At 42.0% G+C, this 72,089-nt stretch overlaps 2 protein-coding genes across 2 annotated transcripts; one reads left to right on the top strand and one right to left on the bottom strand.

Annotated features, from left to right (window-relative positions):
* Positions 1 to 20,219: 20,219 nt before the first annotated feature.
* Positions 20,220 to 36,788, top strand: MRPS22 (mitochondrial ribosomal protein S22). The gene is made up of 8 exons (XM_058552017.1): positions 20,220 to 20,394; positions 26,526 to 26,689; positions 27,778 to 27,942; positions 30,163 to 30,306; positions 30,621 to 30,704; positions 32,042 to 32,187; positions 35,359 to 35,467; positions 36,553 to 36,788. The coding sequence occupies exons 1-8, from the start codon at positions 20,223 to 20,225 to the stop codon at positions 36,646 to 36,648; spliced, it is 1,080 nt and encodes a 359-aa protein (XP_058408000.1). The 5' UTR covers positions 20,220 to 20,222; the 3' UTR covers positions 36,649 to 36,788.
* Positions 36,789 to 37,362: 574 nt separating this feature from the next.
* COPB2 (COPI coat complex subunit beta 2) lies at positions 37,363 to 65,227 on the bottom strand. The gene is made up of 22 exons (XM_058552006.1): positions 65,123 to 65,227; positions 61,377 to 61,514; positions 57,549 to 57,635; positions 57,227 to 57,353; positions 56,217 to 56,365; positions 54,200 to 54,346; positions 53,256 to 53,355; positions 52,461 to 52,603; positions 52,006 to 52,205; positions 50,504 to 50,614; positions 48,449 to 48,537; positions 48,256 to 48,362; positions 47,052 to 47,195; positions 46,252 to 46,382; positions 45,790 to 45,997; positions 41,463 to 41,573; positions 40,262 to 40,476; positions 38,725 to 38,817; positions 38,453 to 38,633; positions 38,199 to 38,267; positions 37,972 to 38,043; positions 37,363 to 37,732 (listed from the first exon to the last, which is right to left on the bottom strand). The coding sequence occupies exons 1-22, from the start codon at positions 65,123 to 65,125 to the stop codon at positions 37,637 to 37,639; spliced, it is 2,721 nt and encodes a 906-aa protein (XP_058407989.1). The 5' UTR covers positions 65,126 to 65,227; the 3' UTR covers positions 37,363 to 37,636.
* Positions 65,228 to 72,089: the final 6,862 nt, after the last annotated feature.

The following is a 72,089-nucleotide window of genomic DNA, read 5'->3' as shown; positions in this document are numbered from 1 at the left end:
AAAGATACAGCCACTTTAGCAAACAGTTTGGCAGTGTCTTATAAAGTTAAAGAAACACAAAGCGATCTAGGAGGCCCCTCACAGGTATTTACCTGAGAGAAATGAAAATACACATCTCTACAAAGTCTTGTGTGCAAAAACCTAAAAACAACCCAAATGTCCATAAACGGGTGAAGGAATAACTCAATTGTGACAATTTGTACAATGGAATACTAACTCAGCAAGGAAATCAGTGAACAACTGGTATACACAGAAACACAGATGACTCAAAATCATGCAGAGGGAAAGGAATCAGACACAAAAGAGTACACACTGTATTATTCCATTTTTATGAATCTCTAGGAAAGACAAATCAAATCTATAGTGTTAGAAAGCAGAGCAGTGGTTGCTTAGAGCCAAAGGTGGAAGGGAGTATTGACTGGGAAGGGGCTCTGAGTCCTTTCGCGCGATGGGAATGTCCTGTAGGTTGATTGTGGCGATGGTTACATGGATGTATACATTTGTCAAGTCTCATCAAAATGTACACTGAACATGCATGCATTTTATTATGTGTCAATTATACCTCAATACAGTTGATTTTAAAGCTCAGACATGAAGCAGTGAGTCTTCACAAGACTGACGTATGGGGTAGCGATGCCTCACCAGAGAGAGCCCCCAAATGGAGCTTCCTTTGAATTAACCCCCCTCCCATACCCCTGTGCTGGGTATCTCTATTCACTCCCCCGTCCCCAACCTGCTCTGTGTCCAGGATGCTGAACGGACGGTGTGAATAGGCCCTTGCCCACTGTCTTCCTGTTAGAATCAGCCAGGCACCAGCAGGAGACCTAAGGGAGGGGGAGAGTGAGTAGGAGTATTCATTCCTCTAGCAGATCCTGCAGGACTGAAGGTCCCAGCCCCCTTGAGGCAGCCCTGTCTGGGCCACTCTCCCTTCCAGGTTTTGGGAACCCTCCCATCGTCCCAGCCTTTCAGGGCCTGCACCGTCCTTGAGGCAGCCCTCCACCTGCTCGCACCATTTGAATAGTCCATTAGTTAAACCCCCTTCACATTATCCTAATTCGAGTGTGCCACCTCTTGCTTGCTGGGACCCCAAGTGATAGAACACATGATCTTTTTGGTGAAATGAAACAGAGTCTCCAACCCTGGCAAGAGAATCCGGGGTACAGGTGGAGGTGGGGGAAGCAGAGCCAGGGGGCCCTGCCTTTCCCATTAGTGTGCGAGCTCTCACACCATCGCCTCTTGGCACCGGCCCCAGCGAGCACCAGGCCCTTCCAGAGCCTTGGCCCAGGTCTGGACCCGATTCCTTCTCTTGATTCCCTAAAGGGGCTAATAATTTTTTAAATTGGTCAATAGCAAGGGACATTTGCAGGGAAACAGACAGAGGACACTTAGAGTCTTGAACTCCTGCAGGCGATGCAGAGTGGGTTGGAGGCCCGTGGTGGCCACTGCATGCCATGCCACTGCACGCAGCGGTCTTCCCAAGGGCTGTGCTGCCTCTAACGATGACCACAGTCATGGCTACCACTTAGCAGCCGCTCCTGTGCCCTCGATGCTCGTCTGGCCATCTTACCTACATTGTTTTGTCTTTTCCTCGTGTCAACACTATGACGCCAACACCACTATTTCCATTTCTTACACATGATGAAGCTGAGGTTCAACAAAATTAAGTAACTTGTTCAAGGTCATACCACTTATAATTGGCAAGGCCACATTCAAACCCAGGTCTGAGTTTGAATTCCAGGACACCTTGCTGCTGCCCTTCTTTACTAATCTTGGGGTGTAAAGGCTCAGAGCTTATCTGGGTGGTGCGCCCACCTGTGGAACCTAAGGACTGAAAGTATCTATTTCCTGCACCCCCCAAAATGCCTCAATGAAGCCCTGGACTGAAGGTCCCCCTAAGTACAGACGAGGGGAGGCAGCTGGCCAGGCCATCTCTCCACCTGGCCCCCCAGGCCCCCACCACACCCCGAAGTGGAGCAGAGCCCAGAGAACTCACCTCACTAGGCAGGGCACTTGTCCTTGGCATGGGGAGCCCCTCCGTGCTCTGGTTTCTTGGGGGGGTGTTGAGGGCACGTGTTGGGCTGCCCAGGTCTCTGAAAGGCCTTCCGAAGGGTGTCCCAGCAACAACACTGGTCCCTGGGTCCCCCTGCAGCTGGAGGCCAAGGCTGGCCTCATCTCATGGGCCTCCCTGGTGAGCTCTCAAACACCTAATTGCCAGCTCTGGAATTATTTTTGGAGTATATAACACATTTATGTAGAGTTTAGAGGATATATATAAAATGACCACCCTTGTACATTGCCAGGATCTTAGAAGCCCTGTGTGAGCATCTCCCTTGTCCCCTAGACCAGGTGTCTCAAGAGCAGCACTATGACACGGGGCAGGATAATTCTTGGGGATGTGGGGGGGCTGTCTTGTGCGTTGTAGGATGCACAGTCCCCCAACCCCCATAGTCATGACGATCAAATTTAATGACAGTGTCTCCAGACGTTGTCAAATATGCCCTGGGTGGAGGAGCAAAATCACCACAGTGGAGAAGCTCTGCCACGGAGGAAACCACCATCTGACTTGGTGACAGTCACGGCCTTGATTTTTAGAGTTGTATCACCCACGTGCACATCCCTAAAGCAACCTGGTTTTGTTTTATTTGTTCTAAAACTTGGTAAAAATGGAATCACGCGTGTACTGTTTCGTGTGTGTGTCTGTGAGATCCGTCCCTGCACTGCATGTAATTCCCTCGCGTGTGTTTTCACAGCTGTGTAGCGTTCTGGCGTGTGAACATGCCATGCTTTACGCGCCTGCATTCCAGCCCGGATGGCCCTTGGGCTGTTTCAGGCCCGGGCTGCGGTGAGCAGTGCTGCTGGAGTGTTCTCGTGTGGCTCCCCTGGTGCACGTGTGCATGCGTTTCTCCAGGGCATGTACCTGGGGAGTGGAGTTCTCCCAGGGTCATAGGGAATGGGCCTCATTTTTTGAATAGCTGTACTAAGTTAGCCTCCCCCTGGCAGGGTGTGTATGTTCCTCTTGTTCCACATCTCTGCCAACACTTGAGATGGCCAACTTTTAAATTTTTGTCAGCCGATGCATGTTGCACTTGATATTATTCTTCACGCCCCATTTGTCTGCACACCTTTGGGATCCTGCCCCCCATGCTATTCCAAGGGACCCAAGTCTCCTCTGCCCTAGCTCTCCCTCCCTGCGTGTATCTGCCTCATTCTGTCCCTCTCTCTTGAGCCTGGGGGCCCCACAAAAGCAGGGATGTGTCCTTCACCTCTGTGTCCCCCAATCCCACCAGAAGAATGTGTGTTGGATGAATGAATGAATAATTCTGGGGGGTGGTCCATGTGTGTGTTAGTCTCGCCTTCTGACGAGAGGAAAACTGCAGCCCAGCGATGGGCCCAGAGCTCCGAGGGGAGACAGGCAGAGGCTCCTGACTCTCACGTCCTTCCTCAGGCTGAAAGAACCAAAACAAAGGACGCCAGAGTCCCCTCCTTCTCATTGTTCTCTATCCACCCCCTCCTCAAATATACTTTGTCCTCAAAGCCACTTGGGGTCCCAAGAAGGAGGCAGCAGAGAGCCCCTCTTCAGGCACCTGCCCTGCTTCCCTGAGGTGGCTGGGTTTCTGGAAGGTCTTGGTGGGGGAGGGAGGGAATGGGCTGGTGGTGTGACTGGTGGTGTGCACTTGCGGTGCAGGCTGAGTTGTCTGTTTCTCTGCTGCGTTTGGGGAACAATGACAGTGACCAAATTCCTGTCATAAGAGAGCATATCCAGTGAGGTTTGGGGAGGGGCAGACAGGTGGGCCCTGGAGAGGCAGAAGCTGGCTTGGCCAGTAAGCTGGAGACCTGAGAGTGTGGAAATGTAGCGGGGGAGGCAGTGTGAGAGAGAGCCTTCCCCTCAGACAGAACACATGGTGACCGCCAGCGGGCCAGCCTGGCACAGCGGAGGGCAGGTGCCCAGGTGGTGGTGGTAACTAGCAGCAGCACTGACTCAGTGCCTACTGTGTGCCTAGCACCAGAGTAGGTGCTTTCCTGGTATCATCTCATTTTCCTGTCTTAAAGACGAGACAGGGTTAGCATCATTCCCGTTGTACAGATGAGGACTCCGCAGCTCAGAGATGGGAAGCAGCTGTCCGATGTCTCTGCTTCCAGAGGAGAGCACACATGCCAGCTGGGCCTGTTGAATGGACCTGGGAGCCCCCCACTGCATCACACGCTCCTTGAAGGCCACAGCCCCGTTAACCATGGTGGGCAGGACCTCGAGCGGAGGATGACCTCAGCAGCCTCCAAGAACCCCAGCGAGCTTCTCCAGGACCTTGGGGGTGGGCGGGGACAGCGGCCGCATGAGAACCAGAGGGGAGCAGGGTCTGGAAGAGCGGGGGAGCCCTTTGGAAATGAAAAGATTCCACTGGAGTGGGGGTGGAGATGGAAGCGGGTTGGGGGCCTTAGGAGTTTCAAAATGAAAGACTATATTGGTTGCTAAAGTTACCGCCCACCGTCTTTCCAGAATACTTCCCAATCTGTACTTTCAAAGCATTTACAGTTTTGAAGCCATTTTACCCACATGACCCCTTGTAAAGTCTCCTGAGGAAGAAGGGTTCCCAGGTAAAACACAAGCCGTACAGTTAACCTTGAATTTCAGATAAACATCAAACAATGTTTCAGTATAAGTATGTCCTAAATATTGCATGGGATAGCCTTGTCCTAAAAGATTATTGGTTGATTATTTGAAATTCAGATTGATCTGGGCATCCTATATTTTCCTTTGCTAGAGTTGGCAGCCCTAAGGAGGAGGGCTGTGCTGTTATCATGCCCACTTTACCTACAAAGGAATGGAGGCCGGGTAAGTGGTATGGGGCACGGCCAGCACTGGCACCACGCACCCTGATTCCGAGCCCGGGCTCTTTCCACTCCGCACAGCTGCCACCTCTGAGAGCTAATTGCAGAACGGAGTTGCAACCTGACATCTGCGGCATGTGTCAAACCACAACAGAGCCTGTCTCCCCTTTCATCAGGCGGCCGGGGGAGCTGCCGGAGCCCTTGGAGGGAGGGAGAGCCCTCACTTCAAAGCCCTCGGCGTGGAGAGTTCCAGCCACAGCCTTCCAGGTTTGCATTTGGCTTCATTTCTCGGACTCACTTGGCTCTGGGGACTGAAGTTTTATTTGTGTGTAGTAAGAAGTGCTTCTTTTTTCCACTGGGAGGAAAATGCCACCTTCGCTAAATGGTGCCTTGCCTTTTACATCTATCCGTTGATCCTCACGGCAACCCCGTGAAACGCCTTCATGTACGGTCGTCCCATCTTGTACACAGAAGCACTGAGCACGAAGCACTTTGGGAGCTGTCCAGAGCACACAGCGGGGGGCTGGCTTCTCAGCCTCTTTTTTGGATCAAAGGTCTTGACAGGCTACCATGAGGAGGAGAAAACTATGTGACATGGGGAGTTGCTCCGGGGTCTCAGAACACAAACCTCACTAAGCCAGAACCCAACAAACCAAGTCTCCCGTTGTCCCGGATTCTGCCGCCTTCCTCTGCCTGTTCTGTGGAGGAGGCAGGCTCAAGATGCATGGAAATAAACTGCAATTCAAACTTTCCTCCCAAGAGGTCATCCCCACATGTGTCTCGAGGCCAGCCCAACCCCTCCCGATGTCTGCCCTTCTCGTCCTTGTGTGGTCTTTCTGTGGCTGGCATTCAGAGTTAACATTAAAGGACGTTTCGTCCAAAGCCACGACAAGGATGGGAACTGTGCACTGGTGTTTCAGAAGGATTATCAGCCACGGGCAGAGAAGGGAAAGTGATTTCAGGTGCCTCTACTCCCCACTGAAGAGCCCACTGCCCCAGACCTCGCGCAGCCAAGGCCACCTGGCCGACACTTCCAAGTCTCAGTGATAAGGTTGCTGTGCAGGGAGGCGCTGAGGACACAGGCCTCGCCACAACGCATGGACAGGGCCGGCCGGCCACAGCACCATCTCCTTCCGGTGGGTGGGAGGAGGTAAAGGCCGGCGCGTTGGCACACCACGTGGCCCTGTGGTTTGTGTGGTTTTCCCTCAGAGCGGAGATGGCCCTGTCCTCCGCACGTTTCATCCCCAAGTGTGTCAGTGTGTGTGTATGTGTTGGGCTGGCACTGCCATGGGTCCCCAACCAGCTTCTGTCCCTGAGACAGCTCAGACCGGTCGGGCTCCCAGCCTTGCTGGGAAGTGGGAGGGAAGCCTCGGGACACCATTGGTGGCATCGGTGCAGATGAGAACACGCGTGTGAACAGCACTGGGTCACCTGTTGGGTGCTGCCTACTGCCACCTGGCCTCCTTACTCTCCCACAGGAGAGCCCGCTGCCCCAGATCTCCGGCCAGCCAGGGCTGTCCTCCTGAGATGGAAAGGAGGCGGGAGCCTCAACTCTCAAGCCCATTTCAACTATCAGGAGAAGTCAGAGGGGGAACTGCACTTCCGAAACCACAATTAAGAACAGAGTGGATGGCACACAGATTATGGGAGCCTCCAGGCTGGCTTCCCAGCGCTCCCCTCTCACTGCTGCCAGAGGAGTCTCTCCAGGGCTGCTCATCTTGGGTGGAGGTTCCCTGATGGCTGGGTACTGGGTGCAGATTCAGTGGCCAGGCACTCAAGTCCCGGCATCTGGCTCTGTCCTCTCTTCTGGCCTGTGGACCGGGCCCCACTGACCGCACTTTCCAGTCCCATGCTCCTGGAAACCCACTCCCCCTCCACCCCTAATCCCAACGCCTGGCTCAAGGCCCGTCTCTCCCTTCCAGCCCCCCTCTGGCCTCCCTGCCCACTGCAGCCATTTTGTGTGTCCCAAGGCTGTCCCAGTCTGTTATCTTCTGGTGATAACCACATCTCACAGACGCCTAGAGCTTGCCAGTGGACAAAGCACTTCCACAAGGCACTCTCATTTATTCCTCACTGCCCCCCTACAAGCAGGAGTTGCTCTCCCCTTTGCAGATGAGCCTCAGAGAAGTCACCATACTCCTCTGGTTCTAAATCACCCTTTTGTGGAGGCCGAGCTTGCCCTCCAGGTCGGATGGTTCCTGACTCATGCTCTCTCCTCTGCCCCACATTGAAGGATCCACAGCAAAGGCCTGTGGGCACAGGTCGGGGTTCCCAAGTGCCAGGTGGGAGGGAGAGTTGGCCCTCTGGTTCTCCTAAACAGACCCTTTTAGAGAACCCAGTGTCCCCAAAGACAGGGTTGCAGAGATTTATCAGCAATCTTCCAGAATTAGAAAGAGGAGTTTTGGCTTTTAGAAGGTAGATGGGTTCTTTGCAGCAAGGTCACCTTCTCTCTCAGGACCAGTGCTCATGTCTGCTCCCCACCGCCCCCTCCATCCTGGGAGATCTGGTGCCTCTGTGGCAGAAAGGAGGGAGGGTCGAGGTTCTGTCTGTCTCTGGCGGCCGGTGGGGAAGGAATCAAAAGGCCGCATGAAAAGGGAGGATGCACTGTGTCGTTCTGAGAGATGCCAACACGGAGGGGGGCTGCCACAGCTCCACCAAGGGCGGGCGGAGAAGGGCTCCCCTGGGGCTGAGCCTCCTGGGAGGACTGAACGCCCGGGGTTTGCATCCCCACAACAGTCCCACAGCGCCACCTAGTGCCAGCCTAGTAGAACACATGACCCCTCACCACACAGAGAGGGGCGCTGGGCAGGAACCCAGAGAACCTCCTTTGGCTGGAACCTGGGCCAGGCGCTTTCACACATAAGTGGCCGAATCACTGAGTATAATCCTCCCACCAGGTCCGCCTGGCAGGAGAAAGGACTGGGCTCAGAGAGTGAGTGATCCTGGGAGGTCGGTCCCTCGCTGGGACAAGTCAGCTGCTTCCGGCAGTGGCTCCTCACGTCCACCTCCAGTGCCCTCGGCCCACACCCACCTGTGTCCCCCCGTCCCTGCTCCTCACTGGCACCCTGGATGATCTTCCGTGCCCGTCCTCTCCCACCACGTCATTTTGGGAGGCAAATGAAAAGGCTGTAATGTAGAATGGCAAAGTGCCTTGCAAAAGTAGTACCACTCCCTGAATGCCTGCTCTGTGCCCGAGGCTGCGCATCATTTATGCCTATTATCACTAAGCCTCACAGCAACACTGAAAGGCAGGGATTAGCCACCCCATTTTTCAGAAGAGAGACTGAGTCTCGGAGAGGTAGAGTCATGCGTACAAACTCACCCTGCTGGTACAGGCCAGAGCTGGGATTCACACTAACCCCAAAGCCTTTGGGTCCCTGCCCCCCGGGAGGCACTCTCGCATTGTCATCTTTGTCCTCTTAGAGCAGCCTCTGCTGTGGTGGAAGAACACAGGCCCTCCATCATACGGCCGTGGGCTCAAAGCCGACCCAGCCACTCAGCAGCTGTTTGGGTCTGGACAGCCACATCCCCGCCTCACAGCCTTCCCCTGTGCACCTCCCCAGGAGTGCCTTCCTCTCCTGCCACAGCTCAAGTCCCTCTTCCTCCAGGGAGGCCTTTCCCGCTGACCACCCAGCTCTCAGAGAGTGGGGCCTGTCTTCCTGTGATCTCCTGCGGCCCTGCCGTGGGCCCCAAACCATCTGACACCAGAAGTGAGGTGCTGTCATGTTGCCCACCCCCCACCCCGTGTCAGCATTGCCTCCCCTCAGCCGGGTTGGAGGCTCTCATGGCACACGGGCCCTCTATGCAGCAGTACCCCACAAGTACTCTGCGTGGTGGTTTGTACACGTGACCGCACGTTCTTTGACACTCCTCCCTTCGTAAGGCGGAGTCTAATTCACCTCTCCTTGAACATGGGCTTGCCTCAGCCATGTGCTTCTGTTGAATAAAGTGAGATGGAAATGATGCTGTGCGATTTCCAAGATGAGGTAGAAAGGGTGATATGGCTTTGGCCTGACTCTCTCTCCCAGGGTGCTCATCCTTGAAATCCAGGCCACACGGAGAGGCCACATGGAGGTGTTCTCGCTGAGAGTCCCCACGGAGGTCCCAGCTGACAGGCAGTATCAACTGGGAGACACATGAAGAATGAGCCTTCAGAAGATCCCAGCCCACAGCCTTTGAGCCGCCTCAGCCGGTGCAGGGAAGATCAGAGACGAGCTGTCCCCACCACACTTGCCCAGATTGCAGATTCGTGAGCAAAATAAATGGTGTCACTGAGGTTTCAGGAGTTGGTGATGCTGTAATAACCACAACAGTCTGTCAACTTGTGGAGGAAATTGTGAGCACCCACTGAGTATTGAGCACATCCGGGGGTGAAAGGGCTGGAGAGATATCAGATGTTGTACCAGGCAGGCCAGGCAAAGGGAGTGGAGAGGAGACAGAGAGAAATAAGAACAAAGCCACTCGAAAGTCGTATTGATCTCACATGTCACTGACATTCTGGTCTTGTGCCCAACATTTTAGGACTGTGTTCACTGACCTTCCCTCTCATCTCACCAGGGGCCAGTGTGTGCGTGTGTGTGCATGTGTATGTGTGTGTGGCACATCATCATTTTATCCCTTCTCAACAGAGAATGCTGCTGACTGAGCAGCACCTGGTGGTCCAGGTTCCTGGTTGCAGGGCGTCTGCCCCCGTAGGATCACTCAGGTGACAGTGCCCAGGTCACCGCTGTTTGGGGAACCCCAGCTCACGCACTCAGCTCTCTCAAAGTGGTCATTCTCCATTAAGTAATGAAGTGACACCTACCATGTATTGAGAGCCTATTATGAACCATGCACTTCATTTGCATCATCTCAGTCCTCCTCAGCCCCACAAGGCAGACTGTATCACCTCCATTTTCTAGGTAGCCAAATTACACTTGCTAATGGACACATGGCCGAGGTTTGACCCTGCATTTGCTTAATATCACAATCTCTGGTCTTGCCACTAGCTCCCCTCCACCGCCTTCCTGAGGAAGTGAAAGACTTAGGCAGCTCTCTGGCCTTACGTAGGTACTCTGTTAACTGGTGCATGCAGTACTTACTAATAGCAACATTTTCAACAAAAAAATTCATTAAAGATCCAGTCCTTCCATAAATATTTGCCAAGACTGAGCATATATACCAGAAACTAACCTAACTTACTTATTTTTTTTTTTTGTAACAAGGAAGAAAACAGCAATAAAATGGTGGTCTTAAGCTTTCTGACCACATTCAGATTCTGTCTTTCTTCATAGCTTAAATATGAATGAATGTCATTATTGTCATCATCATCATCAACATGATATGTTCAGCAAATACATAATTAACCCCCTCTCATATCACTGCAGGGTCCCAGGGAGACTCATGGCCCCTGTCTGCCCTCAAGGTCACCATCATGGCTGCTCTCCAGCTCCTAGACGCAGGGCTTGAAGGAGGTCTGGGCCCTTTTCTCCTAATTCTGCTTATCATTATTTCTGTATTCATTCATTCATGTATTCCATGGATATTTATTGAGCTCCTGCTACATGTTAGGCACTGGGATGAGTACTGAAGACATAATGCCAAAAGGCTCTGCCCTCATGGAAGCCATAGCCTGGAAGGTAACATAGATGATAACCAAGTAAACTAACAATTATTTAGCTGTAATCTTCAAAAGCACTAGGAAGGCAGGGCTGGGATGCTACCATAGCATGTAACAGGGGAACTGGCCATTGTCTGGGGGTTCCCATCTCTGCAGCCTGCGCCTTGTCCTCCAGCCCACACTGACTGTCCATTCTAGAAAATCCTCCAGCCCTGTGGCCCTCCATTCTAGATGTTCAGTGATAATTCCAATTTCCTGGAATTTCATCACTTTCTTATAGTTGCATCATAGTTTGTTTTACTTGTGAGTCTTCATGAATTATAGTTTTTAAATCAGAAGAAAAATGTCCCTTGATGGTCTGGGTTCAGAAAATTCATGTTCTGCAATCTTGAATTACTCCTTAATGGTATCGTATAGGTGTTTTTCCCTGCCAACTCCATTGAGGAGGACTTCTACTTCCACCGGAGATAGAGGAATAGGGACTAGATTTACCTGAAACAAACAAAAAATAGACAAAATATATTAAAAAATGGTTTTCAAGACACTAGACATCAGGCCATGAAGGGCAGTGATCCCTGAAACACAGGAAACAAAGAGGTGAGTCCTACAATTTTCACAGCTTACTGCCTTGAGAGATTTTCCAGGTTACAGCACAGAGAAGGGGAACCCAGGCAGAGCCCAGAACATTCCCTGAGTTCAGGAGATGGAGCTGAGAGTCCAGGGAGATCAAGGTGACTAGAATTTGCTGAACACAGGATCAAACAAGCAGAGAGCTGCAAAAAGAGAGAGAAGTCTCAAGATCTGCAGAGGGTCCCCTCAAGTAGTCAGCAGAGCACTGATCAGAGCATATGTATGAAGAAACTACCAAAAGCTGAAGGGGGTGGGGGGAACATCTGAAAGGATTAGAGAATAGTAGAAGCACACACAAAGAACTGTAAATAGTGTCTTTTCCCACAAGCAAGAGAAGAAAAACTCATCAATTATGGGGCGTTGGGTAGAATATTTGGCAAGGTCTTGTTTGAGCAACATGAAATAATTAGTCCGAGGTGGAGCACTGCTCCAGAACCACCTAACAAATCATAAAAGAATATCCAAAAAGATCAGATGTTTCCAATTCACTTAACTGCATCCCAGACCAAGGCACAAGAATATGTATAGGAATACCAAAATATCCAGCACCCAACAAAGTAAAATTCACAAAATGTGGCAACCAAACAAAGATTAACAGGCACACAAAGGAGCAGGAAAACATGACCTGTAATAAGAATAATCAGTCAATCTAAACTGACCCTGAACTGACACAAATGTTAGAATTAGCAAAAAAGGATATTAATGGTGATTATAACTGTTTTCTATCTATTCAAAAAGTTAAGTAGAGACATAGAAGATAAAAGAAGGGGCCTAAATCAAACTTCTAAACAAGGAGACGACAATGTCTGAGATCAAAAATACACTGGGTGGTATTAACAGCAGATTAGATGTAGCAGAAGAAAAGATTAGTGAACTTGAAACCATAGCAATAGAAGCTCTTCAGAATGAAACACACATAGAAAAAAGAAGTTTTTTGTGTTTTGTTTTTTAAAAAGGAAAGAGGATCAGTGAGCTGAGGGACAACTTCAGGTGGCCTAATATATACATAATTGGAGTGCCTGACGCAGAGCAGGGGATGGGGGAGTGGACAGGAAAATATTTGTAGAAGTAATGGACAAAAATTTTCCACATTTACTGAAAACTCATACACCTACTGATTCAAGAAGCTCAACAAATCTAAAGCACAAGGAACATGAAGGAAACTACACCAACACGTCATAACCAAATTACTCAAAAGCTAAGATAATGAGAAAAATCTTAGCTGCCAGAGAAAAGATACATTATGTACAGAGGAACAAAATATAAGAATTTCAGCAGATTTCTCACTGGAAAAATGTTAGCAAGAATACATTGAAGCCACATCTTTAAAATACTGAAAGAAAAAAAAATGACAATCTAGGATTTTATACCTAGCAAAAATATCTTTCAAAAAATGAAGGTGAAATAAAGATTTTTTCAGACAACAACATATGAAAAAAATTCCACAGCAGCACACTAAAAAAAAATGTTAAAGGAAGTCCTTCAGGCAGAATGACAATGATACCAGATGAAAATCTGGATCTATGCAAATAAATGAAGAGCACTGGAAATGGCATACATGGGAAAATATATAATTTTTTCTTATTACTTAAATCTCTTTAAAAAATAATTGTTGAGCATGCAAAATGGTGCAGCCACTTTGGAAGACAGTTTGGCAGTTTCTTACAAAACTAAACATACTCTTACCATATGATCCAGTGACCGTGCTCCTACGTATTTACCTAAATGAATTGAAAACTTATGTCCACACATATACCTGGATATGAATGTTTATAGCAGCTTTATTCATAATCACCAAAAATTGGAAGCAATCAAGATGTCTCCCAATAGGTGAATGGGGACTGTGGTATATCCATCAATGGAATGTTTTTCAGTAATAAAAATAAATGAGCTATCAAGCCATGAAAGGACATGGAGGAATTGTAAATGCATATTACTAAGTGAAAGAAGCCAGTCTGAAAAGGCTACATACTGTATGATTCCAACTAAATGACATTCTGGAAAAGGCAAAACTATGGACACAGTACAAAGATCAGTGGTTGCCAGAGTGCAGGGGGAGGAGAATGGGATGTATAGTTGGAGCACAGGGCATTTTTAGGGTGGTGAACCTATTCTGAACGACACTGTAATGGTGAATGCATGACATTATGCATTTGTCAAAACCCATGGAATATACAACACAAAGAGTGAGCCCTAACATAAACTATGAACATTAATTTTTTAAAAAAAGTATCAAGATTGGTTCATCAGTGGTAACAAATGTAAAACATTAATAATAGGGGAAACTGTGGGGAGAGAGTATATGAGATTTCTCTGTACTTTCTGCTCCATTTTTCTGTAAACCTAAAACTGCTCTTAAAAAAATAAAGTCTATTAAAATAAAAAAAATTGACCGTTTAAACAAAAAATAGTAATAATCCATTGTGGGGTTTGTAACATATATAAGTAAAATGTATGATAAAATAGCATAATGACTGGAGGGAATAAATAGAAGTATACTAATGTAAACTAAGGTTCTCATATGTGAAATGGTGTAATAGCACTTGAAGGTATGCTATTATAGACATATACTATAAATCCTAAAACAATCAATGAAATAAAAATATAACAAGCCAACAAAGGATATAAGTGGATTACTAAAAAATACCCAGCTAATTTAGAAGAAAGCCAAAAAAGAGGGAAAAGAGATCACGAACAGTTTGGACAAATAAAACCCAAAGAGGTTTCTGGTCTGGCACGTCAGGAACTTGGAAGTCATCACTCTATCCTAACAAATAAAAAGCCAACAAACTGAAAATCAACAACCTTTCTTAGATCCGTCAGAGAAGTGAGGTCACAGGGCAAACTACTGCCCCCAAAACTGGAGAGAGAGAATCTTGACACACAGAATCACAACTTAGGGGAGCAGACACCTCTGCAGGCACCAGTACTGAGGTAGGAAAATTTGAACTGTAATTAACAAACTGCTGGAGGCTCCATGTGGACAAGTATGAGGGACAAAAACTCCAGGGGGACCACTCACAGGGGGACCTTCAGACTTTTGTGAGTTTTCCCTCCAGGAGCTGGACCAGGTTCTCACAGTGAATATCAGAGAAAAATCCCCTCCCCTCATGCTTCCTGCACCAAAGCGGGAGAGTAACCATTTTGAAATATGCCAGAGCATTGCCTTCTTCTTAACAAGGTCTGCCCTCAAGAAAAACTGTTTAAACAGAGCCTAACCTGCTGGGGTTTTATCAGAGCCTAACTGACCTGGGGGAAGGAAAATACCCACCTCAGCCCCCTCCAGCCATCCTGTCCCACCTAAGGGGATCGGGGAAACTGAGAAGCATACGTGATGTTCACAGCTCGGGAGCACAGGCTCACTGAAAGACTGAGACCCGATCATAGGACCATAGAACACTTCCTTTCCCCCACACCTACCGCATCACTAAAGGCCAGTTTACTGCAATTCCCTTTACTCAGTATATCATGAAAAGATTACAAGGCATACTAAAGGGCAAAAGACATAGTTTGAAGAGACAAAGCAAGCATCAGAACCAGACTCCAATATGGCAGGGGTGTTGGAATTATTAGAAGAGGAATTTAAAACAACTATGATTAATATGCTAAGGACTCTAATGGATAAATAGCGTGAAAGAATAGATGGGCCATGTAAGAAGAGAGAAAGTCTAGAAAGAATCAAAAAGAAATACTAGAAATCAAAAAGTCTGTAACAGAAAAGAAGAAAGCCTCTGATGAACTCATTAGGAGCTGATGGGGAAATTGTGATTTACTGACTTAGCAAAGTCACGGCGGGGTGAGGGGATCCGTCTGGTCACTCATTTCTCTGGACTGGTAGTTCAAGTCAATTCATTTCCATCTGAAATGTATGCCGCCCTGGATAGGTTATAAAGGAGACAGAACGAATGAAACACAGCCAGGGACCAAGATGAGATGAGACAAGAACGATGGTGATGGTGATTAGGATAGTGATAATACTAGTTCCCACTTGAGGGGCACTGACTGTGTGCCAGAGTGCTGTTGCCTCATGTCTCTTAACCCTCACTTGGTCCTCTGTGGAAGCTGTTACCATCCCATCTCAGAGAGCAGGAAACCAAGTGGTCAGATGCAGGGGCTCATATGACTAATGTGGAGTGAGAATTTGAACCCACATCTATCTGATCCCAAAGTTCTTACCATTAAACTGCCCCCATTCCCAGGCCAGCATACACAGGTGAACACATGCATATCCACCTGTGCACCGACGGCCATACACACAGACACGTGCTCACTGTGCACACGTGTGTACATGCACACAAGGACACACATGCATGCCCATATATATTTGAACACACATGCACATTCACGTGCATACACAATGGCCACCCATACATACACACACGCAAGCAAATACAAATGCCCCACGAAGACACACACGTATGCACATATGCGTCTGCATGACACATAAGCCGAACATACACACATCTGCCTGTGTTCATACACACACACACACACTTAGAGCACCTTGAGAACATCCATTCTGCCCTTTCGGTTCTGGCTTTCCCTCAGCAGCAGCCAGTGCATCCCACTGCCGGCCTCTCCCAGCCCAGGCCTCAGGAATCTTCGGGACACTGCAGTCCTGAGTCCAAAGTGAAACTGGGCTCAGGCCCCTGCTCTGGGGACTGCACACAAGTCAGGAAAATCAGAGGCATCACATTTTCTCATGAAAGAAATTTCTGACAGCCTTATTAACCTTTGAAAAGACCAGCTCTCGGTCCGAAGGACTTCCTGAGTCCAGATCTCACTGCAGAATAACCTTGTGACAGACCACCTGGGGCTGAGCTGATGGGAGTTACTCTCAACCCAGCCAGCTTCTCCCTCAGACAAAATGTTCCACATACCAAACCCGACAGCAGCCAGCCCTCGGGAGCAGGGGGGTCAAGTGTCGGCTGCTGCCGATCGCATCCACGGTGGCTGGGACACGGGCTGATTGCTCCGGGCCTGCGCCACTGTGGGGGCAGCTAGGATGGCAGGAAGGAGCCGGCCTAAATGCCTTTGACATTTATGTCCCTGTGCTGTAGGACAGAGAGTCTGCCTATCCTCACAGACAGGTGTAGCCCTAGCCTCTGGTAGTCGTTTTTGTTTTGAGTGCTCAGTTTGGGGTAGAATCTAGTTCAGTGAGTACCGTCACAAGAAAAGAGGCAGAGTGTCATGTGGAACATGAGATAAACTGATAACTGAAGGAGCTGACTCATCTACCCCATCGTCTTGTGCTGGAGGACAGTCTCCCTGCCTGCTCTCTTTTGGGCCACATTCTGGGCTCACCCGACAGTCTGTATCATTTCTGGCAGTCTCAGTGTCTTCCCTGACCCCATGAAACTCACGTGAAACAGAGCTTTGCCACCATAACAGCTGTCAGGGACTCCAGAGTTTAGCCCTGTCTGTGTATTGAATAAATTGAGTGGCCTTGGCTAAGACTCTTAACTTCGGAGCCTCGGTTTATGCATATAGAAGATGGGAATATTGGTGCCTTCCCTTTCTACCTCGCCAATTTGCCACAAAGACCAGTGGGATTAATGGGAAGACAGCGTACTCCAAGTGAGAGGGAAGGTGGCTGTGCTTTGTCACCTTTCAACATCCTCACCATTGCTCAAGGTTTTGCTGCTCAGGTACGGCCCTGCACAGGCTTGCCAGCACATCTTCAGATGTTTTCCGTCTTCCTTTAGAACTATCGGAAATAGTTTCCTGGCTTCCAGATCCTGCTTCCTCTTCTCCCGCACTCCTGCAGACTGTCCCACCGCTCGGTGGGCTGGTGTTGCTTCATGTTCTAGCATCACAGCCACGTGCACAGCCCCCAGCAACTACTTTAGACTTCTCAATCCTGCAGCTCCCAGCACAGCTCTACCTTTTCTCACCTTTGCTTAGAGAAAAGAGAGGCAGAGAGGCAGGAAGGCCCTCTGATTCCCTCCCCAAAACCTATCCACACTCTATCCATCTTTAACTCCTTGCTTCCTGGTACAAAGGCCCCTTCCCATCAGTGGCTGATGTCCTCACTTAACATCTCATCCCTTGCAGCTTCATTGGGAACCTCCCATCATCACTCGACCTTCTCCCTTTACTCTTTCCCTTGCTGCTGGTCCCTTCTCAGCACACAAAGGGGCTTTGGCCATGGAACTTGTGTCTGTAGGAACATGTTGGGAGTTTGGTCTCTGAACAGGAACAGGGGAAAAACACTCTGAGTGAGAACAAAAATGGGGCAGATGTGGTCCTTGGGGAGTGCTTTGAACATAGGGTTTTGAAGACTGTATAGAAGTTGCAAGGGTGTTCCTGGAGATTGCCAAGGTTCTTAGATTGTCCAGACTGACTCTTCTCCATCAGGCCCTATTCTTCCTCTTTCCATCCCTCTTCCTGACTTCTACCCCCACACCCTCATCTTGAAGAATTCTAAAAGACTGGGACAAAATTGCAGTCCCTTTAGGGAAACAGAAGTTCAGACCCTGTAAAATCACTGATAGTTGGGTAACGGAAACATCACTATACTTTTGTTTTATAAAACATAAGACCCATTCCTGCTCCACAGAGCTGGTGATCCTTCTCCCAGATTTGACCAGATGATCCTACCATTAGATGTAGGCGGGGTGTCTGGGGATTGTCAGTCAGAGGCTAGCCGGCCCCATTCCCTGGGGGTGAACAGCACCCACCCAGGCCCATCAGCTTCTCTTACCAGGAACCTGAATTTGATGAGAAGCATGTGGTTGGAACCAAGTCATTCTGACAGCAGCCTCCTGGAGAGATTTCTCTCGAGTTCCTTCCTCTGGGACCCCTGGAGCTTCCATCCTTCAAGTCCTTGCTGAGGCTGGGCTATTCAGCCTTCCCTTTAGCTCTGTGACAAATTCCACATACTTTGCATCACTTCCATCTCTGTTTTAGGAAAGACTTCTGTTGCTTGTAACCAGAGAATCTTAACTGATAAACGTAACTCTTTAAAGCTCTTCCTCTGAAGATCTTTAGAAAGCCACTGACTTGCTGCCACATGACCTTCTTGCACCCCCTTTATGAAACACCAAGCATCAGATCCTGAAAGTACTTCATCCTCAAAGTCTGCAAGGTAAGTACTATCCTTATACCCATTTTGCAGGTAAGAGACTGAGGCTCTGAAAGATGTGGGCATCTGCCCAAGGTTACAGCTGGAACTAGGAATCTTGGTTACTCTATGTCAATAAAACTTAGTGTAGTCCAAGTTAAAGGAGGCTAATGAAAGGAAAGTGGGAGAATCTCTGGCCAAGATAGCGCCTTTCTCCATCTCTCTCTCTCAAACCACATAGTCTCCCATCTCTGTTTCTGCTCCATTTCCCTGCCTTTCTCTGCAGACTGATTTTCTCTGCTCATTCATCAGTGAGCATATTGCCGAAAAAGGCTACTCTACACCTAACTCTAAATAGTTATTCACTTCAAGCTTCTGCCATCAGCTATAGTTTCTGTGTTTCTTAGTTTGAAATATTGAGAGAAAATCTGCTTTGTGTCTGGGCAGCTGGGGTAAGCTGAAAAATGTCCTCCCTTCCCAAAAGATATTTACCTCCTAATCCCTGGAACCTGTGAATGTTACCTTATATGGGAACAGGTCTTTGCAGAATTAATTAAGGTTAAGGATTTTAAGATGGGGGGCAGTTATCCTGGATTATCCAGGTGGGCCCTAAATGCAATCATATATATCCTTATCATAGTGAGGCAAAGGGAGATCGGGCACAGACAGAAGAGAAGGTGATATGAAGATGGAGGCAGAGACTGGAGTGATACAGCCATAAGCCAAGGCATCTTGCAGTCACCAGAAGCTAGAAGAGACAAGGAACAGATTCTTCCCTAGAGCCTCTGAAGGCAGCACAGCTCTGCTGACACTTTGATTTTGGCCCAATGATACTGACTTCAGATTACTGGCATCCAGAACTGTAAGAGAATAAAATTCTGTTATTTTAAGCCACCAAATTTGTTGTAATTTGCTACAACAGCTACAGGGAACTAACACAGCAGCCAATGGATTCATTCCTCCTGCATTAGGTGTCCACTCATTGCCCAATCAGTTCTGTCCAGGGGGATGTTAACAGGAAAAACACCACCACTGAGGCCTATCCTCTCAGCAGTGGCTATGGGAAAGAAGTAGGTGGTGGATTCTCGGAGAGGGGAATGGGCTGGGAGACACTGGCATGCATCCCACTACTGCTCCCTGACACCTGCTATCACGCAGGTGAGAGAGGAAGTGTTGGGAAGCACAGGGCAGCAGTCAGGCCTGAATGCACCAAGCCTAGGGCTCTCTCCTTCCCCACCTGAATAAGGAATGAGTTCATAAACAGAGCTCTTACTGGGCAGTGGGGGAAGAGGTGAAGTTAGAAGATGAGTCTGCCTGTCCAGCTAATTCAAACAAGTGTTGACTTAACGCCCCTCTTTAGCCAGGCCTTGGGGTAAGTTCTTAGCACAGGCACCAACTGATAGTCTAGGGAAGGATAAGACTTGTGCATCCTGGACAGCTGGGAAGAAAATAACATGATCATTTAGTCATTTATTCAACAAATATTTGCTGTGCACATAGATGTACTAGGCTAGGTGATATTATAATAAAATATATAGAGTCATTGTCTTCATGGGGTGAGAAAAATAAGTAAGCAGATGAATGAGTAAAATAATCACATATTGAGCAAAGGGCTATGAAGGAAAGGAGTAAGGTTCTGAGACAGAGAATAAGGTGTATGAGCTGATGTGGGATGGTGGTAGTAGTGGTCATCAGGACTTGGAATCAGGAGTTATCTTTAAAGTGTGTGTGTGGGGGTGTCTGTGAGAAGTCTGAATGGAGAAGTTGAATAGGCAGTTGGATTTAAACTTGGGGCTGGGAGAAAAGGTTTGGGCAGGAAATGGAAATTTGTTAGAGGCATGAGAACAAAGGAAAGGTCTAGGAAAAAGAGCACAATAGGGAAGATGGTGTAAGTTCTACCTTTGGCTCTATACACAGGGAAGGACATGAACATCTACGTGCAAACAAGCAGTTTACAACGAACAATCTATAAAAGGCCTAAAAGTTGCGTCGCTTCCGGCTCCTCCCTCTCTCATCCAGACTACATTTCCCAGAATGCCATACAAACCGCGGGAGACCCGGAATCGCTCCCAGCCGCTTCCGGCGCAAGTGGCCCCGGATAATATGGCGACCCTTGGAGCGTCTGTGTTGCTGCGGAGCCTCCTGACAGGTTCTCGGGGCACGGAACGGGTCTGTTTCTGGACCCGAACTCGGCCCCGGCCCGGCGCCCTGCTCCAGCCGCTGCCCGGGCGCTGCGGGGCGGGAATGCCATGCCGTCGGCTCGGCTCCGCGGCCGGTAAGTGACCGCCGGACGGCCGCTGGGGCTCTCTCCGGGCACACCTAGGGCTTTGGGCGGGCGAGAAGCACGCGGAGGCCCCGGCTCTTCCCGCAGCGCGCCCTGAGACCCAGTCGGCTCGCTCCTGTACCTGCGCGGTCTGTCCTCGCCCGCGTTCGTTCGTTCCCTCATTGATAGGGGAACGCACGTAAGAGTGGCACTCCAGCTGAGTTAGAAGGGCAGGGAAGGGTTCCTGGAAAATATGACCAAAGCTGACACCTGGTTAACCATGCTAGGGAGAAAACAAGAAGCATTCCAAGCGGAGGAAGCAGCGTAAGCAAAAGTAAAACAGGTAGTTTGGGAACCCATTTTGAAGGTAGCATTGAGGAGGCTTGGTTATGACTTTGGATTCAGGTTTAAATGGAGAAATCAGTGTTGCTTCTCAAGTTTCTGGCTTGAGTGGAGAGTAGTCTTATTTAGTTCAAGACAGAGAAGATTAATTGTAGGAACACTTTTTTAGGGGGAGGGGTAGAGGAGGAAGAGGCAGTAGTAGGTGAGGTGAGGAGATGGGAAGGGAGGCGGAATTAAACTCCTGTTTTGGACACGTTAAATTTGAGGTGCTTTTGAGATTCAATTAGAGGTGTCCAGTATTCAGCGACATATAAATTGAGAAACTCAAACTATAAATTGGGGTAAAGATGGTAACTGAAGCTGGGGGAATGGGTGAGATTGTCCGAGGAGAGAGTAGTCTGAGCACCTGTTGTGTACCAGGCACTATACAGGACCCTGGGTGCTGGAGATGAGTTCAAGACAGGGTTCTGGCCTTGGGAGAGCTCATCGTCTAGCGGGGCACAGTGAAGTTAGCAGACCACCTTAGCTTTTTGTCTAAATGATGTTGGAATCCATTGGTGAGGTGTTTTTTTTTTTTTTTTTTGGTGAGGAAGATCAGCCCTGAGCTAACTTCCATGCCAATCCTCCTCTTTTTGCTGAGGAAGACTGGCTCTGGGTTGACATCCATGCCCATCTTCCTCCACTTTATATGGGACGCTGCCACAGCATGGCTTGACAAGCAGTGCGTCGGTGCACGCCGGGGATCCGAACCCAGGCAGCCAGCAGCGGAGTCCGCGAACTTAACTACTACACCACGGGGCCGGCCCCCATTGGTGAGTTTTAAGCATGGGAGTGATCTTGATTACAGTTTTTAAAATGTAAAAATTTTTTTTCCAGTTTTATTGAGATGTAAGTGACATACAGCAGTGCATAAGTTTAAAGTGTACAGCATAATGATATGACTTACATATATTGTGAAATTCTCATCACAGTAAGTTTTGTTAATATCCATCCTCTCATACAGATACAAAAAGGAAAAATAAAAAAATTTTTTTTCCTTGTGATGAAAACTCAAGATTTACTCTCTTAATTTTCGTATATACCATACAGCAATGTTAATTATAGTCATCGTGGTGTACATTACATCCCTAGTACTTATTTATCTTATAACTGGAAGTTTGTAACTTTTGACCTCCTTCATCCAATTTACCACACCCCCCCACTACTACCAACCCCCCCCCCCTCTGGTAACCAGAAATCTGATCTTTTTTCTATGAGTTTGACTTTTTTTTTTTTTAAATCCTGCATATAAATGAGATCATAAGTATTTGTCTGACTTATTTCACTTAGCATTATGCCCTCAAGGTCCATCTATGTTGTCACAAATGGCAGGATTTCCTCCTTTTTTATGGCTGCATAATATTCCACTGTATATACATACTACATCTTCTTTATCCATTCGTCCATTGATGGACGCTTAGATTGTTTCCATGGCTTGACTATTGTGAATAATGCTGCTGTGAACTTGGGAGCGCAGATATCTCTTCAACATAGTGTTGTTGTTTTTTTCAGATATATTCCCAGAAGTGGAATTGCTGGATCATATGGTAGTTCTATTTTTCTTTTTTTTTTGAGGAGATCAGCCCTGTGCTAACATCTGCCAATCCTCCTCTTTTTTTGCTGAGGAAGACTCGCCCTGGCCTAACATCTGTGCCCGTCTTCCTCCACTTTATATGGGACGCCATCACAGCATGGCTTGCCAAGCAGTGCGTCAGTGCGCGCCCGGGATCCGAACCGGCGAACCCCGGGCCGCCGCAGCGGAGCGCACGCACTGAACCGCCTACGCCACCGGGCCAGCCCCGGTAGTTCTATTTTTAATTGTTTGAGGAACCTTGTTTTTAATTGTTAGAGGAATTCTTTTCCATGGTGGCTGTATAAGTTTACAATCCATCAGCAGTGCACAAGGGTTCCCTTTTTTCCACATCCTCACCAGCATTTGTTATCTCTTGTCTTTTTGATGTTAGTCGTTCTAACAGGCATGAGGTGATACTTCCTGGTTGTTTTGATTTGTACTTCCCTGATGATTAGTGATGTTGGGCACCTTTTCATGTACCTGTTGGCCATTCATATATCTTCTTTGGAAAAAGGTCTATTCAGGTCCTCTGTCCATTTTTTAATTGTATTATTTGGTTTTTTGCTATTGAGCCCTATGAGTTCTTTATATATATTGGATATTAACCCCTTATCAGATATATGGTTTGAAAATATTTTTTCCCATTCTATAGGTTGTCTTTTCATTTTGTTGATTGTTTCTTTTGCTGTGCAGAGGCTTTTTATTTTGAGGTAGTCCCACTTGTTTATTTTTTATTTTGTTGTTGTGCTTTAGGTGTCATGTCCAGAACATCACACCAAGACTGATGTTAAGGAGCTTACTGCCTATGTTTTCTTCTAGGAGTTTTATGGTTTCCGGTCTTACGTTTAATTCCTTAATACATTTCCAGTTAATTTTTGTGAGTGGTGTGAGATAGGGGTCTATTCTTTTGTATGTGAATATCTAGTTTTCCCAGCACCATTTATTGAAGAGACTGTCTTTTCTCCATTGACTATTCTTGGCACCCTTGTCAAATATTAGTTGACTGTATGTGTGTAGGTTTATTTCTGGGCTCTCAGTTCTATTCCATTGGTCTATGTGTTTTTATGCCACTACCATACTGTTTTCATTGCTATAGCTTTATAATATAGCTTGAAATCAGGAAGTGTGATGCCTCCCGCTTAGTTCTTTCTCAGGATTGCTCTGGCTATTTAGGGTCTTTTGTGGTTTTATGTAAATTTTAGGATTGTTTTTTCTACTTCTGTAAAAAATGCCATTGGAGTCTTGATAGGAATTGCTTTGAATCTATACATGGCTTTGGGTAATATGGACATTTTAACAATATTAATTCTTCCAATTCGTGAACATGGGATACCTTTCCATTTATCTTCTTCCATTTCTTTCATCAGTCTTATAGGTTTCAGTATAGAGGTCTTTCACCTCCTTGGTTAAATTTATTCCTAAGTATTTTATTGTTTTTGATGCTATTGTAAATGTGATAATTATTTCTTTTTCAGATAATTCACTGTTAGTGTATAGAAATGCTAGTGATTTTTGTATGTTAATTTTGTATCTTGCAACTTTACTGAATTCACTGATTAGATCTAACAGGTTTTTGGTGGAGTCTTTAGGATTTTCTGCATTCATCATGTCATCTGCAAATAGAGACAGTTTTACTTCTTCCTTTCCAGTTCTGATGCCTTTTATTTCTTTTTTTGCCTGATTGCTCTTGCTAGGATTTCCAGTACTGTGTTGAATAGGAGTGGCAAGAGTGGGCGTCCTTGTCTTGTTCCTGATCTTAGAGGAAAGGCTTTCAACCTTTCACCATTGAGTATGATGTTAGCTGTGGGTTTATCTTATATGGCCTTTATCATGTTGAGGAATGTTCCTTCCACACCTAATTTGTAGAGTTTTTATCACGAACAATGTTGAATTTTGTCAAATGCTTCTTCTGCATCTACTGAAATGATCATGTGATTTTCTTTCATTCTATTAATATGATGTATCACATTGATTGATTTGAGTATGTTTGAACCATCTTTGCATCCCAGGGATAAATCCCACTTGATTATGGTGAATGATCTTTTTAATGTGCTGCTGACTTCAGTTTGCTAGTATTTTATTGAGAATTTTTGCATCTGTATTTATCAGGTATATTGGCCTATAGTTTTCTTTTCTGGTGATGTCCTTTTATGGCTTTAGTGTCAGGATAATGCTGGCCTTGTAAAATGAATTTGGGAGTGTTCCCTCCTGTTCGATTTTTTGGAAGAGTTCGAGAAGGACTGGTGTTAATTCTTCTTTAAATGTTTGGTAAAATTCACCTGTGAAGCCATCTGGTTCTGGGCTTTTCTTTGGGAGATTTTTGATTACTGATTCAATTTCCTTTTAATTGGTCTGTTCCAATTTTCTGTTTCTTCCTAATTCGGTCTTGGTAGGTATTGTGTTTCTAAGAATTTTTCCTTTTCTTCTCGGTTGTCCAGTTTGTTGGCATATAGTTGTTCATAGTAGCCTCTTATGATCCTTTGTATTTCTGTGGTGTCAGCTGTAATGTCTCCTTTTTCATTTATAATTTTGTTGATTTGGATCTTCTCTTTTTTCCTTGGTTATTCTAGTTATAGGTTTGTCAATTTTGTTTATCTTTTCAAAGAACTAACTCTTACTTTTGTTAATCTTTTCTATTGTTTTCATTACATTTTTAAGAGATCACTCTGGTTGTTCTGTGGAGAATGGTCTACAGTGGGGTCCGAATGGTGGCAGGGAGACCAGTTAGGAGGCTAAGGCAAGAGATAAGGGTGGCCATGACTAGGTTAGTGGCAGTGGGAAATGGAGGAGTAAAGAGAGATTTATGAGCTATAACAAACAGTATGTTCAGTGTCAGTGTTCTTGTTTGTAAAATGGGGATAATCATAGAATTTATGGGGTTGTAAGGATTAAATGTGCTAAGTATGTAAAGTACTTATTAGCTCAGTAAGTACAGGCACATAGTAAATATCTAACAAATGTCAGCTGTTATCATTACTGTTATTGTTATTACTGCTATTGGCTAGATGTGGAGGGTAAAGGAGAAGTTAGAATGACTGTAAGGTTTCTGGCCCACATGACCTGTTGGATGGCGCTAGGATAGGGAACAGTAGGAGCGCAGGTTTGAGACAGGAGAAAGTGGATGAGTTCTGCTTTGGCAATATTGAAGTGCCTTTGAGATGTCCGTTGGGTAGTTGGATGGAAGATAATCTCAGCTGGAGATTCAGATTTTAGAGTCTCCAGCATATAGAAGTAATTAAAGTTATAGGCGGCTAGGAGATCATCCGTTAAGAATGTGAGAAGGGAGAAGAGAAAGATGTAGTTCAGAATCCTGAGGGACGCCAGCATTTACAGGACTAGCAGAGGAAGAGGTGGCTGGGAAGGAAGGGCTTTTTTTCCTTAATGGAAATGGAAATGGAGCTTAGGCAGAGGGATAGGCAGACTGCGTGAGGCAGAGCTGAGATCTGGGTCTCCTCTCCTGTCCAAGGCTCTTCCGTGATAGCACATGGCCTCTTCAGTGTCATGTCCAGTGATCCAGGCGTCTCTTTCCTAGCTGCACCCCCTCAGCCTAGAATTTCCTTTCCTTTTTTCCCTATCCCACCCAGGTCCCTAGTTAGCCTTCTTTGACCCTGCCGTGCCCTTTTCTGCTCCCAGGCTATGTTTAATTCCTTCCTCTGTCGGCACACGACCCCTCGTATCTCCCCTGTACGTAGTGTTTGCACTGAGCAGCACCGTGATAGATTGGAATTGATAGAGGCTCTAGAATCAGGTAACCCTTGGTTTAAATCCTGGCTCTAGCACTTAATAACTAGTTGTCTTAGGCAGGCTCCGGTATCCTCATTTATAAAGCTGGGCTATCAATACTATTTTGTGGGTGGTTGTAAGCATTCCTGAAAATGTATGTAATGCCTGGCATGTAAGAGACAACTCTGTAAATGGTAGCAACCATTGTTATTATTAATATTATTACATTACTTTTTCCTGTTGCTTCCTTCACTAGACTTTGAGTGCCTTTTTGGCAGAAACTATCTTCATCTTAGCGAATGCTCAGTACATTTTAAATGAAGGAATGAATGAATCTTGTAGGTATTAGCATTATGCATACTGAGGTAGACATTGTATTCATCATTTTTAGTGTTAACTTACTTTTCTACTTAGAGGTGTTGGCTTGTCATTTTTGCCATCATCTTATTAAAATTCGTTTTAACAGAATCTGGTAGCTCAGAAATCAAGAAACCTACATTTATGGATGAGGAAGTCCAAAGCCTACTCATCAAGATGACAGGCTTGAATTTGCAGAAGATTTTTAAGCCAGCAGTACAAGAACTGAAGCCGCCAACCTATAAGCTGATGACCCAGGCACAGCTGGAAGAGGTATGTGAATGCAGGAATATTGGTAGAATACCTTTCTTTAAAGGGTTAAACGAGATTTCCAGAGGCCCCTCCAGATGCTGATAGCTGCTTTTCCTCAGGTACTAATGAGGGGGTGTCGCAGGCACGGAACCGAGAAAAGAAAGGCAAGCAGCCAGAGAGGAGCAGGGAGCATGGCCCAAATTAGGTAGACTGGGGCATGTGGGTCAGGTCTGGGTGTCCAGGCAGAGCCTCTTCTGCTCCAAAACCAGCCTGAGCATCCTTCTTTTGTCCTGCCTGCTCCGGCTTCCCTCCTGGAGAAACATCTGCTGTGAGCTGCTTTGAGGCTGAAGCTTTGGTGAGATTATGAGATCCTGCTGAACAGCATTCTCCTCCAGGCACCAGTGTCCTCCTGGAGTCGTGGGTATTGAGTGCTTTGTAAATGCTTTGATGTATGAATATGTGAAGCATTATTGCTCTAATTCAAAAGTTATTTATAGTCATAGCAAAAAATTCAGATATCTGATAGTGTAGCACATGAAGAGGGAAAGTCCCCCTTTCATCTCTCAGAGGTAATCGCTGTTAATAGTATGGCATGGAGCAGTGTGGTCAGTGGTTAAGAGCATGGGCTCTGGAGTTGAGTTGCCTGGGTTCAAATCCCAGTCCTTCCAGCAATTTACTTAACATTTGTGTGCCTCCATTTTCCCTCCCATAAAAATGAGATAATAGCACCTAGCTCTTAACGGTAATTGTGGGGATTAAACGAGCCAAATACATCCAGAGTATTTGAACACTATCTGGCATATAGTAAGCACCCAATAAATGAATTCCTTTATTCTGTTTCAAGCGGCTCTTGTGTGGCCTGGCTCTGTCTCGGAGCATTCCTTTGCTGTTTTGAGACCAGTTGAACCCGTAGCTGGTGTTCTCAGTCACACCACAGAGGCAAAGGCCAGGGCCCAGGAGCCCAAGTCTGGCTTTTCATTCACTGATTCATGCCTACAGCTGCTTCTCTTTGCAGTCCTTAGCATTTTTGATTAGTATCTGCTTTTGTTAGATAGTCCTTTTGGTCTGTAACCTTGTGGCTTTCCTTAAGAAATATTTTATTTCATTAGGCTACGAGACAGGCGGTTCAGGCAGCTAAAGTACGATTAAAAATGCCACCGGTTCTGGAAGAGCGAGTGCCAATAAAGGACGTGTTAGCTGAAGATAAGATTTTGGAAGGAACAGAAACAGCCAAATATGTGTTTACTGATATATCATATAGCATACCACACCGGGTGAGTATACCTCCAATCGCAAAATGATCTTAATGTGGAGATGGGCCTGAGGGACGAGGGTCAATATCGTGTGACCCAACTGCCTCTGCTCTTCCAAACCAGAATTCCTGTAACTGGGTGAGATCCTTCTAGAAGATAAAGCATAAAGAAGAAGAGAAATGCAGACCAGCCCCACATCATCATGTTACCATTTCCCTACATATTATGCACACAGTATATTCCAGATTGACTACAAGGAAAGAGACAAATGTGCTGAGAACAGAGCAAGAGATTTACAGGCAGAAACCCATACCCAAACCACAAACAGGCAGAAATCTTAAAGGCAGTGGGAGAAGGGGGATTCTTTCTGTCCAAGTTAGACTGACTTCCTTAGCTGAAGCTTTTTGAGGAGATGAAGGGTTTCTTTCCTGTAAATTCTTGATGATTCCAAAAACCCCAGACTTCCCAAAGGATGTTCACTTTTCAGAATTTGCATGAAGAATGGCAGATTCCCCTAGATAACTTTCAGACAGCACTGCTTTTTCAGTGAGAGTTTTTGTTCTTTAGCTCTTCTTCCCTTGATTGCCAGGTCCAGGACACTCTGGCACTTATAAAATGTATGTTTTGTGTTTGAGCAGTTTCAAGTCAAGGGTAAAAAGAATAATTTACAATTCAGCCTACAAATTGCAGAATACTATATAATGCCACAGTTGGGTGAAGGGCCACCCCATATTAATCTTTTTTATCATATACGCTTATGGTTAGAAGACATGATTTGAGTAATGTCCATGCCTGTACATCAACCACCTGTATACCTGACATAATGAACAGGGATTAGAGTTTCATTTTATTTAGAATTTTTCCTTGGGGTGCTTTAATGTATGTTTGCAGTGCTGTGAAGGCTGGTTGTGGGAGCATTCTATAGCCTGAAAGGGAGAAAGGAACTTGGAATGCAAATTACCAAAATCCTTATGAGGAACAGTTATGTTATTTTGGCATTTGCTGGTTTTTTTCTATTTGTACTGCTTGATGAAAGTTTTAATTATATTATCCTCAAAACTCTTACACCTCTGAAAAGTTGAGAGTCAGTACCATCTGGTTAATTTCAACAGTCAGATGTGTACCAGTTAACTGCTATGTGCAAAGCTCTGTGTAAGTCACTCTGGATGTTGCAAAGAATTACAACCTACAGTTCCTGTCCTTTTGAGTTCTATAATGATATCTGAGAGGTGTCAAGAATCTTGCACATGATAAATTGCCAGTTGAGTGGTACAAACAGTGAGTGGAATTCAGAGGAGGTGATCCTGTGGCCTGGGATGTGGCAGTTGGAAGAGTGAAGAGACCAGAGGCAGGTGGACTGGTCAGTCTCTCTGACACAGTTATGTCTCATGCCAGTATGAGGAATCATAGAGGTGTGGAATTAAGACTCCACATTCTTGGGTTTGTTCCTTTTATCCCAGGGACTTAATATTATGAATTTTTTTTAATTTTTAATTTTCTATTGAAGTATAGTTGACATGCAATATCCTGTTAGTTTCAGGTGTACATCATAGTGATTCGATATTTATATATGTTATAAAATGATCACCACAATAAGTCTAGTTACCATCTGTCACCATACAAAGTTATTACAATATTATTGATTATATTCCCTATGCTGTACATTACATTCTCATGACTTGTTAATTTTATAACTAAAGTTTATACCTCTTAATCCCCTTCGCCTATTTTGCCAACCCCCACCCTCCTCCCCTGCTTCTGGTAACCGCCAGTTTGTTTCCTGTTATCTATGTATCCCAGAGACTTTAAAAGTGGATTAGAAAGTAGTAAAGTCTGTTTAGGTGAGACTTCGGGATGGGGAAATGAAAAAACTCGGAAAGGTCTAATAGCACTTCTTTCCTCTCAAATGGATTTAGATGAATCTCAGGTCATCTTTTTTTATTTGAACCATTTTATGTATTGAACCCATTTTAGGACCATAGTTGGCACTTAATAAATACTTTCCTTTTAGATTTCTGATTATCAGAACCACAGCAGTGATTAGTAAAGGAAGTATCAAATCTTGCCAAGTGTTTGAGGTTTAAAATTATCCTTGAAATCATACACATGATTGCATTTTACGTTTCCCAGTTGCATTTTATATTGTTGATTGCAAATTATTTTTACTATAGTGCTTAGTGAAACATTGGAACTAAAAATAAGTCCTCATAAACTCATCCTTGATTATGTTTTCTATTTCAGGAGCGTTTTATTGTCGTCAGAGAACCAAGTGGCACACTACGCAAAGCCTCTTGGGAAGAACGAGACCGGATGATACAAGTTTATTTCCCAAAGGAAGGTCGTAGAATTTTAACACCAATAATTTTCAAGGAAGAAAATCTTAAGGTAAGGTGACTGGTTTCATAGTCAGTGGTGATGGTTTCTTTGTTGAATCGGTTGGCTCTGATGCTGCTGGACATTCTGCTTTGATAAACACAGATAACATTTCTAATAATAACTAGGATTATCTATTTTGTAATTGGCTTAGCTGGGATTTGAATCCTGGTGTGACCGTTACAAAGCCTGTGTTACTTCTGCATGCCTCTTGATGGGCACAGATGTGGCCTGTATGTGGATGGGCAGGCCTGTCATGGTGGCAGGACAGGTGTTGAACTTTCATGTTCCTTTCATCTAATTCCAACTCTGCTGTGTGCTTTTAGACCATGTACAGTCAGGACCGGCATGTTGATGTCCTCAATCTCTGTGTTGCCCAGTTTGAGCCAGATTCTGCTGAATATATCAAAGTGAGTATATTTTATAGTTTCTAAAGTATGGGCTTATATGGTTATGAGTAAGATTTTTGATCTAGGACAATGAGTTAGGTAATAAGCTTTGACACAGGGGAAAGAGAAGGAAAATACTCGAACACCTTTTGAGTACCTGATATGTATACCAGATAGATATTTTATCTTCACAACAACCTTTGAGTTAAGGATGAGATAATTTTAATCTTGGAGAGTTAAGCAGCTTGCTGAAAGTTGCACAACTAGTAAGAGTTAGGACCCAAACTTGATGGCAAAGCCTGTCCTCTTTTCACTTTATCATACAGGAACAAAGTTATTTATTAAAATTTGCCAAAATGCAATGTATGTGTCTTACAATTCAATTTAAGAAGTAATCATGTAATACCTTCGATGTGTAAGGTATTATTGTGGATAGTATAGGTGATGACAGGAACTAGGATAGGGTGTGCTGTGTCAAAGCTTACAGTCCAGAAATGATTGTGGGGAAGGGTGCTAGATAAGCATACAGATGATTATCACCTTAGGTCTAAGATGTTAGTTGCTAAGAGATGGTTACAAAGTGCTCTCAGGAAGGGCTTCATAGAGGTCTTGAAGAGAGTTCTAGAGGGGCAGGGAACACTGTGGCAGGTGGAGCTGGGTGAGGGAGAGGTGTTTCAGGTAGAGGGAACAGTGTCAATAGGCAGGAAACAACAAAGTATGCTTGAGAAATGGCCAATCATCTGGTTTGCTTGTACATGCAATTTATATGTAGGGGAGTGGTTCAAGATTAAGCTAGAAAGGTGGGTGCGACCATGTCACAGGTGACCTCAGATGCTAGGCTGAGGAATCTGGACTTCAATCAGCAGACCTTTGAAAGCCTTTTGAACACAGGAATACCCTCATCCAAGTCCTTATTTGGGAAGGTCAATGTGGAAGGAGAACTGAAAGGACATTAGTTAATAAGATGGAATGGGGTAGTTGATGGGATAGGGGAAAAGGGCAAGAGTGAAAGAATATTCTTGATTTATTTTTTCCCATCTGACCAAGAAATGGTGGTCCATTATTTCCAGTGGTCTACATATATGTAATAGATGTTTCATAAATAGTGCTTGGCTGCTAAAAAGTAATTGATTTGGCTATAAATGTTTGACAGACTTGTTCCAGGGTGCCACATACTTCTATAGTGGAGGGTTGGTCTAAATCATACTTGTTAGTTAATGATAGTGGAGGCAGGTTAAGTAGACCTGGTTTTACTGATAACTTTTCTTGGGCAGCACTCATGCTAGTATAGTATATCTAATAATGCTGCTCACTTCTTTTTATTTTCATGTTTCTGAAAAATTGTTTCATGTGGATAGGTTCATCATCAGACCTACGAAGATATAGATAAACATGGAAAGTATGACCTTTTACGTTCAACGAGACACTTTGGTGGAATGGCTTGGTATTTTGTAAATAAGAAAAAGATTGATGGCTTACTGATTGACCAGCTTCAGAGAGATTTGTAAGTATGATCTCAGTAAGTAAAAGAAATTTTTATTACCATTACAGTAAACCTATATTTAAGCTATGTTATTTTTCCAGTGATAACAGTTTATTTCTGGGTTTGTCTTTCGGCATAACCTAGTTTTCTCAGTCTTTGCTTTTGTGTTGTGTAAACAGGGCTAGATTCTTTGAAAGAGTAAATGGCTTTGGAACTGTACTGTATACCTTGATACTGACTTACCCCTGGCCTTGCCCGTGCTCCTGGGTATCAGTGACCTTTCCAGATACTCAAAGGGGATTAAATAGGAAATATAAAGAAGCAGACGTAAGCTCTAGTGGGCACTTGTTTTCTAGTAGACTATTTCTAGGGCTTTTCAGTAAAAGTGATTTATCAAAATACTCTTGCTTTTGCAAATTTTTTTGTGTGTGTGTGAGGAAGATCAGCCCTGAGCTAACATCTGATACCAATCCTCCTCTTTTTGCTGAGGAAGTTCGGCCCTGAGCTAACATCCGTGCCCATCTTCCTCTACTTTATATGGGATGCCGCCACAGCATGGCTTGACAAGCAGTGCGTCGGTGCGTGCCCAGGATCCAAACCAGCGAACCCCAGGCCACCACAGCAGAGCACGCGCACTTAACTGCTTGCGCCACCGGGCTGGCCCCTTGCAAGATTAAGACATTGAAAAAGTTAGTTTTTTTCAAAGTCACGTGAAACAAAGAATGTCTATTGTATTTTAGCATGCAAACTGGTGTGCTCTCAGGCTTCTAGCTGAAATAATAGTCTACTTTACAACTTGTGATAAAACTGAAGAGAAACTGTTTTTGAGTATCTTTCTATCGGTTGGGTTAGAAAGGCCAAAGTGACAAGAAAAACAAACCAGCATGGCTGTAGTAAGAAAGTCAACTTTCCACAAAAAGCCCTTGCTTAATTCAAAGTCTGAACTACAAGAAGAGGGTTTAGTGATTATTGCTACCTTCAGACTGTAAGGAAGTTGTGACTCACAGAGTATCCTCCATGTAGTCTGAACCATTCACACAAAGGTAAGGCATTTGGAACCAGAAGGTTCCATAGGCACTAAGAAGTACAGCCCATAGTTGGAAACAGAGCATCATTTCTCATAGAAACAGCATTCCTAAGGGTAGATGATTTCTAGGCCAGCCCATTTCACCGTCATGTGTAGTATAATCCAATTCAGAGGGCAGAAATATACCTTTTTCCCACATAAGCAGGGGGCTGGCTGGCGGTCATGAGGATCCTCAAAAGTGACTTGTGTTAGGTGCGTTAGCAGTAACATCTCCTGTGAATGAATTTTCTTATTAAGTTTCTCAAATGTAATCATTCTGAAATTATATTATAAAAACAACATAACGTATTTTGTAAAAAATTGGAGCCACACAAATATATAATTTTGAAAATTAAAGTTCTTTATTCAGGTGTACTAATACGTGATATTGTAGTAATACTTATCACCTGTAAGTTTTACATGTGAAACAGTTTATTTGCATACTGGGAGGGAGTTTTGAGTACGCAGTTAACCTTGCCTGCTCTGCGTAAGTAAAACCATTCCTGGGGAATTCTGAACAGGACAGCTTGCTGCAGATCCCAGGCTAGACAGTAGAGGGTGCACGTCCTCAATGAATGGAGCCCAGGCTAAACTTGGGATTCTGCACACATTTATTCCAGACTCAGGTCCCACTGTTGGTTTTGAATTGATATTCTTTTGTAATATTTTTGAACATGTAAATTTATTTGCTCTCAGTTTCAAATATGGGCTGGGTGTGAAGTTAATTGTTCTGTGAGATGCAAGCATTAAACTTGAGCATGACTGTAATGAAGCCCTCAACATGATTCTAATACATAAAAACCCAGCTAAGCTCTTTACAGGGCCACATGCCTAAGCTCTAATGGGAGTTACTTTTATTTATTTGGGGGATATTTTGTTGCTGCATTTATTGCACTTTGTTAGATTATAACAAGCATAAAAGATCTGTAATGAACGTGTTTGAATTTTTTTCCCCTGGGAAGTTTTACTATATGAGCAGCTCTGACTTCTCAGTTCTCCCGAGAGAGGCCTTTAGAGCGGGTGGGCCTTGGGATAAGCCCGGAGCATTTCTCTAAGGTCACCATGGCTTGAGAAATTGTTTACCTCTTCCCACTGTCACCCCACTCTTTATCTCCCTGTTCAGGTCGTAGGAAAGCAGGGAAGGTCAAAGAGTGATGGCTGAGGGAGCACTGAATTAGGGTGTCCTCACCCCCAACTAGAAGCCAGTAGCTCACTAAGTGTATACAGCAGAACCTCAAAAGCACAAGCATTTTAGAAGAGTTATTTTTATATGCTCCCTCAGCTTTGAGGTGGCGGTAGGAAGGTGTTGACTGTGTGAGAAGAGAAGATATTGTTTCATTTGGAGGCGGCTAGGGAAGTTTTGATGTTGATAAATTGTTCACAGGTTTCTAAAGCGGTAAATACAAACCAGAAGAATTGAATTCTTGTTCTGGCTTCATCAAAGATAGTTGTGTGACACTCAAGTTAGATTGCCAAAGTGGAACCTGACTTTCCTTCTGTCTGATATGCATAATTTCAAATTTGCTTCACTAGGATGCTACTTTTTAACTAATGGGGGGCCTGGGAGTCTTTCCTTGGACTCCTAGGAGGCCTCCTATAGAGGCATTTATCTACTAATTCAGAGTCTCAAAACTCCCTCCCAGTATGCAAATAAACTGTTACTGCTACTGCACTTAAAGGCAGGTGGCTTTGAGCATCCCCGTGACTACCAGCCTCTGGATTATGTGGGATGAAGGTATATTCTTACTCTCTGAGTTGATATACATTATTATCTGCTGAAGTGGGCTGGCCTAGAAATCATCTACCATTAGGAATGCCCTTTCTATGAGAAATGTTGCTCTGTTTCCAAAAAGAATACAGCCACATTTAGAATATATTCACTTTCATAAATTGGCCACTGCCTATAGTGACTCCTGCCCTACCTACCGCAGAGTAGGTATGAAGCCTCAATTAGCCCCTTTTCCTGAAAACACCTTTGAAAATATAAAACTGAAGGCTTTTAAAAGTTTTTTTGGCCCAAGGAAAGTTTGAAATGTAATTTAGTTTTAAGTTGGCACACACTTTTATAGGACTGTGAAGCAAATGAAGAAAATCCCTTGGTAACAGTAAACCCTTTCACTCTATAGAGTCGATGATGCCACCAGCTTGGTCCAGCTGTATCACATCCTCCATCCAGACGGCCAGTCAGCTCAAGAGGCCAAGGAGCAGGCTGCTGAAGGGTTACATTTAATTAAGGTAAAGGGACTTGTTTCACATTGCCTGTTGTCGGGTGATAACTGACTTGGGAAGAATTCTGAAGTGGGTCCTATTTAATGGTAACTAAAAAGATGTGTGAATACTGAACATTTGTGGTCTTCAAACAGTGATTAGAGCCCTCGTATTTCTTCAGCCTGGACAACAGACAGACGGGGTGGGGAGCTACAGCTGGAACCCAAGATGTTCGGATGTTGGGGCAGCAGCCCCCTTGTTCTGTAGGGAGTACTAGCATCTGAGGTAACCAAGTCACCAGCAGGGCAGGGTGGAGGACTAGCTGGCACATGTCCCCAGTGCAGCTTCCCGTTCCTTCATCGTGGTCAAGGTGTGCAGAAGGCGGAGAGGGTGTGCTTGTATATCACTAAGCCTTACTTGCGTTATTATTTTGGAACTGCATACCTCAAAAGTATGGGTTTACACAGGTTTCTCTGTAAATGTTGAGAGCTGAGATGATTTTTTCAGGAAGGGGAGATCACTGTATAATTTTCATATCTTCTAATGCTCAGCATAGACACGGTTTTGTGAATCTAGCTTCTATCCCAGTATTATTTTATGCAAACTGCAAAGCAGCTATAAAGCTTACTGAGGACAAAAACAACCAGTGATGACACCCTAGGGAAACTACAGTACTAATTCTGATTTTCTGTGCTAAGCCAGATAAAACAAAATGCTTTTGGGGAAAATATTCTTTAAAGTGAAAAATTACTTTGCTAACTCTCATCCTTCAGATTCGTCTTGAACCTCGTGGTTTTCACTTTGTTCTAGCAGGAGGTGCAATGTCAGGTTTTCTTAATCTTTTTCTGAAAACAGGCTAAAAGAGATGGCAGCCATATTAGGATACTTCTGGGGTTTAGAATTAGTATTCTTGAACTGTGTTAGATACTGTTTTTTGGTCCATGTAGTATGCTTATTGTTTTGTAATCAGAAAAACAATTATTGTGAAACTTGGAAGACTTTTTTAACTGAGACTTTGCTACTACAGAAATGTTAATGATGTCTCAGAACTGAAAGCTTTAGTATATGTTCTATTGCTTTAAAACTTTTTTTTTTTTTTTCAATTTAAACAGGTCTTTGCAAAAACAGAAGCGCAGAAGGGAGCATATATAGAATTAACACTGCAAGCTTATCAAGAAGCATTCATTAGCCATTCTGCAGCTTCCTGAAAATACTTGAAAAAATAAATTTCATTTCACTAAATACTAACTAGCTTTCTCTGTTAATACTGAGCTGAATGTTTAAAAATGTCAGAATTAAAAGGTAATGATTTGGAGTTCCCAATAAAATTGTTTTTTTACATTCCAAATCGTGTCTTTAACAGAAATAGAAAGAAAACTTCTGAGTTGTCCCCTTGCAGCCTAGGAAAGTTTGAAAAGTTTTTCTTGTTACCCACTCACTTTCCTAGGCTACAAGGGGACAACTGAGAAGTACAGTTGAGTGCCTGATTATGAATTTCTGTAAGCAGACAAGTGCACTGTAAAAAAAAAAAAAAAAAAAAGTACTATATCTTGCTGTGCTACCAAATAGGCCAATAGGTAATTTAAACAGAGCCCCACTTAATGAGGTCAGAGAAGCTGGAATTTCAAACTCTGACTCCAGAGACAGGTAACTACTAGACAAAATCACAAAAAGGCACAAGAACCCAAGCTACACAGACTGAGAGGAATAATGCAATGAGATCAAGAAAAAGGGGTGAGAGAATTCTAGCGTGGATATTCTGTTCTAAGAAAAAATGTGATTGATGATATTTGAAAATATGATTTAGTTATGCAAAGAAAAGAGAATCACCTAGCTGATCTCTAGGTGAGGTGTAGTTTTGGCTTAGCCTTCTAAAGCTGGAAGCCTGTTTTCATTATTCAGAAAGGAAACTTTGAAGTATCTTTGTTAATTCAAAAAATTTTATGAGATACGGTCTAATAACAGTATGAAAAAAATCAAAGCCCATCTTTGTTTTAGTTAACAAGGAAACAGTGATTTAGTTGCTGCACATAAACTCCTTCTAAGAGGAGGAGGGCACTGTGCTCCCGGTGGGCCACAGTGTTCACATATAAAAATCAAAGGAGTTTCTCAGAGTCCACAGCACTGCGGTAAGGGTGATGATCAATACCTGTGCATAATAATGAGCTGTTTAGTTGGGTAAATGGGAAACATTATTCAATCATCCAGAATATCTTCATCCAGGTTGATATCTGTTGTGTCAATATCTTCTAAGTCCAAATTATCCAAATCTACTTCCAGTTCAAGTAAACTCTGCAAAGAAAAGGAAGGAGGTGAGTTACATAGTACTGTGTTAGAGACAAGTTATCTCTGATTCATAATCCAAAGAGAACCAAAACAGGTCAGTCCAAAGGGCATCTTCCCATTCAAAGCCCCTACTCTGAAACTGATTACATCACTTAAAACGCAGAGGCCTGCACATTCTGCAGACATTCATGGGAGGGAGGGAGAGGCTGGGGTTCCCATAGGAAGTTTGGGTGTGATGTCTGTACCTTTTCTTCTTTTTTGGCTGTGTGGGAGGCCACAATAACTGGAGTAGGAGAAGCAGGTTTTCCATCAAGTTCCTGAAAGCCCAAGTGGAGATACATATAAAGACAAAGGAATTTGTTCAGGAATTTAAGTTTTCCCCAAAGGAAAGCTGATCAGATTTAGGAAGTGGGAGATGATACTTAAAATGAACAAGTCTCAACCAGGTTATCTCCTGTAGTATTCTACTGACCTGTTGAGCTGCAGATCTTGAGGGCTGAAAGCCTTTTGCCTCTTCTATAACATTTCTTTCTTCATTTGGCTATCAGAGAAGCAAGCAATGATGAAATATTCTGAAGTCATAATTCATCTATGAACTTGGCCTAAATCCCAGACACTAGCTCTCAATCCAACAATCATGTGTGTAGCACAGTTCAAACCTTAAGTTGAGAATGCACTTCCACCCTGCAGTCACACTAAATGAGGCCTGGCATCCTGGCCACTCACCGTGACAAGTGGGTATTGTTTGGCTGGCCACAGATCAGCATGTGTTTCCTTTACCCATTCTTCCACAACAAAGGCTTCTTTTAATCCAGGAAAAAGGTTTTCATATTCTGTTGGATCAGCAAGGGATTCCGCTGCTTTCTGATTGACTTTTGAGAGATTTTCTCTCCAGAGTTTCACCACCCTGTTATAGATACCATGGAACCAAAGGGAGACTGAATAAGTGTGCTCTGTTTTTATCTGCAACATTTCTCCCTAAAATTAATAGTCTGTACCTTGAAACCTGACTGGGTAAGTAAGTCCGGGCCAGGAAGGCAGCTTCTGGCAATCGTCCAGTTCTAATCAAGAGCTCCAGGCAAGCATCAAGCCTAAAGATGAAAAAGGAGAGGCACTGTTACCAAGAAGAAACACTATAATGATGGCACTTAGCACCTTAAAGAAATGTGGATTTAGTGTTGCAAAGTCAGCATTCCTTCCCCAACTCCCACACATACTTCATTTCTGTCACTGAGCCATTAACTTGTCATCACTGATGTGTCACATAATCAGTGGACTCCAGGAGTATGAGAGATAAGACAGCTTTTGTGACCATGTTCAATCTCCTTGTTTTAACAACTAAGAAGACTCTAAAGGGGCTTTTCCAGACAAGGCAGCTTAGATGAGCACATTTTAAAGGCTTCAGGAAATATAGCAGAAACTCAGTTTCACAAGTGGGAATACTGAGGGCAGTGTCTCCAACGTGGGCTGTGCTGGATGATCCAGTGGTGCCCAGTAGGAAAATAACCAAGTATCTATTTTTTCTTAATTTTAATTTTTTCCTATGTAAGTTTGATAAAGGGGATAATGTGTTTTAGAATTGAGATTTTTTTTGGATTTTAGAAAGGTAATACAGTATATACACTATACCTAACATCCTCAGCATCAAATAAAAGTCACAACACTAACATTCTGCAATAACACATGAATACTAAATGCGATAAAAACATACTAAGTGGCATAAAAGCAACTCATAATAAATATCTGAGTTCAGGTCAGGTTTTGCCATCAAATAAGTCATAAAAAACTTCAAAATATTTTTGGATTTTTGAATTATGGATAAGGAATAGTGAACCTATTCTTACATATATAAATATAAATTTATAAATATAAACATTATAAATACATATATTGGGGTGCACATTCAAAGTTTTTATAATAAAGTGTGGGGTTTAAAAAGTATTAGGACAAGGTTAATGAATATTTTTGTGTCTTACTTCATAATATGGTCAACTAATGTTGAAATGATACGGTCTGCACTAACAGACTTTTAGAAATCTATGACATTTCTAAATGTCATATTGGCTACAGTTGGACTCAAATCTAAAATTAACTGGCATCCTCATCTCCCTTTATTCTTGCCATGAACAGATCAGAATTATCCCATTTGGGTAAAATCAACTGCCATTCAGGTACCAACTGGGACAGCACAAGAGCCTCCTGCTGTCATAAAATAAAATGGCCTCAGCCAGTGAGTGGAAGGGCTTTTGAGAAAGGAATTTAACATTTATCCCAGTTGAGCTTCTCTAAACAGCTCATTTTGCTCAAACATTCAGACTAAATGTGCTGAGAGCATCCCTTGCTGAAGGTGAGTGCTGCTGTAGCACTGTCCTCCTCTGACTGCCCCACTAGCAACAGCCTTCGGCCAGGCATCAGTTCTCTCTCCAGGGTTCATTCTTCACATTCCTCCCCAGAAATCACCTTTCCAAGTCAATGCAGAAATAAGTGCTTTTATGTTACTATGCTACCTCTTTTAGACCTTGGATCAACACTTACTTGCCCTGTAAAAAGTAGCTCATGAATGCCACGTTATTCTTGCCATCTCTCTCCGCACCCTCTGCTAGCTTGTTCACCATACTAGCGTTTCCAGAGGCAGTGGCCAAAAGCAACAGACCGCCGTAATCCTGTGCGTGGTGCAGGCACTCCTGGGCTAGGCCAAACTGACATTTACTAATAGCAAGTTCAGCAAGTTGTTTCCACTTCTGTTCTGACTGCAAGAAAGAGTTTCCAAGTTAAAATACCTTTGGAAATAGACATTTGGATTTCCAACATTAACATTATTCCATTAACCTGAGCATTACTGTGCAGACAATGGGAGATTTTATATACATACTGAGCTGTGCTTGTTAAGTTGGTTCTATTAGTCAAGAATGGAATGACAAAATGTATCATGAGGAAATGGAAATTATTCACATATACAAAATTAATAAACACAATTTTAATGATGCATGAATAATCATCATCAACCCCATTACCTTTCTATTTTGTAATTATACAGTGAAACTAAAAGTAAAACTAACGGTAGTTTTAGGGTAATTAGATTGCAATTATTTTAATGAGTGATTTAATATCATTTTTTGAAAGAGTAGAAAATTGCTTCCTATATCCTTAAATATTTAACAATAAATATTATCTGTCATTTGTAGCTTCTCATAAATCAAATAAAATGCTGCACATTTGGTGATCTTAACATAGCTAAAATTTATTTAGCACCTCTGAAATGAATTTACCAGTAAATGCTAGAGTTAAATCACAACTGGGAGCCCTCAATATACAAAGATCCATAAAAATGTCATTAAACTGTCTCAAAATGTCAGAACCCTTCTTTAAAACCAACATCTTTCTCAGTAGTTTGGCAAATTACTGCTATGTCTGCATTCTTTCAGAGTTCCCAGAATACTTTATCTACTACCTTATATCCTTCCTTCTCTTCCAAAACAGATCTCAAATAAGATATGAAAATACTTTTTCTTAAACAAATTAGAATGCTAAGAATATATCCAATATAATCCATTTAATTTATGCAAAGATTAACATAATGCATTTTCTAAAAAGACCAAAGAGAAGCAATAACCTCACCAAAATGAGTCACTAATATGCATTTCAGAAAATTTTTAATAACACAGCTTACACTAAACACATAGAAGTACCTACTGACCTTTCCATCAGTTATGAAAAATCATGAATTAGCACATACCTCTGCTTCCACTGCTAACTGGTATGCAATTTTTAGTTCTCCAAGCTGAAGAGCCAGTTCAAAGCGATGCTCAGGATCTGTGGATACTGTAAGAGCTTGCTGCTTGAAGCCCTAAACAGATAAAATATATGTACTTATGTATGTATATAAAGATGTGTGTGTAGTCTGTATATATATGTAGTGTGCACACACGCACACAGCAAATCATCCATTTCCCTCAAACTAAAAATACCCTGCTGACACAGAAACCCCACTACTTAGACAAAAGTAACAGATAACAAAATACTCTTTAGTGAGAAGACAGGGAAAAATTAAGGAGTCATTAAATTAACTGATAAGAACAAACCTGGCAGACAAAATTTAGTCACATAATATCTACTGTTTTCTAAGCAGGGAAGCTGACCAATGCTAGATAAACTCACGTAAAACAATAAGTAAAAATGTAAACATAAACAGAAATGTCAAAAAGAAAAGGATTTTGGAAAGTTGACTGAACAAAAGCCATTTCAACAAAAGAAAGGCACAGTGGTGTAGACCTAGCTGTTCATAATCTACTCACTAAGCTAGGCCTTAGAGATCATCTAGTCCAGCTTCTCAAAGAAAAGGCAGTCAAATATAAAACTTTCTAATTTTCTACAATCTGTAGGTCACTGCACAAACAGTTTGCTTTCAGGTCCTGACACTGATTGGGTGTCATCACCTATGTCTTTACTGTGGGTCTCACGTCCAGTTTATTCATCAGCAGGCACTGCAGAGGGCAGGAAGTCTAAAGTTACCTTTCCACGCTCCACTCAGTCATCAGAAACAGGCTTTTAAACCAGCTATTGTAATTACTAAGTTAGCTTCTCCCCCAAACGGTACTGATGGGGTCTGCCCTATGGGAAAGCTCTTTAGCTCTAGCAAAGTGGTGTGTTAGACAAAAAGCTCAGACTTCAGGAGACTTCATCAGACCAAGGGAGAATGCTCAGTTAAGGGGGGGTCAGGATGCAGAGGCTAGACAGCTCTGACTTCTGTCCGGCTGGGTCTTCACGATGGCTGTATCACTGTGTTGAAAATGTTTTAACTTCAGACTATACGAGCTGCCCCTCCCCCACCCGTTCATGAGTACAATGTAAACAAGGCACTCTGGATAATCTGCGTTACTCCTTGTCCTCCCTGGCACTGATGGAGACGATATAAAATACAAGAGTGGAGGACGGAAGATCTGTGGAGCTAGTCAGATACAGGAAGGGCAAAGCAGATGAAATGAGGTGGACTAGGTACACTTCTGTTTCCCCCAAATCCCCACTGAGAGGACACCAGAGGGATTCTGTTTTTAAGGCATAAACTCCCAGGGACACACAGAAAGGCAGAGAAGACATCAGTAACAAAATTTTGGAAGCTGGAAAGCTGGTGAGAGGAATATAAACACTCCTATTTAACTATTCAGTTAAAACACTAGAGAAAATGAATCCCAAATCAGGAGTGAGGACAGCATAGAAACAACCCGATTCCCATATGAGAATCCCCAATGGGCAGCTCGTGAAGGGTAGTGCTAAAACAAACAAAACTGCCTGAAAGCCTAGAGAAGCAGCAGTGAGATACTGCAGGTCCCCACTCCTCTCCGCCCACCTCTCGACACACACAGAAGACAGGAGGTTTCTTCTCTGGGAGGGTAAGCTAGAGGGTCTCCAGTCTGAGGGATACCCTGCACACCTGGCAGGAGTACTAAGTATCAAAAAGAAAACCAGAGATTGTGAGAATGGACACTGAGACTAAATGAAATACTAAATACTGAAACACCAAGCCGTTTTCTACTCAGCCTCCAGAATGATGGTGACTCGGGAGCTTCTCTGTAAACTCTAACCAGCCCAAGGGGTAAGACTTAAAAATCCTAAAATGTCAATGAGGGCTATATGCCAACTAGAACAGTGCCTGGTACGATGTTAAGTGCTCGTTAAATCCATTAGATGAATACACTGACACTGAGGTTCCCCAATCGAATGGCCCAGCCTCATCACACACTGTGAAGTCCATACCCAACAAGCCTACCCACAAACTCAGACCTTTTGATCTGCTTCTCAGACCTCCACTCTTAAATGAAGGTCCAAGGGTCATCAGATAGCTGAGGAACATCTCTAATAGGAAAGACAGAGATAAAAATGAACCAATAACAGCACCTTGAAGGAAGCAGACCATGTAGGGGGAAAAGAAAACTTCAAAACAACCAAAAAACCTATCATTCATATCCTCAGAGAAAAAAGAGAAACTTCATCCACAAACAAGAATAAGATTTAAAAAGTCCAAGAATAACAAAATGAGAAAACTAATGGAGAAGGTCCAACATTTGAGTAACAGTTCCACAAAGACAGAACACAGAAAACGAAGGAAATCATCAGAGAAATGATTCAAGAAAATCTCTCAGAAATGAAGACATGAGTTCCCAATTAAAAGAGCTCATCTAATATCCAGCAGAATGAATGATAATTGAAGCCTATCAAGGCCCACCATCATGGTAACATTTCAGAACAGGGACAAGATCCAAAAAGCTTCCAGAGAGAAAAAATAAATCAGGTACCAAGAATCAGGAATATAAATGGCTTTAGACTTCAACAATTACTAGAAGCTAGAAGGCAATGGAACAATGCATTCAAAATTCTGAGAGAAAATTACCTCCAACCTAGAATTCTATATCCTGTTAAATGGTCAAATATGTTTTAGAGCAGAACAATGGCACTTTCAGATGATGGAGGTCACAGAAAAATTTACTTCCCATTAATAACCCTTTTCTCAGAAAACTACTAAAGTACATGCTCCAGCAAAATGAGGGAGTAAACCAGGAAATAAGATATTAGAAATAGGAAACAATGGATCCAACTCAAGGGAAAGGCAAAGGGAAGCCCCAACATGATGGTGCTGGGATATCCATCCATTATGAGAGCACACTAGTGTGCCTGAGGCACACTAAACATAGTGAAAGAAGGTTTCAAGGAAACCTGGGGAACCAGCAAAATGTAGGGAGAATTAACCAGTTACTACATAGAAAAATAAGCAAAGGGAAAAAAAAAGAGTTATTAACTCTAGGGAAAGCAAACAATTGTAGGAAGGTAAAGCTATAAAATACCACACGGCTCAGCTGTGAACAGTGTTTAAAGAGACATAAAAATATAAACATTGAATACTGATCAAATCAAAATTACGACATGACTATATTTGGAGGATAAGGAATAGGAAAGTGGTATGTATGTGGTAGAAGCAGAAGGGCAAAAGAAAGAAAAATCCTTATCTTCTACTGAGTGGGAAGTCACAAAAATGCCTAAAACTGGGAAACAGCAATATAAGCATGTTATTTAGAGATGTGGAAATAAACACCAAGAGAGTCAGCTAAAAGAATTAAAAGTGATTAATTAAAAGTAGAGAGAGAGAGGGGCCGGCCCTGTGGCTTAGTGGTTAAGTGCGCGCTCCGCTACTGGTGGCCCGGGTTTGGATCCCGGGCGCGCACCGACGCACCGCTTCTCCGGCCATGCTGAGGCCATGTCCCACATACAGCAACTAGAAGGATGTGCAGCTATGACATACAACTATCTACTGGGGCTTTGGGGGGAAAAATAAATAAATAAAATTATAAAAAAAAAAGTAGAGAGAGAGAAAGGAGTGCTGTTTTTTTCTTAAGCCTTGTAGAACTTGATACTTTGTGTACATATAACCGATTAAAAAACATTCCACTAAGAAAAAGGCATATCACTAATGGTAAATTTTATGTTATGTTTACCACAATACAAAAAAAGAGGGGCCGGCCCAGTGGCGTAGCAGTTAAGTGCGCACACTCCGATTTGGTGGCCCGGGGTTCTTGGGTTTCGATCCAGGGTGCGCACTGACACACTGCTTGTCAAACCACGCTGTGGCAAGCGTCCCACATGTGAAGTAGAGGAATGTGGGCACGGATGTTAGCCCAGGACCAATCTTCCTCAGCAAAAAGAAGAGGATTGGCATCAGATGTTACCTCAGGGCTAATCTTCCTCACAAAAAAATAAAAGAAAGAAAGAAAAAAAGCCAGCTAGGATAGAGAGAAAAATGCAGCATAGAAACGAAAATATTGACAGAATGGCAAAGAAGTCTACAGAAAGAGAAGACTGATAATCACTCCAACATTTGAAAGGGGTACTAACGGCACTGAGAAAGGACAAGTATAACAAGTGACTCAAATTTACAGGAGAAATTCCATTGCCATAGGAAAATCAGTGGCAATTAAGAAATAAAGTTTTTCAAATCCATAATAACATTCTTTCAAATTGTTGGTTTTAAAAAACACATAAAAAGAAAATAACAAACAAAAAAATCCTCTTACCTGCTTTTCCAAAAAGTGTGCAACCCTGGTCCTCTGTTCTTTTGGAATGGTAGGAAGGACCTTATCAGCCATGAAAAAGTCCCTCCGCATGACAGCCGTCTGGTACTCCAGCACAGAGACCAGCAGGGAGTAGCTAACGATGTTCAGTTCTTTATCCCCCAGATACAGCCTGTTGTCTTTAGGAATGTAGCCCAGGAGATACATCGTCCTATAATCGTAACAGAAACTAATTTACAAGTAAGCCCAAATCAGTACATAAACACATACACCCACACCCTGTCTCTTGTTCAAAATCTTTCCACTTGACTGATGCAATTTTGGTTAACAATCGCCAACCTACCAAAACTGTAACACTGAAAAATCAGGCCTATTCATTGCTACAAGTCAGCAATAGGTTTTGTTTAAAAAATATAATTATAAATTTAGGATGCTTAAGACAAAAGCAAAACAACACTCAGCTACCTGTCCAAGTGGGCAATGGTGACTATTTCTCCTCCGACATAATAATTTAATCTGTTCACAGAACTTGTGTAAATGAAGCAATCGCCTACCCACAGCCCTGTTTTCACAATTTCCTGAATCTCACCAAGAACCTGCAGAAAGAAAATAAAATCTATTACCTTATTCAGCATTAGAAATCCTGTCAATAATAAAAAACTGAATATAATTGGGGGTGATAAGGTAGAATGAGGAATGCAAAGTAAAATCCTACTTCAAGAAAATCTGTCCTTGGAATTTCTAATCTTCTTTCTTCAATTGAGAAAAGATCCTGGATGAGTATTTGTAATGTAAGATCTCACTGTTGCATCAAAGCTATGACCTAAAAAAGTATTGATCTAAGCTATGACCTAAAAAAGTATTGATCTAAACTTCTAACACACATGAAACTGGAACAAGAAGTATTTCATAAAATCTTCCAGGACATCTCCATAACAGATGATTTATCTTCACCATTTGACAGCTCATTTAAATCATTCTGGCTAAACTGTCTTAAGACCAAAACACCTTCTAATTTCCTTACTGAAAGATATCAAAGATAGTCTAAAGATTTCCTAAAATTAAAGCACAAATTTCTTTTAAACATATATACTTTCAGACCCTGATCTTTGAGACAAGATTTTAATTTTCATACTCCACCAGAATTCCTTAAATGCTTAGTTTCCCCAAATCTAACTTATAATAAAATGTTAATATCAGTGAAGTTCTGTTATAAGAATATAAATCATTTAGAAACAAAGCTAAAGTTGTGCTGATGCAATTACCTCAAAGGCATCTTCAATGCCATCTTCAGTAACTCCCTCATGTGTTTCCTGTGCAGCCAAGACTTTGTCCGACAGATACTTAAGGATAAAAAATGACTCCTCGGTAGCAATACAGACAAGCTCTCCAGAGTCAGACCAGAAAATCTGCAACATGACAAACAGAAATACAAATGATTTTCTGAGTGGATATGACAAACTGCATACACTTCATTTCTGTCAAGATTTATCTTCTTATATTAAGATAAAAAGTATGCACTTCATTTTATGTAGAATGTGTGTGTGTATGTATGTATTTGAGAGGGTGGACAGGGCAGTCTTATTCTATTTAGCGTAGAAATGGAAAGAGCCAAGGGAGACAGGATGGAGAGCTGTCAGTAAGCATTGGATGTGCTATAATTTAGAAGAGCAGTAGCTTACTCCCTATTGCTCTAGAATAGTATTTCTCACCCTTTTTTTCATTATTATCCCCCCAGGAACCTTTTTAGGCATTTTTTTTCTAAGCACCTCCCCCTATAAAATTTGAATACCACAGATACTATATATATACTTATACATATATAATGCATATATGCATACACATATGGCATATATATATATACACATAGGAATATCTATGCTTTACAGATAAAAAGAATCAGTTTTTTTCACCCCCCAGGAACCAATTTTTGCCCCGTTGGGGGCACTATTGCCCTGCTGGGAATGCACGCTCTACAAGACAAAGGCAGGACCCTAGGGAGGTGTATTTGTCTCCAAAGCTAATTTCCTGACAGTTAAGGCTGTCAAGCAGGTAGTTCTCAAGGTAGGAAATTTTGTCACTGGAGAGTTTCCTGAAGTTTACAGCCATTCTCAGGTAGAGTATGAAAAGGCTTTCTGAATTGTGCAGGAGCTCCTCAGCCCTTTCCAAGTCAAGAGCTCCCTGACTTCTCTTCAAAGCATGCTTTTTTTTCACTCTGTCAAAAGCCATTTAAAATATGAATAGCACTTCACATCTGTATAAATTTTTATACTTTTCAAAATACCCAATATCTACTGCCTCACTCAAACACCGCAATTCTGATTTTCTAAGCAATCCTGAAGTAAATGGCACCGTGTCCAACATAATGGAACAGGGACGGCAGTGTACAAAGACATTTCTTGGCCTCAGGGACCCAGAGCTCCTCACAAAGACGCACATTCCAAAAGTAACAATGGAAGGAAAACTCACGTGTTTCGGCTGAATTTCAATTCTGCGTATGAGTTCTGTATTGTCCCAGTCATAGAAAGCTAAGCCATTTACAGACCTGACTCCCAATAAGAAGCCTCCATAGATACCTAAAAAGAACAAAAAAATTTTTGTTTAGATGTTTTTGAACCATTACAAAGCTTCTAAAAATGTATCATATATAAATAGCACTCACTTTCAGCTCCAAAATCTGGTTTAAATGATTTTTTTTCCTTAAAGTTCTTAAATATCTTTACAATACTGTTACTCTCTCTTATCGCATATCTGGGGGAAAAAAGGGAAGCAAACATAGCATATTATACATTAAACCATAATTCTACCAAATGTCAGAAATATCTTCAAATATATTTGAGTAATAAACTATGGGTTTCACACTATTACACAAATTACTAGGGCTTACAAACTATTTCAGAAACTGAAAAAGACTCAAGTGTCTATTTATAGGTGAGTGATTAAACCAACCATGGTCTATTCATGCAAGGGGAACCAATTACTGATCCATGAAACAACATGGATGAATCTAAAAACATTATGCTGAGCAAACGAAGCCAGACATAAGAGTGTACACTCTACACCTCCATTTATATGAAACTCTACAGAAGATAAATCCAATCTACACAGTGACAAAAAAGCAGATTAGTGTTTGCCTAGGGCCAGGGAGCAGGGGCGGGGAACTGGCTGCTAAGGGAAACAAGGGGATTTTTTGGGATGATAGAAATGTTCTGTATCTTGATTGTGCTAGTGGTTACAGATTGTATACATTTGTCCAAATTCACTGAAACTTACATTTAAAATAATGCATTTTATTTTGTATAAATTATATCTCAATAAAGGTGACTTTAAAAATAAACTTTTATAAGTGGCTCACTAGTCAGCCATGTTTGGCAACAACTTAAAAGATTGTGTATATTCATGCCTCTGCCTTGAAAAGAGGGGCTGTGGCTGTTGCTGGATATTAAAGAGCATCTGAGAAAGTGATCTGATAAGTGTTTTGCTCAAGATAGGAAAGATGCTGATCAGGGTCTTGACTGGATAAAGCTGAAAGAGCGAACTATCAAAACAGGGAGAGGTAAGTTGAGAGAGGTAAGGCAATTCGTGAACTCTAATTTTGCTGAAGATGACAACAAAGTACCTTTTAGTATAAGGGACTGTGCATGTATGAGTGTATTTAGGAAACTTACGAAAAGATCAAAGCAATTTCTTACCTCAGTAAATCTCATTGTCAAAAAATTTTTAAAAACATGCATCTTATTACACAATGCTGAGGCTCAAGTTATCCACTGTTCTGGGTGGGGGCAATACAAAATATGGGGAAAACAAAACTAAGAAAACTGTGAAGACATAATTTAGTTGTGTGGTCTGAAAAAACCAAAGCCTTAATGTTTATTACCTGCACCAAGAAGGAATCAAAAAGGAACCACTCAGTGTCTACCTCGTATAATAATTCAGAGTTCATTTTTCCCATTTTTAATGAAAACATTTGGAATTCAGACAGAATTTCTTTTGTTAAGAATGGGGGGTGGGGGGCCAACCCAGTGGTATAGTGATTAAGTTTGTGCGCTCCGCTTCAGCGGCCCGGGTTTGCAGGTTCAGATCCCGGGCGTGGACCTACACCACTCGTCAAGCCATGCTGTGGCAGTGTCCCACAACAAAATAGAGGAAGACTGGCACAGATGTTAGCTCAGGACCAATCTTCCTCAAGCAAAAAGAGGAAGATTGGCAACAGATGTTAGCTCAGGGCCAATCTTCCTTACCAAAAAAAAAGAATGGGGGCTGAGTAACATCACAGAAAATGAGTTTTAAGAAAGATTCAATGAAGTTCTTATCAAGATGACATCAAACTACAGCATCTCTCCCAACTAGCTCAGAAACATCCAGGAGCATCTCAGGACACCAGGTCACAGGGAGAGCCTACTTTGTCTTGAGCCCATAAGCACCAGGCTCTGCCATGGGCTTCATCAAGAAAATGGATGGTGGGTCCCCAGTTTAATGGGATTGTTAGATCAACTTGAATGAGCCAGCTCAATAATGAATACAGAAATGGCAAAGGCAGCTCACACTGCACAGCTGCCTCTGACTCTAATCTTCCAACAGTCAGCTCTCGTGAGAACTATTCTTTAACATGGAGAAGGACAGCCTACAGTGAGCCTCGGGAACCTCTTTAACACAGCCACACACAGAACCCCCTGTGCCATCAGGGCAAGCTCGGTATCACATAGCCAAAACTTACTCTGAAGAATCATGGGCCCATGCAAACTCCTGGGCAGACCCAAAGCTCTTGTTTCTCAATGCCATTGCCGTGTAGATGATGTACTCGCCATCACCACACACCACAACAAACCTAGAAATTACAGAAGCCGGGGGGGGAAGCAGAGAGGACCAATGACATGTAGAAGTTAAGAAACAATGATTCATCTTTATGGTAAAATATTTCTAATAACAAATATTATTTCAGTTGACTGTTACAATTGAATCTAATATCTTTTAAAGTTACACGTTTCTTTGAATACAGAGCTAGACATAAATATTCCACCCAACAAATCCAAAAGCAAATTATGAAGATGGTGTTATTGCTGAAAATATTATTGCAATGGCTTTCTCTTATAAACAAAGAAGACTTGGACAGGAAGATGAGAGAGGCTGCAGATGCATAGAGGGAGGATTCTAATAATTCAACTAGTATTTGTTGAGCACCAAAATGCCTAGCACTTTGCTCATTACAATTTACACCATAAGAAGGCACTATCTTGTTGCAAGATTATCTTCATTTTAAAGCTGATCATTCAAATGAATAAAAATACCTTAGTCCAGTTTTTAATGACTGTTAAATTTATCAAAATAAACAGAATATTTTAACATTCAAATAATGAGTAAAAATAGAATGATGCATAGTCAAATAAAATTTTCTCAATAAACATAAACAACTCTCTTTAAAGTTATAATTTAGAACACTGTAGTGGCTGCTATTAGATTGCCAAAGGTAAAATGCAAAACTTACAGCAAAAAATGTTTTATGATATTAAGTGAAAAATATATAATGCATTCTTAATCTTCATAAGAAAATTATATTACAAACAATTATAGATACTATTTACTGAATGAGGCAGCATACTTGGTTTATATAATTTGTCCTTTTCAATAGTCAGGACAGCATTATAAAATGCCCAGATGTATTGTAAAATAATTTTTAAAGCTCCACACGTTTCAACTCATTGTGCTAGAAACTCCTCTCTCACAATACATTTGGTGCTTTCTAAATCTTAAGGGAGAAACAGAACTGATGGTTCAAATTATAGATAAGCAGCAGAATTATTACCAATCCCAAAACTTTTTCAAAAGACACATACCACAGAATCAGTTTTTTCCCTTAAGAGCAAATGAGTCAGCAAGTATTTAGAGGGTACCCACTAAGTCTCAGGATAAGACATGATCCTTGCCCTCAAAGAAGCACAAGCAGACAAACCCAACCCATCTGAAATAAGAGTAAACAAAACTATTTAACCGTTCAAAATTGTGTGGTGGGACAAGGCTAGGAAGGCAATGCTTTCACCTTGCATGCCAACTCAATCAATTTGTATGGCTGCCTGCAGTTGTGTTGAGAAGGATTGCGAGGCCAGGGCAAAAGCTCATGAGGAATGCCCACCAGAGGGCAGGAGTGGTATATGCTATGGATATGCAGACCCTGCTCTAACATACTCAGAAGCTCAGAGAAAGATTTTGGTGATGGCTTACCGCCCATTAGGATTGTGCTGAATAGTCTGAGGGTATATTTCACAACTGCCCATATCCTTTACTGCCAGTGGCAATCTTTCTCCATCTTTAATTTCAGCATCACCCATTGCTTTTAGGTTGGCCTGCTGGACTTCTGAATGTTTGGCCCAAATTATCTTTCCATTGGCATCCATGGACATAGCAGGTTCTTCCCGACCAAGCTGGAAGAATGACAAATGGCTCTTAGCAATGAACAGGAACACAAATGAAACTACAACAAAATAAACATTCTCTATTTTCATTTAACAGAGGACTCCTTTCTTCCACTTTAAACCTCCAGTGCTTAATCTCTTGTGCTTAGTGAAAGAAGTGCCAGTCTAACAAAACCGGTGACTAGGAAGATGACTGTACTAATACAAGGAAAACTGCTTCCCCTATGTCCATATAATCAGAGAGATAGTATAATTAGAGATTACCTTAACAATGATGCTCCCTTCATCATAGCCCAAAGCGACATTGTTGGACCCTCTCAGACTGGCCACACACCACACCCTCTCCATTCCATAATTCAATGTGCTCTCGAGGCGATAGGTACTTGAATGCCAAATACGCACGGTTCCTAAAAAGAACAGTGTGAATACTCCTTTTGATTTGAACATCCAACAATGAACTATGTCTGGTGAACCAGCCACAGGGAAGTCTTTATATTCAAACAGAAAACACCTCCTGGCAGCTTAATTTTTTGATCTATAGTCTGTAAGTGACTTTATACAGCAACATAAATTAATAATAGAAAATTTATGAGAAACTAAAACTAACAAATGTGATTTTAAGTGTGAAATAATGACAGAATTTCCTGGGTACAGTGACTACTATGTGCCAGATGCTTTATACATGTGGTTTCTTCTCATCTTTTCACTATAATCCTATGAAGTGGAAATGTCTGTTCCCATTTCTTAATTTTCCCAAACCACACATCCATGAAGTGGCAGAGCCTGAATCTGACCCCACATTTCTAGACTCCAAAGCACAGGCTTTTTCAGTTTTTCACTAGGACTTCCAGGTGTCCTCTTATTTAAGTAATAGAGTCAAATACATTAGAATCATGATATGATGATAATGCCCCTTTACTCTTTGATAGCTCAAGTATTCTAATCTAATAAAAATATCAAAATCTTTGGAAACCTCCACTTATAATGCAGGGCACTACCCGGCTTAAATATCCACTTAGTAATTATAAGCAGAGGAATAAGCATACATTTCTAACTTACCATCTTCTGAACCTGTGATGATGATTGGCAACTCAGGATGAAAACTGGCACAAGACACATTTTGGGCATGTCCCTCCAGTGTTTGTACACATGTTTTATTCTGTAATCAAGACACAGAAAACATTTTTATTAGTGAAAAACAAGTCACTCATCCTTTATTTTCCCAGTGCACAGATACATTATAAACGATAGTGGTTATGATAATCTAAGTAGAATTCAATACAGAAATTTCTGAAATAGAATTATCTTGTTGTGTGCATATTTTCTCTAATTATTTGGTAGTACAGGCAAATGTAACTATCACATTTAAAGAAGAAAAAAACGCATCCCTCGCCCAAAAAGACCTGGCTTTCATCTGAATATTTTCCCCCCAAATTCCTAGGGTAATGTCTTCAATATTTTTATTCTGTATTTAAATACGAATGTGAATAAGTTTCTAAGTAAAACTGGTTTTCTAGGCCTCATTTTATTAACTGCTTGTGGAAATTTTGATGAGAAACATAAAAACAGAAACTTAACAAAATCTCAGAGATCAAAAGCATGGTAACAAGAGCTCATAACTAGGTTTACAAGAGTCTACGTGGCAAAATACCTGTACCATGGCTGTGTCCTGACACTATTCACTGATCTGCTGGTTTTCAAATATAAACGGAAGTCTGCCAATGAGGATACTAGAGGATGTGAAAATTCATTTTAATTAAACAGTTAAAATTTCTAATTTCTCCTATTAAATGAAAAATAAATATGGCATTTTATTTTGAAAATTGTGACAGGCATTTATTTTCATATGGAGAATAAATTGGGACCACAGTTTAGGTGCAAATACCGAGGGCTTAAGTTGTTATGCTATGAACAGAATTTGACAACCCAAGTTTTAACTGTCCTGTAAGAAACAGTGAGAAGCATGTCAACATACGTCAAAGAAGGTTATGAAAAAACCGTACCTGATAGTCCCATATTTTAACAAGACGGTCATCTGCACCTGAAATGAGGTACGGTTTGTCGCCACCACTGTAGTAATCAATGCAATTCACGCCTTTCTCATGTCCCTCCAGAGTGAAGTTTGGTGAGGAAGAGCCCAGCTGCCACACCTTCAGAGAGCAACAGCACTGTCAGTCAATACGGGGCCTCGCTTTTCAGAAGGCAGCTCCACCACTTCTGACATATTATATAAAATGCCAGAGCCCAGGAGAGAGAAACTAAAGAATGTTCATTCTTTTCACCCATTTGTTTTTGTTCTTTCTCACTTGACTTGAATTTCCAGGGGACAGAATCACTATGGCATTCTCTGAAAACGCCAATTTCCAGGCTTTATCTCTAGAGATTATGATTCAGTGGATCTACAGTGAAACCCAGGAATACAGATTTTTAAGAGACACTGCAGGTAATCCACAAGCTACACTTTGAGCAACACTAATTTAAGGGTAGGAAATGATTCTACGAAAGATTTTAACGTAAAGCTAACGAAAGTGGATTTAATAAGATGTATTAAAAGGAGACAAGTACCACTTAATTAAAAAATTAAAAATATGGAAAGTAGTCAAACACTACTACAGTACTGGTATTAAGCTTTATCTTGACAAGCATTTATTGAGTGCCTACTACATGGCCCTGTGGGGAGTATAAAGATGCGTAACAAATGTTTACCACTTACTGTATACAACAAACTTTACTAGAGCCAAAGAGAAGACCATTCTTGTTCTCAACGTATATCTAATTTAGTGAAGAAAGTTTAAAACTAATTTCAAAGTTTCCAACCTATGTCAAAAGCAAGGACAATCCAATAAAAGGAAAAAAAAGTAAGGTCAAAACTCTAAGATATTCAGACATATAACATTTAATAATAAATGTCAGACAAATAACTTATAACATTTTATGTAAGTTAAAGGAAAACTAATATAAGATGTAAACACACGTGTAAGCAAAAGTTAATGCAATATATAATTTTAAATGTATGCATGCAGAGATATCTGAAATATTGTAATGGAAAAAGGAATAGGACTGCACTCATGCAACATGTATTAAGCATCTAGTACAGGCAGGGCACTGTGCTGCTGGATACTGAGTGTCTGTTTGGGGAAGTGGGAGCGACACACAGTTCCTGCCCCAACATCAACATTTCAGGGAATACAGATTTCCAGAGACACATTATTCAATGTGAAGCCATAACAGAGGAAAAAGCAAAGAAGGAATGGGATTAGCGTGAGTGGCTCTGTCTAGACGTGAAATGGATGTCTAAAGAGAGCTTCTCAGAGTAAATAATTGTGCTAAGCCTCAAAAGATGAGTAGTTCTCCAGAGGAAAATAAATCAAAAAGTGAGAATAAAGAGTACTGCATGCAGAGGGAACAGCTGAATAAGGTAAGGTTCTATGAATATTCATGGCATCTCTAGAGAACAGTGAGTAGACCAGGGTTAGAGGAGATGTCTCATAAAATTGGCTGAGGCTAGTCTTGGAAACTCTTATATTCCACACCAAGGCATTTGGCCTTTTATCCTTAGATTGGGAACTGAGAAGATGGAATCCACGTTTTAGAAAGCTAACTGGCAGCAGTACGGAGAAATGGAGGAAGAAAAAGAGAATGGAGGCAGATGAAATTTAAATATAAAATAAATTAATAATCAGCACAGGTCAACAATAAATGCTTTAAAACATTTTTAAGGAGGAAACAGTAACCTAGAGAAGATAACGGCATTTTTCTTATTCTGGGTTTGCAGAGGTTTAAAAGTCTTACAATATATTGCTCCCACATGGAAAAACACTCCTTCGTTAAAAGCACCGAGTTGCCACAATATTTTCTAAACAGACTATGCCCTTCTAGATCAAAATGAGAAGTCCTATTTTGAGCTTTTGAGAGAAACTTCTAAGACAAGAATAACTTTCTGGGCAGCCAGTAGTAAAATACCTAAAACAACTATATTTCACCAACAATCACAGCTGACACAAATAGTGGACACCCTACCTTGATGGTCCTGTCCAAAGACGCGCTGGCAAACTGATTGTTATCTTTGGGGTTGATCACAATCTGCATAACATAATGGGTATGTCCTTCAAACACTTGTGAGCAAGACCATTTTTTATCCCAGTCCCAGAGCTTAATAAGCATGTCATCTAGGCCAAAAGAAAGTCTCAAGTTAGTTGCAATTTCCATTTCTTTCATTCAGAACTAAGATGCAGGGTCTGTGCCTTTTAAGGGAGCAAACATAAATCATACATTCCATGACTTACAGAAAAAGAATCAGAACTGAACAGATTTTTTAAAATCCTTATTTATTCTAAGAAAAAACTTAACTTTCTACAGAAGAGTAGAGATAAAAGAGAGAAATTACTAATAGCAAATATAAACATTTCATGAAAAAATTTAAGAAAGACTCAGGGCTTTACAGGATGACAAAAGAGTAACACAAGTTGGATTAGAGTCTAAGAATGACTGAAAAATGATGGCAATGACTGTTAAAGGAATAAGCATTTGCTCTTATAAATACAAGACTGGTTAAAAAAAAGTTTTGAATTACTTCTCAATTTTTAAAAATGTTTCAAAGAGCTATTACCAATTCAGTGCAATCTGTTTTAATTGCCCTCCAAAAGTCCACTGTTTTATACGTAATACCAAGGAGCAAACTAATCTGAAAATAAAGATAAAACTGACTAGGGTATATGGCAATCTGCCAAACTCACTCATCAGCATGTAAATAAGCTTTCTGTTCAGCAGATGTTTAAGCATCTAGACCTTCAAGTCGGTCTTCCTTGACAGGCATTGGAGCAATTGCTATACAAATCCTAATCAGAGTTGATATTTTATTAAAATACAAAAGCAAGCAGCATTGACAGCACATTAATGGATTTAAAGAGTTTAAAGGCTGCTTGGAATCAGAACTCTACTTGTAACAGCAGTAAAAGAATTGCATGTCTCACTGAATGAAAATGAATTACTCAAAGAGACACACATGATCAAAAGAGGTGATCTCTTACCGCTGCTGGTTAGAATGAAAGGCTGGGTTGGATGAACAGCAATACAGCGAATGTAGTCTGAGTGCGCTTCAAACATATGAACTCTCTCCAGAGTATTGTAATTGAACACTCTAATCTGCATGTCATCCTAGAAATGGAAATTTACAAACCATCATTACTGTTATGAATTGCACAAAAAAGTATATTATAGACTCAAGGTATAAAAAGTCCATGCTCCAAACATTGCACTAATCAACAAATCAAGAATCAAAATTCTGAAATTCATTTACATAATCATTGACCAATTCAGAAAATGGGATTAGAAATTCACATAATTACTTACCGCTCCTGTCACAACCCAATTCTTCCTTGCAACAAACTTTGCAGCTCGAACAGGAAGATCACACACTTCAAATGTTTTCACCAGTGTCTTTAAAATTTAACAAGAATATACACTTTGAGTTATGAGAAAATAACTGAAAAATCTACTGTTATATTTAAAACATTCAATTATTTAGATCACTTCTAATTTAAAAATATTCTCCAGCTAAAATACGAAAGCTCAATAGTCGAAAAAAATAGATGAGTCAACTTTTCTTTAACAGATTCAAAATTATAATACTTATAAAAGATAAAAGAAAGCAAACGTCCACAAGATGGACTTCCAAATCCTCTGTGCTCCAGCCCTTCCCTACTTCTCTACCCTCATCTTTGGCTGCTCCCAGCCTCACCTTTGCTCCTGTTCCCTCTGCCTGAAAACCCACCCACAGAACTATATACTCCCCTTTCATAAGGTAACACCTTCGTAATTACATGTTTAATGTCAGTCGTTCCTGCTAAGCTCCCTAAGGGTAGGAATCTTGTTCACCACTGTATTCCCAGAGCCTAGAACAGTGGCTGGCAAACAACCAGTGTGTAAGAAGTATATGTTGAATAAATTAGCTCTTAGTTTCTTCTTTGTAAAATGAAACCCTTAAACTCATAAAATAAACTCATAAACAAGATACAATTCTTTTGTACACTTCGCAATATGCTTCCATACAAATGGTATTCATCTTTTTAGTGAAGTATGAGAACACAGTGATTCAGACGCCCCTTCAAGCTGCTCAGATGGACTAACTTACACAGGATAAAGGTAGAAAACTAGGAGACCCCCCTAGAAGCAGCAGGGATGAATGCATCTCTTCATCCTCCCACTCTGATGCCTTGTTCTTCAAAATTCTGAAAATCAAACTATCATTTCTCAATCTCTCTTTTTTTTCTCTTTTGCTGAGGAAGATTGGCCCTGGGCTAACATCTGTGCCCATCTTCCTCTACTTTACATGTGGGACGCCTGCCACAGCATGGCTTGATAAGCACTGCATAGGTCCACGTCCAGGATCCGAAGCTATGAACTCCGGACTGCCGAAGCGGAGCGCGTGAACTTAACCACTACACCACTGGGCCAGCCCCTCAATCTCTCTTTTTGTACCAGAGAGTAATGAAAACAGTACAATCTTACTGATTGATTAACCACGTGCACTAAATAAAAAGAGTAGGGACTGGTTCATAAGAACTGTTGAGCCTACTCTGGCTTCCCAAGCCAGACTTCAAAGATTCTTCAGACAAAGACTGAATAAACGGGGACATCAGCTCCACCCTGTACAACCGCTACCAGCTGACTATGATATAGACACTGAGAGCAGAGAGAACGTGCACTCTATAAGATGACACAAACCCACGAAAGCTCATCAGGAACCAACAAATCCAGGGATCTGCTGAGCAGTGAAAAAGCTGCTGCAGGGCCGGCCCCGTGGCTTAGCGGTTAGGTGCGCACACTTCGCTACTGGTGGCCCGGGTTCGGATTCTAGGCGCGCACCGACGCACGGCTTCTCCGGCCATGCTGAGGCCACGTCCCACATACAGCAACTAGAAGGATGTGCAACTATGACATACAACTATCTACTGGGGCTTTGGGGGCGGGGGGGAGGCGGATTGGCAATAGATGTTAGCCCAGGGCCGGTCTTCCTCAGCAAAAAGAGGAGGATTAGCATGGATGTTAGCTCAGGGCTGATCTTCCTCACAAAAAAAAAAAAAAAAATAGCTGCTGCAGAACAAACAGTCATGGCTCAGGTCCATGTTAAGTGCTGTGGCTGATACAAAAACAAATGACATGAGAGATGGTCTCCGCAATCTAGAAGCTAAACAACCGAAAGAGGAGGAAACGCTACACACTCAACACACAAACACCCAATGTAAATCAGGAAAATAATGACTAATATTTATATGGGACCTTATAGGTCTCATACACAATTTTATCTAATTTGATTTAATCCTTTTGACAATCTTATAACGCACGCAAGGCAACAATATCATCTTCATTTTAGATAAGTAAACTGAGCCTCAGCATGGTTAAAAGGCTTGCCTACATCATTTAATTAGCAGGACGGCTTCAAATTCTAGCATACTGATTTTTTAACCATTGCACCCACCACCTCAAAGAGTATACAATATCTCCTTATTTAAAATTTAAGTGCATTTGAATTTACTTCCAAAAACCTTTCGGCTCTTTCAAGAATTTTGCTCTCAATATACATGAGTGGCAATAACTCCTACTGGTGGTAAGTAGAGGGAAAAAAGCAGGGATAACCCAAAATAGATCAACCATTCAACGAACACTTACTGAGTATCTACCATGAGCCTAACTGCCAGGCATGTGCTTGGAGCAACAGTGGGAAATAAGATTAGGGTAATCCCTGTCCTCACAGAACCTCCATTCTTGAAGGAAAGAAAGAAATTAAACAAGAAATTACCAATGAGATGAAATATGAAAGGGGAAGCAGATGGCCCTGCGAAAGAGTACAGAAGAAAAACGAGGCAAAGTGGATGACCCAGATAAAGCAGAGTTATGTTACGGCAAAGCCTGCAGAAAGATAAAGGAAGTATACCTGGGCTTTAGAACATACAACAGTGAAATGACAGAGCTGAGAGATAGCTAAATGGATCTGAGAGAGGGGATCCCTAGGAAGAATTAGGAAGGGTAGTGAGGTGGGAGAGGCACCAACATTATCTATTAAGCATAAAATCAGAAAGGTTTTAAACATTTGGATGGAGAAGTAGCCCCCCACCAAAAAAAAAGAAAAAGCAGTTAGCATGCATATTATCTGCATCAAGGCAAAAGGAATTCCCAAGATAAAGATCTGAAATTGCAGAGCACAGAAATCCTGACAGTGATACAGTGATAAACGGAATGTTTATTATTCATTAGTTCAAGAAATAATTATTGAGCACTTACTATGCGTCAGGTAACATTATAGGCACTGGGATACAGAGGGGAACCAAGTGTTGACGTACATGAAATGGCACTGGTGGGGGTCCTGGTTTCCTGTGCAGTCATTACTGTTTCTTTACACTGAGACAAAACTGTAAGAGTGTTTTTAGGTTTACTTCTGACCTTGGTTCCCTAAACCTGTATCTGCCATCTTAAATTCCTTAAATGTGAATTTTACGCACTTAACCTTGGATGTTGAGGATAATCAGCATATAAGCAGATACATCACTGTATGGGATACTGCTTACTATCTGTTCGGCACTTTGAAAGAGAAAGATTAGGGCTAGTCAAGAAAGACTGGGAAACATGAAATAAACTAATTTGAAGGATACATTATTTACTCAGATGAAAGAGAATAAAACACGCATTTAAAGCACATAATCTGTAAAATGCATATTCTCATATGTGTAATCAAAAGCTGACTACAAATATTTCTCTGATATAATCTATGATTTGTATGGTTGATTGCAAGTTATCTGCATATTATTACATTGAGCACTTGGGAAAAAATAAAATTAAAAATCTTATTCTTAAGATTGTTAGAATATTCACTGAATGGAAAATTAAGTACTATTAAATACTTTATCTAGAGCAAGTGATCTTATATTGGTGTCAGCTTCCTTAATTTCAAAGAGCTAATATTACCTACATCAGAATTTAGTACTTAAATATCGTATATAACGAGCCCAGAACAGTATCTCCCACAAGCTATACCCTCATAAATGTTAGTTCCTCCTTACTGAAAATACTTTGTCCCAATTTGAGAAAGCAGTCTGCAGATAGCTACTGGACTCTGTTATGATATTCTTCCTCTTTCATTATAAACACAGTATTTCTAATAAAGTCCTTAAAAATTCCTACCTGTGTTTCATGATTCCAAACGCATACACTGCCATTGTAAAGACTCGCCAACATCCATGGCTCTGTAGGATGCAAATCCACACTCTTAACTCGATCAGATCGAGCAGTGAGCTTTCTCTTGATATCAAGTCGCAGAGGCTAAGGAGAAACAACATAAAAAAAAAATTAAATTGCTATGCCAAATAAAACGTGTTTGAGATCTTAACTAAAAACAGTGCATTAACAGGCCTACGAATCAATTCAGCTTCTACTTTGCTAAATTGGAGACACAATTTCAAGTCTAAAGTACCTATTCTCTACTTGCACATACAAAAAATAAGAATATTTAAAATTTTTAAATTTATAGCAACAATTGTCAAACTTTCTGGTCTCAGGACCCCTTTACAATCTTAAAAAATTTTGAGGATCCTAAAAAGCTTTTGTTTATGTAGGTTATATCTATTGACATTCACCATGTTAAAAATAAAAACTGAGGCAGCTTTAAAATATTTATATATTAATTCATTTTCAAATAAAAATAAACCCATTATATGTTAATTTAAATAACATACTTTTATGAAAAATAACTATATTTTTAAAATTAGTGAGAAAAGTGGCAATGTTCCATATTTTTGCAAAACTCTTTTAATTCTGACTTAATAAAAGACAATTGGTTTCTCCTATCTGCTTCAGCCTTCAGTATGTTGTGACATGTTGTCTTGGTTGATGTATATGGAAAAAAACCTGACCTCACAAAGATATGTAGTTGGAAAGAGAGGAATATTTTAATAATTTTTTCAAATAATTGTGGATCTTCTTCTTTGATACCAAAACTTGACAAATGATAGTTTCTTAAAGGTTAGTTACAATGTGAAATCTGAAACCACATAAATAAACTTTTTACACTTTGTTACATTAAAATCCGTTGGTCTATTTCGCATTTTGAATGGATGGCTCACTCATGCTTCGGTTTGTAACATCATGCATTGGTCATTTGGAAAATGTTGGTTCACTGCGTTATGCAGATCTTCCAAATGCTGACACATTTCATCATACAGTACCAAAAAATCACATTCATTAATATCATCATCTACCTCAACTGATAAGTCTTTAAGTATTAGAAATCTGCCAAGTTTAGTGACAGACAAGTTTCTAAAATTCTAATTTTCACTTGAAAGCTCTAATTTTATTATTGGCAACAAATACTGTCAGGGACCAGCTAAACTGTTTCCGTTTTTAGAAAATGTCTGCCAAATAATAAAGTCTGAACAGCTACAGTTCATCCATCATTGGTTCAAGGAAAGCCTGCAACTTAAACAACAGTATGCAACAGAAGTGCTTTAAGCATACTATCCGTTTCATCACACAGAATACTTAAAAGATGTGTTCTCAAGTGTCGAGATATAATAAAAATAATTTTTACAGCTTCATCAATGACATTCTTAAGTGAAATTGGCTTTTAAAAAAATAATATGACAATGAAGAATATGCTATCAGTACAATTTGGTGACACTGAGCCAGCAGGTTCACCTTCCATTACTTTTACACCATCAGTGCAAATATCAACATAGCAAAAAAGGCCAACAGTGTCTTAGTATTAGGAAAATAGTTTTAATTTGTGGTCCTCCTGAAAGAGTATGGGGGTCTCCTAGGAGATCATGGACTACACTTTGAGAACGTTGGTTTATAGAATATCTAGTAAATAAATACAAAAAATCTACTAAATCACGACTGTGTATATTTTACCATAAAAGATGTTTTAAATGATTGATTACTAAGTAAAAGTGATGCTCCAGGAAGGTGGGTCAGGGGACTGAGCAAGTCCAGTATACCTCTACATATCCCCAGTGCACAAATCCCAGTTTAAAAAGCATAGCCAAGAGCTCTTGCTATATTTCTCCCAACATTGAAGTGACTACTTTCAATGAGAAATTGTATTAGCCACTCTAGAACACAAGGATGAGGAAGATACTTATACTGTACCCTCAAGTCTAAATGTCTCCCTCCATCTTTCAAAACTGGATGCATTTAGGACTCAGCTTAAATGCTACTGCCACCAATATGATCTTTCTGATTACCCAAGCCAGAAGTATCCTTTCCTACAGGATCCTATAGGATTTAATTTCAATCTTTAACATCTGTATACACATCTCTTTTTGTTTTCTAGAGCAGATGCTCCTTAAGGGCAGGGTTATTGCTTATTCATGTCTTGATCTCCACAGCACCTTATACATTTGGGTATGGGGGTTTAAGAACAGACAGTATAATCCAGGTCTAGAGAAACATGCTGGATTCAAATTTCAGTTCCACCACTCATTTCAAACGTCCAATAGTGGGCAAGTTTACTTAACTTCTCTCAGGTTTGACGAATGTAAATGAGGGATAACACTATTATCTACCTTTTAGTGTTATGAGAATTAAATTCAGTGTTAATCAGTTAGAACAGTGCCTGGCCTATGGAAACCACTCCATAAACGTTATTTATAAATCACTCTCCCAGCTGTTGTGAGAATTAGGAGGCAAATGTTTAGCAAAGTGCATGGCACATAGCAAACATTCTATGGTAATGAGCAAATAAATTCACGTTTTGTATCTTATAGAAAAGATTAAAACCTTTTAAAGAACAAAGCAAATATTTCATTATGAAAATACACTCTCAAATGTAAAGATTGCAAAAGAAAACTAAATTAGGCAGATCCAAGAGACTTTTCCAAAAATATCCATTACAGAAAGCACAGCAGACCCCAGACCAGAGCAGGTCATCTGTAAGGTCAGGTGGTATAATTAAGACTTGAGGTCTTATTCAGGGGCTCTTAACCTGGGGACCCAAGGAAGGGGACAAGGGTGGGGGTGGGGGTGTGGTGTCTGTGAGTGAACCCACGGAAATTTCATGCATTTTTCTGGGAGTAACCATAACTTTCATCAGTTTCCTCAAGGAATCAACCTCTGTGGTATTTCCAACTCTCTGCAATTTGCCTTGTACAAACTTAATTTTAAGTTGTAAAATAAAGGCAGGAAAATGTTTAAATATAAGATACTAACTTTCTTACATTTTTTCGGAAAAGATATTCTCACACATTCTTTTCTTCTTATTATAACATTTGTGCAAATTTATTTTCAGGTCTTGAGGGTGACGGTGATAACAGAAGTGCTGTCGTGACTGCCTTTCTTACCAGCCACTATATTTGCAAATGCAGAAAAGCACGCCAACCAATTTTATAAACACCTCCCCAACCCTTCTTTTCCCCCTAGGAACTCAGGCTGGGATCCCAAAGCACATGAAATTCCACTTTTGACTCCATATACACTTTTATGGGGGGGGCTTCGCTGCTTAAGTTCGTAGTTTGTGGTAAGCACACGCTATAACAGGAACAAGCCCAACATGAGCGCAAGATCAGCTGCTGCCGTTTTAAGGGCAGAATGCGGTAATTTTGCCAAAGCCTTCCACGGAGTTCAACGTTTTGGGCCTCTTGTCTCTCCCGGCCCCGCAGACCCGCTGCAGACCGCGGAGCGCTGACAAACGCCGTGAGCACCGGAGAAATCGGGGACCCCTCAATTCCAGGCCCTGCCCCCCAAAGCACCCCGGACTGCTGGGCCCCACCGCCTCCTCCCTCACAGAACTCAAATCCGACCAGGACCCCGAGGGCCTGAGGCGGCGGCCGCAATGGGAGCCCGGGCCGCTGCTCACCGCGGCCCCCAGCCCAGGAGCCGCAGGAACAGGCCTTGGCCGATGGGGCCCCGCTCCCTCCTGCAGGGTCAGGACCTACCATGGCTCCGTCGGTCCGAGCCCGGGCACCCTCACTTGCTAACCACGACGCAGTCCTGAGACACCCACAGACCCACTGACCCGCGACGGACTGACGTGGAACTTCCGAGAGGCGATTCTCGCGATACTGGAGTCCGGGGCCCGAGCGCCTGCGCAAACCCGGCTCTGGCCTGACGTTTCCCAGGCCCCTCCCCGGTTCCCTAGGCAACGCGGCCTTCCGAAGTGCCCGGAGCCAACCTGGCGCCGCTGGAGGTGGCCGGGTGTGGCCTCGACCTCCGAGAGCAGTGGCCTGCCGCTGCTGAGCAGGCGCGAGAGCCAGAAAACGGAGAGAGAAAAAGATAAGAAAAACGACATGCTTAATCCCCGCTGGACGCCAACGGCAGGGCAGCTGCCCCCTGGTGGAGCTGTGTCGCAGAGGCCGAGAGGGGCTGTCGGGCCTCCTCCGACTGGCTCTGGGGAGAGGGAGAAGAGGGGAGAGGGCGAAGCAAGGCTCCAAGCCCTCCGCTCTCTGATGGGCTGGAGCCCGAGGCCCACACGGTCTCTGCCGGCCCGGACCTGCCACTGATTGAGGCTGCGGAGATGTGGGCCGAACTCCGGGCTGAGCTTCAGACCCCGAGGTTGGAGGGAGGGGCAGAGCCTTCAGTGTGGAGCTCCCAGGAGATGGGCCACCCAACCTGCATGCTTTTATTGAGCATCGACTATGTTATTCACTCCTTTAACAGATATTGATCACTCTTCAGCTGTATGCCAGACAAACTCTCCTCCCAAGTCCTCACTTAAATCTGAATAATCTCCATTTTACTGATGAGGAAACTGAGCCTCAAAAAAGTTGTGTCCTGGCTAAGACTGCTTAGTAGAGTCAGGATTTGGTCCCAGACTGATATGTCCTCAAAGTCCTGTGCTCTTTATACTACATCAAAATATCTCTTTAGGTAGCTAACTCTAGAAAAAGGGCCTCAGCCATAGGGGTTGCAGAATAACGTGCAAGATTATTTGCCTACCACCCTTCACCCTCCTACATCCCTGCTTTTGTTTAATTTTTTTTAAAACACTGTGGGCCAAATAAAACTTGCCCTCTGGCTACATATAAACAAGGACGGCTGGCTTGAGAGAAGCCTTGGAGTTTTTTTAGACCTCTAGATTTTCAGAAAGGCAAATAAATGTGTGAGTAGAAAGTGATATTCAGAGGGAGACATAGATGGACTCTGCATCACGTAATCTGGCTTTTTAGTAGGAGCTTTGCTGCTGATGTGACCTCTTTGTGGGCCTCAGTTTTCCTCATCTTAAAAAAAATTAGTGATGCCGGCCCCGTGACGTAGTGGTTAAGTTCGGGTGCTCTGGAGGCCTGGGGTTTGCTGGCAGGATCCCAGTGTGGACCTACACACGCTGGTCAAGCCATGCTGTGGTGGCGTCCCACATACAAAAAGAGGAATATTGGCACAGATGTTAGCTCAGGGCCGATCTTCCTCACCAAAAAAAAAAAAAAAATTAGATTGGATAATTTCTAATGATCCTTCTGTTTCTACTATTCTGTGTTTTTGTGATATTCAATAGTAGAAAGAAGAATGGTCTTGAACTGGATTTTAGTGCCAGCAGTGTGATGTTGTGATATGTAAATTGAGACTAATAATTGAATACCTACTTTACTTACTCTATGGAGCAATTGAGGATCACAAGAGTTAGTTGAAAATTTTACAAATATGAACTATACCTAATTTGCTTGAATAGTGGAGCTTCCAATGTTTCTGATTCCTGGATACTCTTGTACTTAAGAGAGTATCTTCAGACTTGGCACAGTACCAAGTAATACAAAATAAAATGATGTATCATCTCTATTCTCAAGGAGCTCAATTGGGGATATTTAAATACTTGTATACCTCTAGGCACCCAGGGATTTAGCTCACTGGTATTGATGAGGGGCTGAGCCCCCAGGTGTCAGGCTCACTTTGACTCTATCTTTTCTCCTTTCTTCCACTGCAGTTAACCAGCGTTAAGTTCTGCAGTTGTGCACTATAAATTCATTCTCCTTTCAGCCGTTACATACTGAATTCATACTATATCCAAAGCCCTATGCTAGGTGCTGCCTGAAGATTATACCTATAAAAATTGAGTCTTGGATTTTGGTTGAAAGAAATTTCATTTTAAAGAAATAAGATTCTCAAATATGAACTAATACATAAAATAACATTAAATATGTGTGACTATTCCTGTGTGTTCAACTGTGGGTTTAAAATAAAATGTTCTATTTGCTCTTTGGTTTAGAGGAGACTGGAAGGTTAGGAAAATAGCTCTGGGGAAGAAAAGAAATATGGACAAGCTTAGCAAATTGGTAAAGGGTTTCCCAAGAGGTTGATTGCGGTTGATCAACAGATCTTAAAGTCTTACCTAGTCAATTTCTACAATGACTGTTTCAACTCCACCTTTTTGCTGCTGGTGGGAGAATTCCAAGTGGAAGTACAGCCAGCAGTGCTTCTATTGGTACCCTATGTACACACTTCCTCCCCATTCTAATCCCACTCCTTCGTAAGAAGTTGAGGAAATGAAAATAATTCCTTGAGGAAAAGTCACTATAGTTGGTATTTTTTAAAAATACACATGCCTTGTCACTTAACAAAGTGGTGAGTAGGAGCATGAATAAGAACCTAGATTCTTTCTTCAAAGGGGTTACAATCTGTAAGCAGGAAGAAATCTATATAAATAGGGAAGAACTGGGCTTTGATTCAGTAAGCAATCGGGAACCATTAGGCCAGAAAAGAAACTTGTTCATATCTGCACTCTATAAGACTTACCTTTAGTTGATGCATATGAAGAAATGAATCGAGACGGTGAGATATTATACAAGTTTGTGGCAAGTGGGTGTGGAAATAACAGTAATAATAAGTAACTTTTATTGAGTGCCTACCTTGTGTGCAGTGTTGGAGTATGCACTTTGCATGCTGCAATTCATATAGTAATACTAAAAGATAGGCATTATTTTCTCCAACTTACAGATGAGAAACTGATGCCCAAGTGGGTTAAGTAATATGTTCCATGCCACACTGCTCAAGAATGAGGGACAGATTTGAGATCTGAACTCAAGTCTATCTCCAAAACTAATGATTTTTTTACTGGACTGTGATTTCTTCCTTTTTCACTAGGAAGCTAGAATCAACAGGATGCACAAATGATGTGAGTTTGTTGTGAGTTAAGGGATTGGGAGGCATCTTAAGGCTAATGTTTTGAATCTAATGAACCTGGAGGAATATCTTTAATTAGAGGAAGAAGTGGAGCCAGTAAATGACACAGAGAAGGAACAATTAGAGTAAGACAGCTAGGAAAACTGTAAGGCACAGAAGGAAAGGGAGGGAGAACGTAATCAGGTGACTAGCAGTCTAGATGGCTTTAGAGAACTTAAAGAGGCTCGGTGTTTGGGGAAAAAAACTATTTCCAATGAATTAAATGATTATGAGGACACTAGTAGCCGTCAAAGAAGCATTTTTAGTTGAGTAATGCCAGGGGAAGCAGGTTTGCAGGAGATTAAGAAATGGTTGGATGATAAAGAAGTGGAGGTAGTGAGTACAAACTATTTTACCAAAAGATTAGTGATGAAAGACAAATGTTATTGTCTCACTGAAAGTGGATTGATTGGTCCAGTATGTAGTGTGTAATTGACATTAATTCCTTCACGATAACGCTCCAAATGGATGTATGCAGCTAAATGGACCTTTGCAGTATGAGTAGACACTAACCAGACAAATGTCAAGAGGATATATGCAGGGCATTCTAAGTGGAGGGAAGTGAGAGTTTGATTTTTCCAGAGAACTAGAAGTAGTTTAGTGTGCCTGGGCCAGAGAGTAAGAAGGGGGAGGACTGAGAAATGGGATGGGAAAGATAGATGAAGCTCGGATCCTGAAAAGCCATGATTGCCGGTTTAAGAGTCTAGACTTTATCCTGAAGGCTCTAGGGAACCACTGAAGAATGTTAAATAGGGTAATCTTCATGCCCCATTAGTGATTCATCATTGCATGTCAGTTACTTTCCCTATTAAAGGAAATGTTAAGGTTATCAGCTGGATTTCTGCATGAAGTGAGTGAAAGTGAGAATTTTGACCACATAATCACATACCAACCGTCAGCAGACTAAATTGAGTTGGAGAACCATTGAGCTGTCCTCCAAGAAGAATGAAGCTTGTGGTTGCCCAATGCTAGAGACAAAAGCTTTGACTGATTGCAAAAGCATTGATTGACTACAATGTGCTGTGCCCTTCGTATGATTACCTTCTAAGAATTTAAAATTTGTTAACACAAATTTACTCCTTGTGAGTTTGATGTGGAATTAGAGATGGAGGGAACGTTCACTTTTGTTTACCTGAAAGAGTAAAAATTCAGATTTTTAGTCCAGTTTTTGCTGTATGAGTATAATTTTATCTTTTAAAAAATTGCATTAACTTCATGTTTCTTTAATAAACATTTTTAGAGGAAGCAGAGTTTACAGTGAGCTTTGAATGAAACGAAGGAGGTGTTTTCACAGTGGGACTCGCTGGACATGTGAATATGCCGGTGGAGTTTTGGGAGTTTGTCATTTGACCTCCATATTGTTCCACACACCGGGACATTCTACACCCGGCTCTTCACAGGTGGGATGCTGAGACCACCCATGGTAAGTCACGACCAGCAGGCTCTGGAGACTTCTCTGTTCCAGGGTTGTGTTGTGGAGTGAGCTCTCTTGGTCTCAGTTTCACCACTTACAAAATAACTTTGGGCAAAATAAGCTCTCAAGTCCGTTCCTACTCCAAGCTTCTTTAGACTTTTGACTCTGTGATGCTGTGTTCCTGACAAGTGAAGTGGGCGAGGGGACTGGCTGCAGGAGGTATTAATAGACTTTTTTTTTTTAACTTCATTCACGTGCCAACTCAGTAGTTCTTCCTGCATATTTCACAGCAGGCATTGCTCTTTTTCTCTGGAAGCCACCTTAAATCAGCAAATTTTTGTTGAGGCTTCAATATGCAACAATATTGTATGAACAGGAGGGTCTTGGGGCTCAGGGAAGGGACCCTGGTGGGTGTGAGGGGACCCGAGCAGAGGCCAAGTGTCAGGATATGCAGAGGTCCCTGGTGAACATTTTCTGACAACCAATGCTTAACTTTCTTTCCAGAGAAAAGATTTTACAAAGTTTTACATAAGCAAGTTGATAGGTTTAGAGCAATTATGTTTCCTTAAGAATTATGTCCTTGTAAATGACAGTGCTGCATATAAATAAATGAATAATAATGACAAATAGCCTGGATATCTGGCATATAGCAGTTACCTTTAAATTAATTGAAAAAAAATTTAATGTAAAAGTGAAATATCTAGAGTGACAAGGCACTGCACAGTATAATTTCCATCAAGTTGCCTTATTCCACTGTCTTCTAAAGAATTTGTCAGCTCAAGTTGATCTAAGGGCATTACTGAATTTGAATTCAAATGTAGTTCAAGCCCAAAGGTTTAAAAATGAAGTCCTTGGGCTCTGAACTTGTGATAAGCTTTTGTACCTGAAGATGATAATCTAAATCATATTGAGCTGCACTACTGCAGGACCTTTCATTTGACGTCAAAGCGACTTCATGTTGATAGTGCTTGATCCATTCACTAAAATCCAAATAAAGGTACTGTCTCTAGGAAGAAAAAATTGTTTCTTTTGCTAAATATGGTCATGCCTTGGCCCATCTGACATTTACAATAAGTACAGATATAACTTTATCCTGAAAAGGCTTAGTTAGTTAATTGGATCATATATACATATACACACACATATATATATAGATACATAGGTAAAGTCAAAATCTAAGGGAGGTAGAATGAGATTACAGGTGCTTTTGTTTATTTGTAATTTCTAACTTTTTTATTTTAAACATATGCTATGTAATAAAGAAAATAAATTACTTTATGCAAATACAAAATGTAGCAAAGAAGCTTGTCATTTGAAGGAAGCTTATCTTGAATCTGACTGTAAAGCAAATAAATACCTCTTATTTTCTACATAAATCTGGATTTTCATTTTGTAAAGCCCGTTTGAAGTGCAACAAGATGATCAAGTCACATCCAGGAAAGAACAGTTTGCCAAAAGAGAATATGCAATCCCTGTCTGATTGTTCCAGGGGAACTAAGAACCAGGTTTTAAGAAAGGAAGTTGTCCTGTGGATATTTTGTTAAGGCGTATTACTCTTAGAAGCAGGCAAGAAAGCAGTTTTGTTGGAAGGTTTAAAGTTGCAAGGGGGAAAGGTGAAGCAGTAACCAGGGAGCAGAGGAAGGATGACAGCTGCTAAGGAGCGTGGTGGAAGGGCGGTAAGCAGGGCTCATACTCAGCTGGTGTGTATCAGTACTGCCAACAAATAACATTCAATACCAGTTGTAGATACTGCTGCTACCTTGAATGTCTCCACCACCCTAGCTGATCAGATCCCTCCTCTGGCTTCTCCATATTCTAGCCAGTAAAGGGGTAACAACTTACACTGCAGGGGCCTCCAGGACCCTGATCTTGTGCAACAGCCAGCATCTGGTCTGATAGTGGGAATCTTTTCTGATTGATGAGTGCCGGTGCTTTAGCATCGTTAAATATTTTGAGTATCAACCCTGCCTGTAAGGAAAGGTTAAGGAACTGGTCCTTAATGCATCAATAGTTGAGGAATCAATGAAAGGAGAAAGCAGGTGTATTCCACCAACAAGCTATATTCACGGTAGGGCAAATTATGAGGTAGGCCTGCTTGGTCTTTGGCAGCCACTTCCAACTTCTCAGGTACTCCCTCCTCCTTTTTCCACCAATTCTGCATGCCATTACAGGGCCTTGTTCTATAACTTTCTTAAACATTGGTCTGACGAACTCATCACCCAGCCCATCACTTTAAAATGCAATCAATCAGCATGGATTTTTCAGGCCTCTCCCAAAGTGTCCAGAATTTTACAGGGGACCACAGACTAAGAAAAAGGACCAAATTCATTTTTGATTGG

The sequence above is a fragment of the Diceros bicornis genome, chromosome 2 (genome assembly GCF_020826845.1).
Source record: "Diceros bicornis minor isolate mBicDic1 chromosome 2, mDicBic1.mat.cur, whole genome shotgun sequence".
Lineage (NCBI taxonomy): Eukaryota > Metazoa > Chordata > Mammalia > Perissodactyla > Rhinocerotidae > Diceros > Diceros bicornis.
The sequence above is the reverse complement of the archived record's forward strand: the minus strand, read 5'-3'. Positions and strand labels throughout refer to the sequence as shown.

Coding starts and splice junctions, on each gene's coding strand:
- MRPS22 (XM_058552017.1), top strand. CDS start 20,223: ATGGCGACCCTTGGAGCGTCTGTGTTGCTGCGGAGCCTCCTGACAGGT. Junction 27,943..30,162: donor CATATAGCATACCACACCGG/GTGAGTATACCT, acceptor TTTCTATTTCAG/GAGCGTTTTATTGTCGTCAG. Junction 30,307..30,620: donor TCAAGGAAGAAAATCTTAAG/GTAAGGTGACTG, acceptor GTGTGCTTTTAG/ACCATGTACAGTCAGGACCG.
- COPB2 (XM_058552006.1), bottom strand. Junction 50,615..52,005: donor CAGCACAATCCTAATGGGCG/GTAAGCCATCAC, acceptor TGTAATTTCTAG/GTTTGTTGTGGTGTGTGGTG. Junction 48,363..48,448: donor ACCAGATTTTGGAGCTGAAA/GTGAGTGCTATT, acceptor TGTTCTTTTTAG/GTATCTATGGAGGCTTCTTA.